This window comes from Malus domestica, chromosome 07 (assembly GCF_042453785.1).
Source record: "Malus domestica chromosome 07, GDT2T_hap1".
NCBI lineage: Eukaryota > Viridiplantae > Streptophyta > Magnoliopsida > Rosales > Rosaceae > Malus > Malus domestica.
Genome location: NC_091667.1, coordinates 10,195,572 through 10,267,660, shown reverse-complemented (window position 1 = coordinate 10,267,660; position 72,089 = coordinate 10,195,572). Strand labels below are relative to the sequence as shown.

The 72,089-nt window shown below is 37.9% G+C and overlaps 5 protein-coding genes and 1 long non-coding RNA gene across 6 annotated transcripts; 3 read left to right on the top strand and 3 right to left on the bottom strand.

The window, feature by feature from the left end:
• The first annotated feature begins 29,214 nt into the window (after positions 1 to 29,214).
• LOC103406450 (cyclin-U4-1-like) lies at positions 29,215 to 31,266 on the top strand. Its single transcript, XM_008345433.4, has 2 exons — positions 29,215 to 29,646; positions 30,878 to 31,266. Exons 1-2 carry the CDS (start codon positions 29,312 to 29,314, stop codon positions 31,161 to 31,163), a joined length of 621 nt encoding a protein of 206 aa, XP_008343655.3. The 5' UTR covers positions 29,215 to 29,311; the 3' UTR covers positions 31,164 to 31,266.
• Positions 31,267 to 35,336: 4,070 nt separating this feature from the next.
• LOC103406460 (trihelix transcription factor ASIL2-like) lies at positions 35,337 to 37,485 on the top strand. The gene has a single exon (XM_070824622.1). The coding sequence runs from the start codon at positions 36,097 to 36,099 to the stop codon at positions 37,180 to 37,182; it is 1,086 nt and encodes a 361-aa protein (XP_070680723.1). The 5' UTR covers positions 35,337 to 36,096; the 3' UTR covers positions 37,183 to 37,485.
• A 79-nt stretch (positions 37,486 to 37,564) lies between these two features.
• Positions 37,565 to 40,939, bottom strand: LOC103406467 (uncharacterized). Its single transcript, XM_017325295.3, has 5 exons — positions 40,318 to 40,939; positions 39,642 to 39,740; positions 38,912 to 38,956; positions 38,315 to 38,452; positions 37,565 to 38,136 (listed from the first exon to the last, which is right to left on the bottom strand). Exons 1-5 carry the CDS (start codon positions 40,936 to 40,938, stop codon positions 37,804 to 37,806), a joined length of 1,236 nt encoding a protein of 411 aa, XP_017180784.2. The 5' UTR covers position 40,939; the 3' UTR covers positions 37,565 to 37,803.
• A 4,423-nt stretch (positions 40,940 to 45,362) lies between these two features.
• Positions 45,363 to 50,948, bottom strand: LOC103406474 (heterogeneous nuclear ribonucleoprotein Q-like). Its single transcript, XM_008345463.4, has 12 exons — positions 50,265 to 50,948; positions 48,798 to 49,354; positions 48,624 to 48,713; positions 48,292 to 48,531; positions 47,570 to 47,791; positions 47,160 to 47,460; positions 46,739 to 47,070; positions 46,525 to 46,634; positions 46,351 to 46,445; positions 46,180 to 46,256; positions 45,995 to 46,088; positions 45,363 to 45,792 (listed from the first exon to the last, which is right to left on the bottom strand). Exons 1-11 carry the CDS (start codon positions 50,581 to 50,583, stop codon positions 45,996 to 45,998), a joined length of 2,436 nt encoding a protein of 811 aa, XP_008343685.1. The 5' UTR covers positions 50,584 to 50,948; the 3' UTR covers positions 45,363 to 45,792; position 45,995.
• Positions 50,949 to 51,780: 832 nt separating this feature from the next.
• Positions 51,781 to 54,884, top strand: LOC139197851 (uncharacterized). The gene is made up of 3 exons (XR_011583225.1): positions 51,781 to 52,248; positions 52,862 to 52,920; positions 53,676 to 54,884. It is a non-coding gene; the product is annotated as an uncharacterized lncRNA (long non-coding RNA).
• Positions 54,885 to 59,303: 4,419 nt separating this feature from the next.
• Positions 59,304 to 67,820, bottom strand: LOC103406484 (uncharacterized protein At1g28695-like). The gene is made up of 3 exons (XM_008345471.4): positions 67,208 to 67,820; positions 66,707 to 67,114; positions 59,304 to 60,281 (listed from the first exon to the last, which is right to left on the bottom strand). The coding sequence occupies exons 1-3, from the start codon at positions 67,520 to 67,522 to the stop codon at positions 59,757 to 59,759; spliced, it is 1,248 nt and encodes a 415-aa protein (XP_008343693.2). The 5' UTR covers positions 67,523 to 67,820; the 3' UTR covers positions 59,304 to 59,756.
• Between the last annotated feature and the right edge of the window lie 4,269 nt (positions 67,821 to 72,089).

Below are 72,089 nucleotides of genomic sequence, written 5' to 3'. Positions count from 1 at the left end.
GGGAGCTTCACACTTCTAATATAGGGTTACTTCTGTATTCCATGGAAACTAAACATTTTGAGGATAATGATCTTACTCATTCCCAATTGCAGGAGCTGTAATCTCTTCTTGATGATTTTGAGAAGCTGTTTGCTACCCCTTCTCAATTACCTCCTTCAAGAATACATGATCACCACATTCCCTTATTGCCTGATGCCAAACCACCCAATATTAGACCATATCACTACGGCCCGTTACAAAAGAACAAGATTAAAAAGGTTGTACAGGAGCTCTTGGATGCAGGATTTATTCGGCCTAGTCATAGTCCATTTTCCTTTCCCGTGCTCTTGGTGAAGAAGAAGAAGGGCACATGGCGGTTGTGCATTGATTATAGGGAACTTAATGCACTCACAGTGAAGGATAAGTACCCAATCCCTTTAATTGATGACTTACTCGATGAGTTGTTTGGTGCTAACTATTTTTCTAAATTCGATTTATGATCCGAGTACCATCAAATACTTATGAATCCTACTAATATACCAAAAACTGCTTTCCGAACACATGAAAGGCATTATGAGTTCTTGGTCATGCCTTTCGGTCTCACCGATGCTCCAGCAACTATCCAAAACTTAATGAATCATCTCTTTAAACCTTACTTGAGGAAGTTTGTGCTTGTCTTCTTTGATGATTTGTTGATTTATAGCAAGAGTTGGTCTGATCATTTGGCACATCTCAGATTGGTTTTTGACAAGTTGCAGCACAATAAGTTGTATCTCAAGAGATCTAAGTGTTCATTTGGACAGCATAGGGTTGAGTATTTGGGCCATCTTGTATCTTGAGAGGGGGTGGAAGCTGATCTAAACAAACTGCAAGCAATCCAGGACTGGCCCGAGCCTAAGAATGTCAAGCAGTTGCGAGGTTTTCTGGGGTTAACAGGTTATTACAGGAAGTTTATCCCCGGATATGGGGGAATCTGTCAACCCTTGTTCAATCTCACCAAGCACAAAAATTTTATAATTACAAACAAATCAGGAACGTCGCTAAACGGTTTGCACGACAAAGGTTGTCGTTGTGCAAAACCTTGTGCGACAGAACCTTTGTCGCGCAAATCGCATTCAGTTTTAGGTCAGCGTATTTGGTGCAAGAGAATCAAAGAAATCAATACCGTATTTAGTGCAGATGTTTGGGCGAAAAAGTCTTCGTCACGCAAAGTCCCTAACCTTGCTATAAATATATGCTTCTACTCTCCTTATTCTTCATAATTCGTTTCGAAAATGCTTACCAAGTCTGCAGATTATAATTAGTTCATTCTTTGATTGTTGGTATGATGGCCGACAGTGGTGCGCATTCGTCAAATACAACATATGACAAAGGTTTCAGAAAAGGTATGCGTTGTAAATTTTGCATTTTTTAATAAATTTTTTATTTAGCTTAAGTATTATGAAAATATATTTTGTGGATAGACAAGAAGAAATTTGCTACGGTACGGGTCAGACACACTTATGGTCCCAGCCGTTACCGAATCACTGCTGACGAAGTAATAAGGGTTGTGAAGTTAGAACAGCGCGCCAGCTATTAGTCCGACATTGGAACATTGGTGAATACCAAATATGCTGCGGATTGGGAGTCTTGGAAAGCCATCCCCGAGGAGCTAAAGATGCACATGATTGATGAGTTAGCTGTATGTATTAATTTTATTAGTTAAATAATAATGTTTGTTAAAATAATATAATAGTGAGGTTTTAATTTATTAATTTTTGCATGACAGCCTAATTGGGACAGTGACAAAAATGACCCCAATCTGATGAAGGCTATCAATAACATGTTTAAGTCGCATTTCCGGGAGTGGAAGTTTGATAATCAACGCGCGGCAGAACTACAACAAGAACCACAACTACCGGCGGATGAGTAGAATATGGTTTTTTATTTTTAAGTTTTTTCCAGTATGAAGACTTTAATTAAATATGTACATAATGTTTAATATTAATAAAATTAATTCATTTTAATAAATATATATATTAATTAATTATGCACAAATGGTATAATGAAATAAGTTATTGATTTATTAAGTATTTATGTGGTTTGAAAAAAATTTGAAGAGTGAATGAAAAAATTGAATTTTTTTTCTTCGTAAAAAGAACGTTTAAAAAAAAAAGTAATGTTCGACGAACATGCGCAATGTGTTATAAGAACACAGCAAAGTATAGTTGGATGGCGCCAAAAAGTTGAAGCCCAAGGTTTTGCGTACAAAGTCTTTCACTTTACTGAACTTAACCAGAATACAAGAAGGCAAAAGTTGCAAAACAATCGCATTGCAGCAGCTGCCTTCCCCTAGAAATATTTCCTCCGGCTGTCGAGATTGTTGTTAGTCTCGGAGGTATAATTTTTCTTAACTAACTTATTTAATTTCCATTCATTTAAATTGTGTTGTATGGAGTTTATAGGTGTTGTGAGTTTATGTATTTGTATGCAAACATTTTTGTATGGATGTACAAAAAGTGGTTTACAATGTTCATATGAGCTTACTTTTTCGTTTGAGAATTAGTTGGATTTCGCGAATGGATGCGAAAGCATGACTGCAGTCCAATTAATTCTTGAATTGTCCCAAAATTTTGGATAGTTTGAGAATGCACAGTTACATGTTGTATTTTGCAATTCACGCATTAGAGTTTGAACGTGGGAAATGTGGTAGCATCTCTTTGTGTTCTTCAGGTGCATCGTAGTTTTTTGTATCTACGTCCTGCACTTGAAGAGCTGCAGGGAGATGTTATCGAAATTTTCCCACGATCGAACTGTAATGTGTTGGAACCGTAAATTACAACATGTAAACTGTACATTCTTGAATGAGATAGGACCCATACTAGAGGCATAAAGTGGCATGTCATAATTGAAGTTGTTGTAACCCTTGTAAAAAAAATTTGTTTACAGGTGAAATGGACAAACAGTGGATACATAATCCTATCAGATGTGCTGATGATTATTTGGATGGAATAAATCAGTTCATCGATTTTTCATTTGCAAACAACCGCGGTTCAACTCAAATTCGGTGTCCTTGTAGAAAGTGTAACAACTTAATGATTGAATATTTTGAAACTATTTGATACTATTTAGTCAGAAATGGGATGATGGAAACCTATACTACGTGGAATCATCATGGAGAACAAATACAATATGCTTCATCATCCGACATTACCCAAGCAATGGATACAGTTGCATATGTTGTGGAGGCAAATGACCGAATTATGGACATTAGCAATAATGTTTTTCCAACCGCTAGTTTGAATACGAATGAGGAAGTAAAAGATGACGTCCCTCCCACCATGGACAGTGAAGCATTCGAAAAATATGAAAAACTATTAAAAAGTGCCAAGCAAGAATTATACCCCGGTTACGAAGGATTTTCGGTGCTCAAAGCCATTGTTGAGTTGATGCATGGCAAAATAAAGTTTTGTATGTCGAACCAGTGTTTTGATTACTTTTTGGAGGTTTTCAAGAGATGCTTCCAAAGGACAATTGCCTTCCTAAAGATCATAAAAGTGCAAAGAAGATACTAAGTGGTCTTGGATTGGGATATGAAAAAATTCATGCATGTAAAAACCTAGAGAATGGTCCAGCGATGAAATTTTGGCTCAGGTGAATCAGTTGGATTTTGCTCCGTTGGGCAAATCTGTAAATAGGATAAAATCAGACACACATCTAAACTGGACACACAAGACGAGGTTGTTCGAGCTCCGGTATTGGTCTGAATTAAAATTGAGAACAACATCGATGTAATGCATGTTAAGAAAAATGTGTTTGATACATTGGTCGGACTATACTAGACATCGGATCGATCTGGAAAAAATGGGCATTAGGCCAGGTTTATGGATAACGAGGGACAGAGACATAGCCAAAAAGAAGCTCGTATCGTTTTTGGTGAAACCGGATAAGATGAAAGAATTTTTGCAGTTTCTATCTTCTATAAAGTTTCCAGATGAGTATGCTTCAAACATCAGCCATTGTGCAAATATGGATGGAGGCAAATTTTCCGATCTTAAGAGTCATGATTGTCATGTCATACTTCAACGTCTTATCCTAATGGGAATTAGACACCTCTTGCCTGAAGACGTGGTGAAGCCGTTGTTGGCGAGATATTTTTCTCAATTAACTGCAAGATCTTTGCTCAAGTCCGATGTTAAATAGTTGTGCGACGATATTATTGAAGTGCTATACAAGTTTAAACAAATATTTCCTCCAACTTTCTTCACAAGCATGATCCACGTGATGATTCACTTGCCGGAGAAGGCACTTCTAGCTGGACCGGTCAGCTATCGATGGATGTATCCGATAGAAAGGTATATAATCGTCATAAATACTTTAGTTTGTGATGTATTTACGATTTGACTAATTTTATACGATATTTTGTTTATTGATGCAAACTACTGAGTAAATTAAAAAAGAGTGCATGAAATAGGGCAAAGCTTGAAGGATCAATCGTGGAGGCATGGGTCGTATTTGAGTTGTTTACATTTTGTACAATGTACCCATAAGATGTTGAGACTACGTTCAACCGACAGCAACGCAAGAATGAAGGTGGTGTGATGTTTTTGCCCAAATTGCATGACCCTTTGGTGAACCAATAAGAGGAGAGTCATTTGACAAAATGGACATTGAGGTAGCACATTGATTTGTACTTAACAACTGTGACGAGACAATTACCTACCTAGATGAGCATGAAGAGTTGATAAAGCGGGAACATCCTTCACATTTATATGCCAAAAAGCATCATGAATTGTTTCCTCGATGGTTTCGTGAAGATGTAAGTTGTTCGTGTTTTGGGTTATTTGCATAATTGTAAATGTTAAACGAACACGGTAATTTTTTCTCATTTATTTATGTGAGGAAATTGAAGGAAATGAATTCGCCCGCTTACACTGAAGAATTGTACAACTTGGCTAATGGGCCCCTAAGCGCAGATTTGTACTCTGGCTGTCATGTAATGGCATCAAGTTTTTGGCAGCTGATCACAATGACAAGCTTTGTATGCAAAATAGTAGGGTACATGTCTCGGGTGGGCGACATGGCAGACATTGATTTATATGGAAAACTGACAAGTGTTGTGTAATTGCTTTAAAGACCGGTGTCAAGTTATCATGTTTGAGTGTCGCTGGTTTGATATAAACGCACGTAAGGTTGGAGATGTTAAGCAAGATGATGGTTTACCATCGGTCAACACTACCAGAAGTTGGTATAACAACGACCCCTACATTTTGGCAACGATGGCCAAACAAATTTTCTATATAGATGACCCAAAGGGCGGGAGAGGATGGAAAGTCGTTCAGAAGATTGTGCACAGAGGGCTATATGATATTCCGAGCCGAGATCTTGCTGCCGATGACGATTATGGTGACATTGTTGACCAACAATTGGAGACTTCAACGGAACTTGGTGCAGATACACTGCGGGATATGACTATTGTACAAGAACCGTACCAAGTAGCCGGATGTCTTGAAATTGAATACCGATCAACTCCATTATGATTGACTTCAGGGATCTACCAGGATACAATGCACCCGAGCGCACAAACAACGATGTTAACATGCCTACAGACGAGGATGAATATGAATCTAAATCTGACAATAGTGATGATATTTATTCTAGTTCAGATGAGGATTAATGAAAAATTATGATGTAAATGTAATGATATTTATTGAATGGTATTTTGTATACAAACAAAAATTTCCTTTAAAATTTGTAACAAAATTAATTAAAAAAAATTATTTATTTATTTAAACCAAAAAATAAATTAAATTTGCATATATGCGTGACGACATTTTAGAAATGTTTGTTGCGCAAATATTTAAAAATTCATTTTTTTTAACTGGTGGCGCGATGAAACTTTAAACACCCTCATCGTGCAAACATGTAAAAATTTGATTTTTTTCACAAAATTAGGCGCGTTTTTATTTCAGCACCTTCAATTCACTATCTCTCTCTATCTCAGACTCACTCAATCTCTCTCTCGATTTTGTCCGAACTCAAGCTCCTTTCTCTATCTCTCTAGATTTTCTTAAGCTCCTCACTCTATCTCTCTATATCTCATACTCACTATCTTAGTTTCTCCCTCTCTCCCTTTCTCTCTTTCTCACACTCTCTCTATTTCTTAGTCTCTCGCATCTGCCGCACTCTGACGCCACACCCTCTCCCTACCGCCACAACATTACTAGGTAAGCACCCAGTCTCCATTAATTCAATTATTTATAAGTTCACTTTTCTCAATTTTTCTGTTGAATTGTTTTAATTACAACATTTAGGGATTTAGGGTTGGAATTATGGATCCTGGGTTAGAGATTTAGGGTTGGAATTGGGAATCCTGTGTTAGGAATTCAGGGTTTGAATTGGGTATCTTGGGTTATTGATTAATTTATTAATTAGCTTTGATTATAAATACGTATTCGGATAGTTAGAAATTTGTTTTACTGGGTAATGAAAAATGTGTTTTACTGGGACAAATTTTTTTATTAGGATAGTTAGAAATTTGAAAGGATGAAAATGCGCAACCCCAAACTTCGTGAAAACACGCTCCTTGAACTCTCCAAGGTCTAATCTTTTTGCTCTCATTTCAATTCTTCTGTGTTTGATTAATCCCTTTTAGCATGTTGGCTTTTTTGTTTTAGGGTTTATGGGGTTGAAGATTTGATGATAAAGTTTAAAGTTTGGGTTTAGGGTTTGTGATTTAGGTTCTATTGAGTTTTGTTTTGTTTTAGCATCATTTCATTGTTCTGTGATTCTGTTTTTTTGCTAAGAAAATGAAGGCAATTGGGGTAATGAAATGATTATTTTTGCATGATATGTGTTTCGTGAAAAGAGGGGTTGCTTGTTCTATTTTTTTTTCTTGTCACAGTTGAGACTTCAACTCCGCCGTGTAAGTTTATCTTACATTGCCGGTCCCAAGCCCGGATAAAGGAGGAGGGGGAGGGCGTCAGGTAGTCGACAGCCGGCACTCCATGATCATGTCGAATCCTTATGAAAATGAATCCAGAACGAAATCGCGCTAAAGCTAGGGCGTCACTCGTAAGTGGCGCGCTGTGTGGCCCGAGCACAGTGATAAGTGAGCAAGGGTCGCTGTATCTCCATCGGCACCCGGATGCAGTGTTAAATGAGCAAGGGGGCTATAGAAACTTCTTTTCGAACGACTCCACTCAAAGTTGTTTGGGAGCATATGCTCCTATCAACTTTACACGGGACACACAAAAGAAGTACTTTGATCCTATTAGACGGCAAAGGGTGAAGAAGCTAGGACAGAAGGGTAGAGTTCAAGAGAGCAAAATGCGTTTAGGAACGTGGAATATAGGAACCTTGACGGGAAAATCTATGGAAGTAGTAGAAGTTATGGTGAGGAGAAGGATAAATATTATGTGCCTACAAGAAACTAAGTGGGTTGGTCGTAAGGCAAAGGATCTAGAAAACTCAGGGTTTAAACTATGGTATTCGGGCACAAATAGAACGAGAAACGGTGTTGGCATCATCGTGGACAAGACCTTGACACAAGATGTTGTAGATGTCAAGAGGGTAGGAGATAGAATCATGGCAATCAAGATTGTAATAGGACAAGAACTTATCAATGTGATTAGTGCGTACGCACCTTAAGTAGGGTTGGATACGAGTTCGAAGGAGAAATTTTGGGAAGACCTTGGAGACTTGGTGCAAGGAATTGCTCGGACGGAGAAGTTATTTATAGGAAGAGATTTAAATGGACACGTGGGCAGGGAGACAGGTAACTATGGAGGTTTTCATGGTGGCCATGGTTTTGGGGAGAGAAACGAGGATGGGGAAGCTATCTTGGATTTTGCAATGGCATATGATCTCTTCTTAGCCAACACCTTCTTTAAGAAGAGAGAAGAACATGTGATCACCTACAAAAGTGGGTCGTCAAAAACACAAATAGATTTTCTTCTAATGAGGAAAGGGGATCGTATAACTTGTAAGGATTGCAAAGTTATACCAGGAGAGAGCGTGGCTAATCAACATCGCTTGTTGGTGATGGATGTACATATCAAAAGAGTGAGAAAAAAGAACAAGACTTGGAAGTGCCCAAGGACTAGATGGTGGAATCTAAAAGAAGAAAAACAAGCCATTTTCAAAGAGAAAGTAATCACCCAGTGTGTGTGGGATAGAGAGGGGGAAGCTAACCAAATGTGGGATTCCATGGCTAGTTGTATCCGAAAAGTAGCAAAAGAGGTATTAGGAGAGTCCAAGGGTTTTGCCCCACACCAAAAGGAATCTTGGTGGTGGAATGAGGAGGTACAAACAAGGGTGAAGGCTAAGAAGGAATGTTGTAAAGCCTTATACAAGGATAGGACCGATGAAAATGGTGAAAGGTATAGAAAAGCGAAGCAAGAGGCGAAGAAAGCTGTGAGAGAAGCTAAGTTAGCGGCTTATGACGATATGTATAAGCGACTAGATACCAAAGAAGGAGAGTTGGATATCTATAAACTAGCTAGAGCAAGGGAAAAGAAGACAAGGGACCTAAACCAAGTGAGGTGCATCAAGGATAAAGATGGAAAGGTTCTTGCTACAGAGAACGCGGTTAAAGACAGATGGAAAGGTTATTTTCATAATCTTTTCAATGAAGGACATGAAATGAGTGCTTCTTTAGGGGAGTTGAGTAACTCAGAAAAGTGTAGAAACTACTCTTTTTATCGTAGAATCCGGAAGGAAGAAGTGGTTGTAGCTTTGAAGAAGATGAAGCTTAGAAAAGCAGTAGGCCCAGACTATATACCAATCGAAGTGTGGAAAGTTTTGGGAGAGACAGGTATAACATGGCTCACTAACCTTTTCAATAGGATTTTGAAAACGAAGAAGATGCCAAATGAGTGGCGAATGAGCACTTTGGTGGCTATCTACAAGAATAAGGGCAATGTACAAAATTGCATGAACTATAGGGGTATTAAGCTAATGAGTCATACAATGAAGCTCTGGGAGAGAGTCATTGAGCATAAATTGAGGCAAGAGACACGGGTTTCGGACAACCAATTCGGGTTCATGCCAGGGCGCTCAACCATGGAGGCAATCTATCTCTTACGAAGATTGATGGAAAGATATAGAGATGGGAAAAAGGATTTACACATGGTCTTTATAGATTTGGAAAAAGCGTATGATAGGGTCCCAAGAGACATTCTTTGGAGGATTTTAGAGAAGAAAGGAGTACGGGTAGCATATATCCAAGCTATACAGGATATGTATGAAGGAGCAAAGACTGTCGTAAGAACTCATGAAGGACAAACCGAAAGCTTTCCCATAACTGTAGGATTACATCAAGGCTCATCCTTAAGTCCTTACCTTTTTGCGTTGGTAATGGATGAGTTAACAGGACATATTCAAGATGATATTCCTTGGTGTATGCTTTTCGCAGACGATATAGTGTTGATAGATGAAACTCAGGAAGGGGTAAATGCAAAGCTTAACCTTTGGAGAGAAGTGTTGGAATCTAAAGGTCTTCACCTAAGCCGATCAAAGACAGAATATATGGAGTGCAAGTTCAGTGCAAATGGAGGCCAAAACGAGTTAGGGGTGAGGATCGGAGATCAAGAAATACCAAAGAGCGACCGTTTTCGTTACCTAGGATCTATCTTGCAAAAGAACGGAGAATTAGATAGAGATCTCAACCATAGAATACAAGCTGGATGGATGAAGTGGAAGAGTGCATCCGGCGTGTTGTGTGACCGCCATATGCCACTGAAGCTCAAGGGAAAATTTTATAGGACGGCAATAAGGCTGGCGATGCTGTATGGCACAGAATGTTGGGCGGTGAAGCATCAACACGTACACAAAATGGGTGTAGCGGAGATGAGGATGCTTCGTTGGATGTGTGGGCACACGACAAAGGATAAGATTAGGAATGAGGATATCCGGGGTAAAGTAGGAGTAGCTGAAATTGAAGGAAAGATGAGAGAAAATCGGTTACGGTGGTTTGGACATGTGCAAAGAAGGCCTACTGACGCTCCGATTAGAAGATGCGACTATGGGACAGAGGTTCAGGGCCGAAGGGGTAAAGGAAGACCTAGGAAAACTTTGGAAGAGACCCTAAGAAAAGACTTAGAGTACTTGGATCTAACGGAGGACATGACACAGGACATAACACAATGGCGTTCTAAGATTCATATAGCCGATTCCACTCAGTGACTTGGATTTTCCAAGTCTCCAACCGAGAAGTTTTCCTCACTCGGGAAATTAAGGGAACACTACCTCAACCTACATGCTCCACTCACAAAGCTTCAACATACAAGCTTCAACAAAAGAAAATTCAAAGAACTTAGCGAAGAAGGCTTTGGTGTATTTACCACAATACGTTGAAATGAAGGAAAGCTTATTTATTGATATCCCCGATAAGTTACAAATATGTACATATACTTGAGTCAAAATAAACAAACAAGAGGGAGCCTTCACAAAGGTTGCTTAGGAGAAGTCTCAGCAGTCGGTAGAGCCCCAGAAAGAGAAGACATCGGAGGGGGATTATTCGGAGCCTCAGTACTGGACAAAACCCTAGAAGGAGGAGGCATCAGAGGTTGATCATTTGGAGCTTCATTACGCGGTACAGCCCCAGAAGACGAAGGCAATAAATGCCTTTGGAACAAACCCACAAATCTCTGATGATCAAGTAAAACCTGACCATCAGATTCCTTCATCTGGTCAAGCTTCCTCTTCATGTTTGTAGCATAGTCATGTGCGAGCCGGTGCAACTGTTTATTCTCATGCTTGAGCCCTCTAATCTCCTGTTTGAGACTCATCACTTCAGCCGCCAATGATTCAACTTAGCGGGTTCGAGCAAATAGGCGTTGGGCCATATTAGACACAGAACCTGCACACTGAACACTGTGAGCCAGAGAATCCTTAACAGCCAACTCATCAGACCGTTTGGAAAGTAGTCTGTTATCTTTAGGAGTGAGAAGGTTCCTGGCCACTACCGCAGCGGTCATATCATTCTTCATCACGGAATCCCCAACGGTAAGAGGACTAGTAGGGGAGACGAAGGATGGGCGCCATATGTTGTCTGGAGAAGGCGGGGCTGCCTCTTCAACAAGGTTCAAGTCAAAACGACGGTCGGAGGGGCCAGACATTTTCAAAGGTGTTGAAGAGAGAAGAGGTCAGACAAATCAAGATCTTAGAAGTGCAAGAATGGAGCTTCTACTGGTGGATATTCAAGTGTGCTTTGGAACTTAATGTCAGCCCCTATAAAAATCTGCACTCGATGAAGCTTCAGAAATCGAAGAGGCGCCTGCTCAGAAATCGAAGAGGCGTTTGCTTTCTCAAAAGCTGGGCTGCTCAGAGACCACGAGGGTCTATCTCAGAAATCGAAGAAGCGTTTGCTTTCTCAAAAGCTGGGCTGCTCAAAGACCACGAAGGCCGATCTCAGAAATCGAAGAGGCTTGCTTTCTAAAAAGCTGGGCTGCTCAGAGACCACGAGGGCCGATCTCAGAAATCGAAGAGGCACCTACTCTTCCAGCCTTATCAGCACCTGTCACACGCACACTCAGCTTTGCGAAAATTATGGGCATTCTGTCGAAGATTTCTGGCGAAGTAGAAAGCACATGAATCATACTATTCAATCACCCACTTCCCACACGCAACAGTAACTCATGGGTACCACAGATAACTTTGCCAAAGTTCTCTAACAAAGTTGAGACACGTGAAGCTTGCAGCTCCTGCTACATCGCTTTGACCAAGAAGGGTAAAAGAATTGCAAAGAAACAACACTAACAAAGTTTAGACACATAAATTTTGAAGGTCTAGCTACCATATTATTACCCACAAGGGTAAAGGAACAGTACCACTGCTGGATAATTGGAAAGTCCCGGTGTGTCAACCTCTGTGCTTCGTGGCAAGGTAGACTAGCAAACATGCCCAACCTTTACTCACATTCGAGAAAACACTCCCAACAGGATTGCTTGCTCCAAAATCGAAGAGCCACCGCCCTCCGAATCTCGAGAGCCAGACTCCCAACATGATTACTTTCTCAAAAATCGAAGAGAGGGTAAAGGAACAATACCACTGCTGGATAATTGGAAAGTCCCTGTGTGTCAAACTTTGTGCTTCGTGGCAAGGTAGACTAGCAAACATGCCCAACCTTTACTCACATTCGAGAAAACACTCCCAACAAGATTGCTTGCTCCAAAATCGAAGAGGCACCGCCCTCCGAATCTCGAGAGCCAGACTCCCAACATGATTACTTTCTCAAAAATCGAAGAGAGGGTAAAGGAACAGTACCACTGCTGGATAATTGGAAAGTCCCTGTGTGTCAACCTCTGTGCTTCGTGGCAAGGTAGACTAGCAAACATGCCCAACCTTTACTCACATTCGAGAAAACACTCCCAACAAGATTGCTTGCTCCAAAATCGAAGAGGCACCGCCCTCCGAATCTCGAGAGCCAGACTCCCAACATGATTACTTTCTCAAAAATCGAAGAGACACCGCTCTCCGAATCTCGAGAGCCAGACCCCCAGCAGGATTGCTTTCTCAAAAATCGAAGAGGCATCGTTCTCCGAATCTCGAAAGCCAGATCCCCGACAGGAGTGCTTGTTCGAAAACCGAAGAGGCACCACTTTCCCAACTTCAAGAGCTGGATCTCCTTGGATAAAGCTTGTCTGTAATCTTCACACGCAACATCAGCTTTCCAGATACCACAGACCACTTTTTCAAAGTGCTCTGACAGAGTTAAAACATGTGAAGCTGGCAGCTCCCACTACCGTGCTATGACCAAGCAGGGTAAAGGAATAGCATTATTACTTGATGTTAGGGAGACTCCTATATATGTCGACCTCCATCCCTAACGGACAGGCAGACCTACAAAAATGCTCAACCCTTTCTCTTATCTGAGAGGGCACTCCCAACGAAGCCTTTCGAAATATTCAGCTTTCTTTCCCCCCGATAATACCTCTGTAAACAAGCTATACTAGAGCAAGAATATCTCATATCATCAGGGTTAAAAGCAAGAGTATCCCATATCATGCTTTTTCCCTGTCTTTTCCTTTGGCCTTGTTCTTACCTGCAAGACAAGGAGAAAGAGAGCAATCAGTCAGCACTTGGAATCAAGCTTCCAGCCAGGAACTAACTGCCTGGAACCCCTTACCTGAGTACTTACCTGGCATTGCTCTCGAGCACTCATCTTCAACATCTTATACTTCCAGGGAAGATACCACATCTGCCTGAGGAACAGATAGGGCAAGTGAGAAAGATACAAGGAAGCATGTGGAGACAAGCGTAACAGCACACGTGCCAATACATCCACTACTCTGTCAAAAGCAAAAGTATCCCATATCAGCAGGGTCGAACGTACTCCAGATTTGATGGACTTGTTTTGACCCTCAAATTCTTCAGTCGGCCTTATACTCTGGAGGAAACCAGAAAACCCTCCAGCCCGGTTCAAGAATAAGCCTGTGGAAAGTTACTTCTTCAAAAGCAAAAGTATCCCATATCATCTCTTCTCATTTTTCTTCTCTTTATCCTTCATGCTGCCTGCAAGATAGGGAGAATGTGAACAATCAGCCGGAGCTCTGATTGCTTACCTTGTCTGTCACATCTTTCAGCAGATCCCCTAGCCCGGCGACTTGGGGGACTCCTACTACATGGTTTGTATCGCGCTTGACCAAGCCTGAAACTACAAGTAAGCTTCAAGTGAAATTGATACATTACCTTGTGCATCTCCACCAGTTACAGATACCACCCCTGGATGGAGGAAGAGTACTTCCAGAGAAGATGCCACATCTACCTATGAGACAGATAAGGCAAGTCAAGACGATACCACACTCCGGTACTTAGAAGTTTCGTGGTTAGGAGATCATTCTCCCACAATATTTCCTAATGTCATTTGTACTAAATCATTCATTTGTACTCACTAAAGGAGAGCTTAAACCTATGTACTTGTGTAAACCCTTCACAATTAATGAGAACTCCTCTATTCCGTGGACGTAGCCAATCTGGGTGAACCACGTACATCTTGTGTTTGCTTTCCTATCTCTATCCATTTATATACTTATCCACACTAATGACCGGAGCAATCTAGCGAAGATCACAAAAAGTGACCGTTTTCGCTACCTAGGATCTATCTTGCAAGAGAACGGAGAATTAGATAGAGATCTCAACAATAGAATACAAGCTGGATGGATGAAGTGTAAGAGTGCATCCGGCGTGTTGTGTGACCGTCGTAGGCCACTGAAGCTCAAGGGAAAATTTTATAAGACAGCAATAAGGCCAGCGATGTTGTATGGCACAGAATGTTGGGTGGTGAAGCATCAACACGTACACAAAATGGGTGTAGCGGAGATGAGGATGCTTCGTGGGATGTATGGGCACACGAGAAAGGATAAGATTGGGAATGAGGATATCCGAGGTAAAGTAGGAGTAGCCAAAATTGAAGGAAATATGAGAGAAAATCGGTTCCGGTGGTTCGGACATGTGCAAAGAAGGCCTACTGACGCTCCGGTTCGAAAATGTGACTACGGGACAGAGGTTCAGGGCCGAAGGGGTAGAGGAAGACCTAGGAAAACTTTGGAAGAGACCCTAAGAAAAGACTTGAGTACTTGGATCTAACGGAGGACATGACACAAAACCGAGCGCAATGGCGTTCACGGATTCATATAGCCGACCCCACTTAGTGGGAAAAGGCTTTGTTGTTGTTGTTGTTGTTGTCAGAGTTGAGACTTCAAATTAGCATCTTTGTAGTCACATCATGCATGTGGTACCCACCTTACTATAGTTGTTCCTAGAGTAGGATAAAATTAGATCTTGATGCATTTGTTTATGTTTCTGATGTCTGTATCGATTATGTGTAATCAATTTTTGTTTTAGATAGAGTTTTGAACCTTTTCAGTTATTGGTTATGGAGAAGGTGTGCTGCAATCTGTTTTGTGTGTCTTGGTTTAGAATGGTGTAGTCGTTGGTTAGAGTATAAATCTTTACATCGAGACCGCAAAGCCATGTTGCCATGCGCATAATTTTACATCACATAATTTTACATCATGTATCCAAGCACACAATCTACGTGTCAAGCCCTAACGGTTACACGTGCTCTCATGTCATCCCATGTATGTGTTGTCCGCGCACTTAGCTCCATGTGTTTAGCTCAAGTTACTCTACACTACACATGAGGGTACCGTTGAGTGTGTTTACACAATTGGAATGTGAAGTCTCACATAGGAACATATTTATGATCTTGTGCCTCTCCACTCATTGTCAATTGGTCCTTGGTTCGGTGGTGTGAGAATGAAAGTGATATAAATGCCATTATAACATACTAAATAGGCTGCATAATTTCTTGATTTTCTTTATTAGTTTGAAGTTTTCATTAACTACATTAGTACCAGTTGCATATCAGATCTGGAAAGAAGTTGGTTCTATCCATAAGAGCCTGATGATGCCTTTAAGCAATTACCAAATACTATTTTGACCTAATTTTCTCTTTTATTTTTAAAGGTATAAGAAAAGAAAAAATGGCTATGACTATACCTACGATACAACGATAAATTTGCCACCTCTGTGTGAGCTATGCTCATGTGTTCTTCATTGAGGAAATAAGTTCTTAGTTCTTACTGCTAAAAATGATGTGAGCAGTTAGTTACACTTTCAAAATAAAATACTAACACCTTATCTACTGCATTTTTCATTGTCAATGTCATGATACTCTGGATTATATTTTTGTTCCTCAATCTTATAATTATATACACAAAAATAAAATAAAAGTCAGAGTCCTTGTCTGAGATTTTTACCTTCACTTCTGAGTTTCTTCTTCCGTATGTATAATATCATCAATCCAATTGCAGATTCTAACTGCTAAAACCTCACTAATTTTCACCATGCAGATTCTAACTGCTGCCTATTATTTATTTGATAATATGTTGGTTTTAACTTTGTCATGGAATGCATTTGATAATTAGTTGGAATTAATTTCATCATGTAATTTTAAGAATGCTTTTGCTTTAAGTTCTCATTTTATTTGGTTGCTGGGAATTAAGCTTCGTGTTTAACCACAGTCATCCCATTCGCTAAGACATTGAGCTACTATATCACACATTCTAGCCTCATTCACATTTGCTAATATGACCATGACGGGTCTCCCTCCGGTCACGCCTTTGGGGCCAACGGTGTCTACGGCTCTTGCATCATCGACTTCTTCATTAATGCATCATGTACTAAGCGCCCGATAGACTCAACGACGGCCCCGGAGTTCTAAGGAGGCTCAGTAGTCTAGTAAGGCTTCCTCTGTCCATGGAGAGGGGTCTCAGACAGGTAAGCTTGCTTTGTCCATTGATAAGCTTGCTTCTGGTTTCATGATGGTCAAAAAACATTGACATTTGTCTGTAGGCATGCTTGAACCTTCAAAGCTATCACATTCCCATTAATTAAAATGAACTTACTAAGAACTTCGCTTTTAGTGCTTTGCCTCTATTGTTGTCATTTAGTATAACCACTATTGTAAACGATTTAAGTTGGCACACCTGGCCTTGCAAGCCAAAACTTGTTGTAGACTAGCAGTGTGAAGTCATATCAACAAGTTGGAAATTTTGTTTTAACGTTCCCAATTGGTATAAACTGTTTGAATGGTTGGGTGGATGTGTTTTTTTTGTTGTTATATTGTCTACAGGTTTTAGGAAATGTTATAGTTTTAGGGCTGAAAATAGAATTAGTCTTATGTTTACTTTGTTTATTTGGTAGGTCAAAAAAAAAAAACCAGGGGCCCTTGCAGACTACTTAAGACATCACAGACCATTTGCACCATGATCGAGAAGATCACCATTCATTGGGATCCTCGACATCGTGCGGCTGCAACAAAGGAGCAGCACAGTGCGTTGGCCACCGATGTTGGGCGGTTATCAGGAACCATTGCCCACTCATGTGGGAGTCATGGAGAGATTTCCCACTAGAAGTCAAGGAAGTTGTTCTTCATGAATTATCGATAAGTATTTTCAACCTCAAATACTAAATTTTTATTAAAGTATACAAAGATTATAAATTTTAACTACTATTTATTTGTTGAGTTTTGCAGCATCACTATGAGCTCTCCAACCTCCATGCCAATCAAATGCAGTACATCAACGACCTTTGCTCTGGTATGTTCACTCAATGGAAGAGCGACCTCCACAAGCATTATGAGCTATATGACGGTCCGGAGGTCGCTCTAGAAGTTGGGGTGCCCTATAGAGTTGGTGGACCGTTGGGATGAATGGAAGTGGCTCTGCGGCCATTTTCAAGACAAGAAATACCTCGTACGTATAATATATTAATAAAAAATTTACAATTTTAAATAAAATTTTCATTTTTTATTCATTTGTTATAAATATATAAACTAATATTTTTTTTTAATTCAACAGAAAAAAGTGAAGGCAAACTCGATCAATCGGTCGAAGAAGAAACTTCTTCACCGATTCGACTCACAACGCTTCTCTTATAGGTTGAAAGAGCAACGTAAGGTAACCGTATATTTATTTTAAGTTTTCAATATTTTTACTCTTTATTACACAATTGGTAATCTATGTTAACACTTTTTAAATTTTTTCCAGTGGGGGGGGGTCAAAGTTTCCTAAAATTGATATGTTCAAGGAGGTGTACGTTTGGCTAGGGGATGGGCTGACGAAGCAGCTTCATGTAAGTTATTTCAAAATTTTAATATTCAATTAGTATTAATTACTACAAGAAAACAGGGTTTTTGTGGAGACAGACATTTGTCACATAAATATGAAAATTCGTCACATTTGACTATATGTGACGAATTCCAGCGTCACAATTATCGTCACCTATATAGCATCACTGATAGTTTACGTGACCAATGTTAGAGTCGCCACATATTTTTCTTTTACGTGGTGCTAATTTCGTCACATATTCTGTTAGTAAGTGATGGAATAAGCATCACAAAATAAAAAAGTCAGTGACCAATGTTTTTCGTCTCATATCAAACTTATAAGTGATGATTTTATCATCACCCAATATAATCCCAGAATGATACGATTAACACTAAATGACATTGAAAACGTCACATGTTCTTTTCACATGTTAAATCAAATACCTATTTAGGAATAATATATGATGAATTAATTACTTGTTCCTATTTCGTAATCTAGAATTGCAATTCATAACTATTGATGCGAATTAAGTTAACACACAAACTAAACCCTCTTGTAACAATTGTAGTAAAGAATGTAAGTATGGATCATTCTGGACCGGGGATTAGGAGGGCTTGCTAATAACCTCTAAATTGACTTAAAAACATATAAACAAAGTTAAAAACACTACACTAGACTCAAAGAACTAAAAACAAACTCAAAAGACTCAAAACAGGCTAAAAACGCTCAAATCTGCCTAAAAACACAAACTGGGCAGATTTGGACTCTAAACACACTTTTGGACGAATTTTGGTTTTAACTTGGTTCGAAACACTTAAAAACACAAACTGAATCAGTTTTTAACTAATATGACTCAACAAGGTAAAGGGGGTTTTGGTTTTGACAAATTTGAAAACAAAACAAGTAAATTAAAGAACTAATGAAATCTGCACGAATTTGAGTAAATTGAATGGATGGAAGGCTAGCTAGGAGGTTCTTCTCCACACATGACACACTTGCAAACAAAATAATTTCCAGTTGCTTTTCAATAAACTACGAATTCTCAATGGCCCAGATTAACTGTGAAATGCACTAATTAACCCTTAGATTTTCCTAATTTCATTGAATTGGATGATTGCATACAACAACCCACAGCATTCCCCACAAGTTCCCTACATGAATTGCATAATAGAGATACAAGTAAGAATCATTAAGTTCTATGAAAATCATAAGCATTGACGAAACACTTGTAACTATGAATTGCATGAAACTTATGCCAAGAATTTACTTAACACGGTTGTGACAACCTTCACTGCTTGTGAATATAAGTTCATAACGATTAGGTGAAACTCCCTTATATCCTATCATCAGATTTATGCATGAAAATTAAGCGTGCACTCTCAACCAACACACACAAATCAATTTTAATTCAAATGGATAAGTAAATTGAATTCACAACTTATGAATCACAGCTAAAAGTAATCAAATCATATTGTAAGCATGAACATGGTTTCGAATTCCCCCTAGCTAAGGGGGGTTTAGTTCCTCATACTCACAAAGCAAAGATAAATAAATTTAGACATTGAAAACAAAAAATGAAAACACCTAAAAACGCTCCAACAATCCAACTTGAATGGCAAGCACGTCCAAGGGTCCTCCTTCTTCTCTTTGTTGCGGCACAAGGTGTGGTTTGATGGATGCATATGGATATATGGAAGGGAATGGCTGAATGTGTTTTAGGATTGGTGAATGTCTCGGCCAAGGGAAGGGAGTGTATGGAATTGTGTTTTGGGATTTGTGGGAAATGAATGGATGAATGGATGGTGCCCACGGCCAAGGAATGAAAGTGTAAGTGTATGGAGTTGTGAGATGTGAATGTAGTATCTTTTGATGGATCTCCCTAGTTATGGTGAAGGGTGGATGTATTTATAGGCTAGGGAGAGGATCACCATCTAATTAAGGTGGTAGTGGTGTATGTTGTGGTAATGAGTAAATGTAATGGGTGTAGTGGGTGAGTGTTTTGGTAATGAGTGGATGTAATGGGTGTAGTGGATGAGTGTTTTGGTAATGAGCGGATGTAATGGGTGTAGTAGGTGAATGTTTTGGTAATGGGTGTAGTGGATGTAATGGGTGTAGTGGTAGGTGAATGTGTTAGGTGGTTGTAATGAGTGGATGTGTTGGGTGAAATGAGTGGATGTAGTGGTAGGTGAATGGATGTGTTGGGTGAAATGAGTGGATGTAGTGGTAGGTGAATGTGTTGGGTGGTTGTAATAAGTGGATGTGTTGGGTGAAATGAGTGGATGTAGTGGTAGGTGAATGGATGTGTTGGGTGAAATGAGTGTGCTAAAATGGTTATTTATAGGGAGAGGATGATGCACAAATTTCAAATTTCGTCCATTCTTTTTGCTCCAAGCATATGCTATCCATTCCATGCCCAAAAATGGTCCAAAATGCTCCAAAATGCACTTCTTTGCCACATTAACCCTTTGGACCTACAAACACACGAAAATAGCTTAAAATACTAAAATAACTACGAACTAACAACATAAATGCCAAGAAACAAGCTAACTAAGTTGCATAAATATACTCCTATCAACTATAAGGTAATATACTTAAATCACATTTTTCATTAATCAACAATTAAAGCACATAAGTCGAATGCATTCATCAAATGTACATCCCACAAAATAACATAAACATCCCAATATTAATCTAACTCAGGGTGACCTATCTCAGTGGTAGTCATTCATCATGAAGGGCACCAACACTTATACATAGACAACTTGAGGTCCTAACAAAAGGAAAGTATAATCAACATTGAGGTGCTAACAAAAGAGAAGTCTAAGACACTTGCAGCCAAAAAAGCCTTTAACTTTTGATACTAGACTTTCATCAACATTGAGGTGCTAACAATAGAGAAGTCTACGACACTTGCAACCAAAAAAGCCTTTAACTTTTAATACCAGACTTTCATCTTCATTTTGGAAATCCAATTGAGCTCTCAATTGTTCATCTAAGGAAACCATCTGATAAAAACTTGATTTAAAGGAGTACCCTTAGGTGCTCTTTGGATCTGCTTCATCATTCTTTTTCTTCATGTTATCCTTTCATAATAAACTAGAAACATATCAGTTTCTTTTTGAAAGATCAGCTACAATATCCTTAATTAAGAAAATACAACTTGACTACTGTATGAGACCACCAGGTATAACCTGTCTTTACTTATGATTTTGTAGTTTCTATTTGAATGTGGGTTAAATTGAACTAGGCATATACAATGTTTTGCTCAAAAAGTAATAAGCATCAATAGCATAAGAATATACTGTAATAGGCATCAATCAATATCATAAGGATATATTGGTGGGGCAAACAGAACGAAGAGAAACATAAACTTATTAGGAACACAAATGTAATTTAATTCATAAGGGGCCCTTTCAGCTTCTAGCTAGTTATATCAAGTTTTTTCTTGAAGTCAATCTTGCATGTTCACTTTATTTGTGCTTTCTAAGTTGTATCTTGTCAAATGTGAATTTTGACTCTCCAACTCTCTTGAAATGAAAAAAAATGATAAGCCTATGAATGACTGAATGACTTATCTATTTGTCTAGAGCAACATCATTGATCCACTGGCCGTTCTTGTCTTTGTGGAGGAGGTGGTGGCGGAAAAGGTGCAAGTGCATCAATTGGAGGAGGAGGTAAGGGATCCCTCACCTATTTCACCCTCTTTCCTCACTACGTAGAAGCTGCCATCTAAAATATGAAAAGGAAAAGTAACTAACACATACTAAAATGTTAATATATACAAACCATTATACGCATAATGACTATTTGTAAAATTATAGGCCAATAGATTACTATTGTAGGATATGAATTAATTTATAATGCACATATCTCACCACATTCATCAATCATAATCACTTTATCGTCATCGTCGTAAGCTCACCAAACTACAAATCCATTGTCTATCCATGAATCGAAGTCAGATCACGTTTAGTCCTATTATTGAGCTGCACATTCGGACACATTTCAATAGGTTGGCATAATAAAATATATGTAAAATTGTTTACATAGACATATAATATGACAAGAAAAACTAGCATGCTTTCAACATATACATGCACAATACTTCATATTCATCATTACTATTCAAATGCAATAATACTTTTGACTAGAGGTAGCATGAATACTATGTCATGTTAAATTACAAGTATGAAATACAACATACGAACTTGAAACTTTGGTCTTGTACTTAACTAATCTCAAGCTTGAGCACCTTTAATCTTGAAAATCAAGAAAGTACAAGAATTTCATATATGTATATACAAAAGTAAATCTGCATCAAAGCATAATATAGAAATTTTAAAAGTTGACTAACCAATTGTAGATGTTCAATAAATTTACTAGTTCTCGTTTCCTATCCTCCCAACAATGATTTGGCTTTCTATATCCCATCAATTACAAATTAATTCAAATCTTTTGTTCTCTTCCTCCATTGTAAAGCACTTGAAGATACTTTGGGTAGAATATCTGAATCTCTTAGCATGCCAATGTCAAACTACATTTTGCTCCAACAAGTGACTAGGATGTAAAATCCAATCCGATCCCAAACTTGGCAGGTTAAAAAGATGGGGAACATGAAATCCAAATTTAAGCTTGCATAATGCAAGTCCAACGCCCTAAAAATGAAATGCGTTCAAGAAAGTGGCAAAGCCAAATTCAGCCCTCATTGTTCTAGTTTCTTGAGATTTTCAAAAACACCTCATGTAGCCTGCAATACAATGCACCAAATCACATAATAAACCAATTATAGAAGGGCAACGGCACAGCGCTGTTGGCACTCTCATGTTTAACTTTTGGCGCTACGTATATTACGTGTATAAAAACTGTAAAATACTTAGTTTGAAGTGCTAAAAGCATTGCACTTAATAGATAGGTAAATAAATGTGTGGGAAAGAGGAAGAGTACCATGACAAAAGGTGCTTCAGTGAGAAATAGAATAGGAAACCCTCTATAGAATGCGAAGGGTCCTATGGATTTTAGAATCGTACACAATACTAAAATTATACTTGTACCTGAACTAACAAACACCAAAATTTAATCAATTCAATCAAACTCAAATTAATTAACAAAATATTATTTTGTTTGAGAATTTTATTAGATGATATTGGGTGACTGATGCTGCATAACTGATGTTGTATACTAGGTGACTGATGCTGCATAAATGATGTTGCATATGACTGATGCTGCATATTGGGTGACTAATGTTGGGTGACTGATGCTGCATGATGGGTGACTGATGTTGGGTGACTGATGCTGCATATGAATATTAGACGATATGGGGTGACTGATGCTGCCAAATTTTATGTTTCCTCTTTCCATGGGATTCTCTATTAAGTCTAATCCCTTAATTTGAGAAAGATTGACATCTATATGACTTGTTGATAGTTGTGTGCTAGCTACTTGTTGCTCTCCCTTAATTTAAGGAGTGATAGCTTTAGGGTTTACCGGGTTAATAGGATTTGCCAAGGTAGGGTTGCGTGTAACCTTCTACCTCATTATATATCCCCCCTTGTACATTCAATCAATCTATGAAAAATACATTCAAACAAACTTAAAATTTCCACAAATTTACTCTGTGGTAGTTTACGTGTTGAAAAAATAGTTACACGAAAAAGGGAGTAGTTCCAGTTTTTTTTTCTTTTTTTTTTCGAATATTGCGACTAGTATAATCTTCTTCATCTACCAAAAACTATTCCTCCTCTTTTTTTTCCTTTTGTTTAGTTCTTCAATTTTCCCCCTTTTTGTTCTTATTTGTTATGGTGTAGCAGAACATGATAGTTTGTCTTTTTTAGAAGTGGATTTGTGCTATAGCGAAGATGTTGTAGTTTTTATCCTACCGCAGAGAATTAACTATGCAACTAATCAAGAGCTTACATAGCTACAATAATTGTGTTCTAACTAAATTAGAAATAAGAAAATTACAATTTAACAAATGATAATGTTCACATATGGCCATCAACGACATTCCAAAGAGAAAATAGAAAAATAACAACCATTATTCATTGATTTTCAAAAGAGAAAGGAAATTGATAACTGGATGTCTAAGCTTGGCAAACAAAGACTGATTGAAGAAGAAAATCCAAAAACAATTAAAGAAATAAGTACCTTGTTGTCGATTGAGATGCCGAGGAAGGGAGATGAAGGAGAGGTGGTACGTGGTCCCCGTCGATGGCAACCACCAGGTGGGTGGTCGGCGAGGCGGGGTGAGAGAGTAGAACCAAGTGGAGCTGAAAGAGATGGGGTGAGAGAACAGAACAAAATAGGTTTTTTTTTTTTTTAGGGAAAACGAAATAGGTTATTAGGTTTTACAATTTGGGAGTTTTGACATTATTATTTCAATATTTTTAATTTTTACTTTTAATATTATAAGTGATGAGTTGACTATTACGTGGTGTACTCTTTATATAAGTGATGAATGTAAAAATTTCGTCACATATTAACATTTCGTTTGGCGGTAAAATTTCCCGCCCAATAGTTTGTGACGAATTCAAAATGTTTATGTGACGCAAAATATTTTGGTGTTTGTGAAAATCTTTATGTGACGATTTCTAAAAAAGCCTCACTCATTTTAGCCAAATGTGATGAATTTTTAGGCGCCACAAAAAATACTGTTACCTAATCCATGTTTTCTTGTAGTGAATATTAATTACATGTATATTCAAATTAATTTGTTTATTTCATTTTTCTAGTCCACCATGGTGGAGAAGGGCCAAACCATTCTGAAGGAGGTGGCTTCCCAACTTCCCCTAGAGACCCCGATCGAGGAGGTCGCTCCCCCTGAGGATTTTGAATTTCAGATCATGACAGACACACTTGATTAGACCCTGGGTCATCGGCATGGGAATGTTCACCGGGGGCTTGGGAAAACCCGCCTTCGGGACCCGTCTGCCTCATCCTCCAGGCAGAGAACAGAAAAGGTCGAAACGCTGACATCTGAAGTGGCGGACCTGAAGGAGTGGATTGCAGCCAAAAACAATTTGATGAACCAAATTCGTCGCGCACTTCAAATTTTTGGCATTCACTTCCCCGACGTTGAACCACCTCCAAAAATGACCTCACAACCCCCCCCTCACAGCAGCTACAACCTCCCAACCCCCCGACGCAGCAGCAACACCACCAGCTGGCGATTGTGACATCGAGGACTACCTATTTTAGTTTTGTTTTAAATTGTTTTCAATTTTAAAAATACTTTTTTTCATTGTATGTAAATTTACAATAATTTTTTAATTCAATATTCTTCTTTACATTTTCTATTTTTAATTTCATTAAATTCATTTTTACATGAAACAATATTAGCAACATTTAAAAGAATAAATAAATTATTTTAAAAACTAATTGTTGAGCAAAAATTGTACATAATATGTAAACAAATAATTCACTCGACACAATTTCACCCTCGTTCATTTTTCGAAGAGGGTTTTATTAATTCAAGTTCGACCCATTCTAGGCTATGCGCCTATTAATTACAACCATTCTTTTAGGAAAGGAATACCCTTTGATTCTAATTCGAATAAAATGTAACTTGAGGATTTTGGTGTTTGTTTGATTTTGTGACTGCACCTAGGTCGAATCCTAGATTGCCTACGTACCCTCTTGAGGGATCAAGTCACTCGTAGTTCAAGTATTTGTTGAGATTTGATGCCTTGTGCAGTTTCAACTCGTGCAGGCAAGGAGCATTTGATTCGGCTTCATGCCATTTGAGATTTTTCTTCGGCTTCGTGCCACTCGAGATTTGATACGGCTTTGTGCCCTTTGAAACTTTTCTTTGGCTTCGTGCCATTTTGGTATTTGATAGTATGAGTGAATTTAGTTTATATAAACCAGGGATTCGTTTCGGTTTCACGGTTGCGTCTAAAACTTGATATCAGACTGCCTACGTATCCTTAACGGAATCAAACCGGCGTAGTTCATAATATTTGGTAATATTTGATTTGGATTTGTGCTCAGCCTTTGGCGAAATGAAAAGCCAATTGGATTTGTTTAAAACCACATATGACCTTCGTATTTGCCTAATAGGCTTTTTGAAATAGGGGTTTAATTTGTCTTCTCTTTAAGTAGTTTTGAAGACATAAAGTGGGACTCCCAGTCCCACGTGAGATGCACCAAAACTTTTCCTTAAGTGGTTGAAACTTGAAGACAAAGTGGGACTTCCACAAAGGATAAAGCCACCCCCCTTTTATTTTCTTCACTTTGAACTTTCAACCTTTTTTTAACATGGGATTTTAAACCGTCCAAGCCTTCTGGCAGCAAACCTTACTCCCCTTTTTTTTATGCCTTTAAGTTTTCAACAACTTCCCACGTAGGGTGCAGACTTGACTTCCAATTTCAAGAATCCCCATTTTTCTTGGCTCTTCTTCTCCACGTGAGCAGCATTCCCACTTAACTTGAGAGATTTTGTTTTGCAGTAAGCTTCTTTCTTCTTCTATTTGAAGACTTCGAATTTTCTAAGTCCCAAATAGGTTTTCAAGTGGTGGAGAGGAAAATCATATTTTATCTTTCCACTTATTTTGAATTTACATGGAAGACAACTGCCCATTTTTTTAAAATGACCATCTGCATGATTTTGAGTAAAGAAAGGCCATCTTTGCAGTTATAAATTTGATTGGTGACAGTGCATCTTTTTTGACTTCAAGTGGATAGCCTCAAAGTTATCAACTTCCTTGTAACTTGCATTTGTTTCATCTTATATACTGCGGTTTTGTGATTTGCATGGACTCTTTGCTTTTGCTATGACTTTTCTCATTGTAGGAAGACATCATTTTCTTTTTTTTACTTCACCACTGAAGTTTGCTGACACTCATGTGATGAACAAAACTATTTTTTTCTTCCTCTTTTTCCTGGAATATTCTTCGAAAAATAGAGCAGCAGCAACGTGCTAAATCCTTCCGACTGAGCTCCTAAAACGGAGCAACAACCACCATTTCAACTTTGGTCTGAGCTCCTAAAACGGAGCAACAGTAACCATTTCAACTTTGGACTGAGCTCCTAAAACGGAGCAGCAGTAACCGCCAATTTCCTTGAACTGAGCCCCTAAAACGGAGCAGCAGCAACCGCCAATTTCTTCAAACTGAGCCCCTAAAACGGAGCAGCAGCAAACACGCCAAGCTCCTAAAACGGAGCAGCGGCAACACGCTAAATTTTTCGAGTGCTCCTAAAAAGTAGCAACGGCAACACGCCAAGCTCCTAAAACGAAGCATTGGTTGTTTATCGGCCGAGACAAGGGTGCACGTTACGGTCTCTAGGTTCATGGATAGCACTCTTGCTACGCATAGAGGAACAAGGAGCAACCGTCAGGACCTTGGGGAGTCAACAACCGCAGGAAGCGGAGAGCGTCTCTCTTTCTTCTCTGCTCACCAACCGCATCTTTGGCTTCGTGTTTGCCACAGCAGCCGTACTTTCAGATCAGGAAATGGCTCCGGGAATGGTGCAGGAGGATGTGAGCGAGAAAAGAGGAAAGCTCCCTGAGAGAGAAGTGGTGTAGCCTTGGAAATTCAAGGTGGAAGGAGGAAGGTTTATCCTTCTGAAGGCTGCGATGGTGGGACTTCCACCTTCTTCTTTGTTTTGGTGAAAATAAAAAGAGCCAAATCTTCTTTCTTTTCCTCTGCACAAAAACTGAAACAACACCAAGACAAAGAGCAAAATATAAACAATAAATTTCTACCTTGTACTTTTCCCTTTTGCCGTGTCTTCCCTGCTTTTCTCTTTTCCTTTGTTCTTCTCCGTGTGCTTCAATTTCTGCAGCGTTTCTCTTCTTCGTTGCAATATTTTCTTTCAATTTCTCTCTTAATTTCTGCAGGGTCTCTCCCTTTCTTTCTTTCTTTTTTTTTGTCCCTTCCTTGCTGTGGTTGATGCCTATTTATAGGCATCTTAGGAGGTTTCCAGAGTTCTTACGTGGGGGAGGATAGAGGCCTTTCTTTTCGCCACTTTCTCTTAAACTGACTCCACTTTTCTTTTTGTTGCAGAAAATGGGGGAGCCGTTGATTTTGTATGTTTCTTCCCTCTTTTGTAGGGAAATGCATATTTTATTTTATTTTATTATTTATGGATGTATGTAAAGCCCATCCTCATTTTTGTTGGGCTGGATTACATCTTGTTTTGCCTTGTAGTTTGACCCAATTTGTATGGACCTTATTTTTTATACGTCATGTATTTTTATTGTTCAACACTAATTTTAAAATATTACTGCGACAGCCTCTATATCCGTCGATCAAGAGTTTGTGGGTTGAACCCCTATGTTCATCGCCCAAGAGTTTGGAGGTCGAACCCTAGTTTCGTCTCTTGGTACGTGCAACGACCACTAGTTCCATCGCGCAATCTTCATTTTGCGCGACGAAGAGTTTTCCTCCGTCGCGCAATGCCTGACGTCACGAGCTATGTGCGACGCTCTCTTCGCCGCCCAATGTTTCCGGCGACGGTTTTGGCCTTTGTGCGACCCTTTCCCCTTCATCGCCCAAGAAGTTATTCTAGGTAGTGTATTAGAAGCGGTTGTCACTAAATAATACAACAATGTTTCAAATTTGAACAAATTCTAGCCGTCGTTTGCTTTAAACTAATTAGTATGTATAAATACTAATGAAATGCGCATTATTTTATTTTTATTTTGTCAAATACCGAAATACACATTATTTGCTAAATGCTAATGGAATCTAGCATTATTTATTATTGGTTAAGCAAAGATTCGGATCATATGATCTAATCTTAAACCCAACCTACAGTCCCTAAATTTATAATTTGAAGTGTGCTTATTGCTTGCAACAAAAGTAGCAAAATATATTATGCGTGTGTGTGTGTGAATGCCGTAAACCAGCAGGGCAAATCCATGTTATGCCACCCAATTGTATGTGAATCACACCACATGCACAGATGCAAGATCTCTTAGAAATTGGGACCCCCATATTACAGTCACAATTTCCCCACATGTAATCACATGATGGGTATGGCATGCCTTCACAATTGTCAATTTGTCACAGCAAATAACCGGACAATCCCACATTCACTATTGGAAAAGACACTATTAATCCACCGTTAATTCATCTTTCTTCCCTCTTTAAAAGGTTTGAAATGAAAAGGAAAAAAAGGTTTGAAATAAGATTAACTATTTGGTTAGAGTATTCTGTTTCTCTTTTTGCATTCAAGTTGGAGTGCTCCTTCGATAGTTAAATGAATTTTAGCGTAAATAATCACTTAGATCTGTAAACATTTGAAATGAAAAGGGCAAAAAGCAAGAAAATCATTGCCCAACTCAAAATCAATACCTTTGAGTTTTTGAAAATTTGTGATAAGTCACAATCCCACTAAACAAATGAGGGCACATAAAGTCATAATTCAAATTGTTGAGGTCATTTTTGTTTTCTGGTTTTTTTTAGTTCAAATAACAAGAAAATGGGAGACAAAAGAAATATAATAGTTAAATGAAAAACTAAAAAAAACCAGTTTTGACTATTTGTTTAGTTTTATACATATTTACCCCCCTTTCTCTTCTTTGACCTCTATCATGTCTCATGTTCCCTCCTTTCTTCAACCAAAAAAACAAAAAAATAAAAAAAAATAAAACAATAATCCCCAACTGTCCACATATATATATACCCCAGCACAAGCACTGAGCACCAACAAAAATTCAAACACTTGGGAACCCAAACTTGCTCATCATTCCTTTCCAAAAACAAAAAAAAAAAAAAAAAAGCTTGGTCATCATCTCAATGGCAGAGCTAGAGAACCCAACAGTGATGACAAAGATCATAACTTTCCTCTCTTCTCTGGTTCAAAGAGTGGCGGAATCGAACGACCTCAACAGTCATTTCCAACCCCAGAAAATCTCAGTCTTCCATGGTCTGACTAGACCCACCATTTCGATACAGAGTTACCTAGAGAGGATTTTCAAGTATGCCAATTGCAGCCCATCTTGCTTAATCGTGGCATATGTTTATCTGGATCGCTTTTCGCAGAGGCAACCCTCGTTGCCAATCAACTCATTCAACGTTCATCGGTTGCTGATTACAAGTGTCCTGGTGGCTGCAAAGTTCATGGATGACATGTAAGTCTTGAAGTTGAATTTTACTAGCTCATGAACAGAATTTGGAAAGAAAAAAAAAATCTTTGATAATGTTATTCAAAAAGATTTTGCAATTTTTTTGGTGGTCATATCCATTCACTAGCATTGTGTTCATCAAATTGTTCAACTTTTAGATATTATGTTTCATGCATGAATTGTACATTAAAAAAGAATATGAATTCACTAGTATTTTTCCTTGATGGGTTTTACCTTATTAAGTGTTCTGTGTCTGTGGTATAGAACTCTCACTGTTTTTTATCTGGGTTTTGCTTACTTTCTTGCTTTTGTATCTTCATAATTTCAGAAAAAGACTATGTAATTATTTGGAAAAATTAAAGGCAGTTACCTCATACAGAATTTTGATTCCTTTAATGATTAATTTGGAAAATTTTCAGAACTAAAATGTATAAACTTTTAGTTCAGAGGTGTAAAGTTTCCAACAATGTTCTAAAATCCAACTAAGTCCAGCCATGTGATACCCTGGCTTTTCCTATATAAATGGAGTATCCACCTAGATGCACATGGTGACCTAATTTAATAAGTTTTGGTCAGTTAGACCATCTCCAATTCTGGGCTAAAAGCCAAATTACCCCCCAAATTACCCCCCCCCCCAAACACTCTCCAATCCATGCTAAAATTTTAGGCTAAATGCCAAATGCTATTTCTGGGCCAAATACCCCCCCAGCTTTCCCCCGGGCTAAATGCGAAATGTTTATCGGAATTTAAATTTTTTAGATCAAAATGTTCATAAAATTAATTTACAATAATCTACATATTTATTTATTTTTAAAGAATTGATTTAAGAAAAAAATTTAGGCTAATTTCATTCTTTAATAATTCCGGGCTAAAATTTTAGGGTAGAAGGGTTGGAGCAGAAAAGATGTTTCTGGGCTAAAAGCTAAATTTTCCGGGCTAAAAAATTTGGCTTTTAGCCCAAGGGTTGGAGATGGTCTTATATAAAGTCAATAACATTTATAAGGAAATATGGCTAATATGGGGAAAATTTTTGGATGTCACTGGCGGATGTATGCTCATACGAGTTATTAACGTAGCGATATGATCGGTGATAGGGTAGAATATCTCTTTTATATGCACATCATAATAAGCCTCATGGTCAAAATTTTCTCCAATGTTTTGTAATGATATGTATATATATTGAAGAATTAACTAGCTTAATTATATCCGTTTTGATTTATCTGGTGTGAAATTTCAGGTACTACAACAATGCATATTATGCAAAAGTTGGAGGAATAAGCACAATAGAGATGAACTTTCTTGAAGTGGATTTCCTATTTGGTTTGAGCTTCGACTTAAACGTGACCCCCACAACCTTCACCACCCACTGTTCGTATCTCCAGAGGGAGATGCTTCTATTGCAACCACCTCTAGATTCTGCAGATTCTTCTCTTAGTTTAGGCAAATCACTAAAGCTCCACTTGTGCTTTGATGAGGATGAAACCTCCCATCAGCAGCAGCAACAGCAGCAGCTAGCTGTTTGACATAAAACCCTTAAAGGGTGTCCAAAAAGTAGTTGTTGAGGTAGTGATTTTTGTAATTGTATTTTTTTTGGCCTGGCAAAATTAACATTAGATTTTTGTGTAATTCTTTTCTTTTCTCTGTTCTTTATGATTTTCAGATAATACTTAGCTATAAGCCATTTAATTTTACATGATGACGTGATAATATTTACCGTACAAACGTCGTAAGTCAAACTACTCATTCTCTTATCATCATCATCATCTAAAGATGATTTCTATAAATTTCATTCAATTTAGAGATCTCGTCTAGTCATTCACGGCATCCTCACAATCAATCATCAATTTGTTTGATTCATATCGATGACTAAACCATTTCCAAATTGAATGAATTTTTAAAGAGATGGTTTTTAGATGATAAAGAGAATAAACCATTCTTATTATAACGTATTATAATAAAGGGATACTTTGGATGCAGCTCCTAATCCTTAACATTCTTTGATTAAAATCTTAATAATATTCAAAGTTTGATCAAGGTCCCTTGACTTTGTACACCTCATTATATTACTATTAATATTTATAGTTTTATAGTTTTGACATTAATTGTTTGATATTTTATGAGATTTATAATCCTATAAATTTAAAATCCCTCATTATAATACTATTAGAAATGGTTACAATAAAAAAATTCAAACATTTTGATTGAATAAATGGATAAAAACTATGTATAAATAATGAATAATAAATGGCAAAAGAATGTATCCATAGTGTTAAAAATATTGGTACATTTTACAAACAAATTGGTACATTTCACATATAACAAAGTGGTACATTAATAAAGAGGAATGGGTACATTAGAAATAAATTAGGGTATAAATAAAAGATTAAAAATTATGAATACAAATGAATTTTTAAAAATATAGGCGCTAAAAGAAATTAATACATGGGAACAAAATAAAACTAAAAAGAAAATACTACAAATTAAAAAAAAAATGTTGCAAATTAAAAGTGGGTACAAACTAAAAATATAAATATATGATACAAAGTTTAGGCATAAAACATAAATTTACCATATGTAATTTTTCTATCATTCATTAAATATCATGTGAAGGTATACACATGGGTACAAACACAAATAAAACTTTAAAAAATATGGCACAAAAAGAAACTAATATATGGGTACAAATTAAAAATGAAAAGAAAATTGGTACAAATTAAAAAATATTTGCAAATTAAAAATAGGTACAAACTAAAAATAAAAATATATGATAAAAATTTATCCATAAATATAAAATACTAATTGTAACATTTTTATCATTAAAGGAATATATTTAAAAATAAAAATATTTTATTATTCAAATAATTAATGATGTTATTAATAACCAAGGACCTTGATCAAAAATTGAAAATGAATAGGATTTTAATCAATGGAGTAACAAAAAGAATGATGTGAACCTAATTTTTCCTATAATAAATAACAATACATCATCATGTAAAGAGCTAAATAGTGTCATATTTTTTAGTTTTATAGTTGAGATTTTGAGTCTTTGAATTTACTGTTCGGAAATCAATGCCTCTAAACTGGCTTTCATGGTTTTCGTTCTTATCCATACATGTTAGGATTCTTGTTTTAACATTAGGGTTTGCCACCAGAAAAAAAAAAAAAACATAAGTGGCCATGCAATGCAAGGCAATTTCTCATATTAATTTACTTGGTCACAATTTGGAAGGAAGATGAGTGGTGAGTTTTAAACCTAATTTGGTCACATGGGTATTATATATAGTTATACATGGTGTGACAGTTGTAATTTTTCGACAGATGGGAACAATGAACATGTGCATTCCCCGGGCCACTGTTGGAAGAGAGAGAGAGAATTCCTACTAGCCGAGCAATTGAAAAAGTTGGTACTGAGTTGTACAATTTGTCTTCAAACAGTTAGAATGTTATTTTGTAAGATTGTTAATTTGAATGACCGACATTTAATCGAAAATTTATTCCATGGTTAAGTTGGAAAAGTTTGATTAGTTAGCTTTGAGAATGTAAGTTTGTTGTCAGAATAATGTTTTTAAGATAATTAATTAATGCATTACGCTTTTAGGCAGTTAATTGAAACCACATTTGAATAAGAATTCATTTGATCAATGAAATAAATTAATAAATTAGGATCTTATTTGAATTCTCTTTGTGAGGATTCCGAGAATCACTTCATCCTATCTGTTCATTTGTCATCATGTGAGCAAAAATCATTTTGAATTATTTTATTTAAAATTAAAAATAAATAGTACTTAACAAAAACTTATCGTACAATATACGATAACCAGACACAGTAAAACGATCTCCGAGATTCTCACAAAGAGAATTCGAAGAAGATCTTTTTTGAACTACATTAATATTTTTCTTTTGTCTTTAATATTTATAGTTTAATTTCTATCATTATAAAAGATAACTTTTGATGATAAATCTATGATTAGGAATATCATAATTAATTAAAGGGAACTTTAACGAAAAACACCCGGTACTGTTCACTTTAACGAAAAACCACATTTTTACACTAAAAAGTCAATCATGGTACTATTCACTTTACCCTTTATTTTGTCCTTATCATTAAAACTTAAAGTTTTCAAGCCCTTTTCATTAGTTTTCCTTTAATTAAAATCCTTAAAAGTTTGAAGATATAATCTTTCAAACCCTTTTTCATATATGACATCATTTAATCGAATACACGTCGTTTATTTATTCTTTTGGTCAGCTTTTAAGGATCATCTAAATCATCCCAAATTAATAGTCTAAGTCATGCATTATGACAACATCACTATGTCCTTTTTCAGATCGACAACTTGTCGTCCAAGCTCTTTGTCCAGGATCTTAGAGATGAATGATGCTTGGCCTTTGGCCAGCTAGTTGTATAATCACTAGAAAGTTTCTTGTATTTGTTAAACATAACAAAATCTCAGCTGAGGCATATTGTAATTTGTAATTCCTACCTCCTCTGTTCTGTAAACACTCAAGGACTAGTTTCAATTACACACATCAAAGTTCCATTCGTTATTATTGATCACTCTACTACGGGAAAAACTTATTTAAAACGGTTCATGTCACATTTTTGAATCCGACTTTAATGCTACGTAGCATCGATATTATGAGTGTTCTAATCATCAGACTCAATCACAATTATTAGATTTTAATTTTTAATCTTAGTCATTCATTTTCAATATTATTCAACAATATGTGCATTAAAGAATTTTCTCACTTTTCTTTCTCTCTCTCTTTTCACATAACTTGTACATATGAACAGAGAAACAATGACAAATCACAGGAGATGAGAGACACATAAATAGAAGTGATATGACGGAACACCTAAGTTTGTATCCTCTACTGGCAATACATAAATTGCACATGCTCTATACATTGACAACACAAAACATTACGACATGGACCTCACATAGTTTTAGACCGCCATCCACCTAAAAAGTCACGAAATTTGATTTATCTACAACTAATTGTATATGATCATGGTCATCTCTCCGATCATTCCTACAACACCCATTTATGTTTGCCGAAAACTTGGATAAAAAAAAAACCCATAAATTTGTAAAGGGATAGCAGTAGAAAGAGCCAAGGTGTTGTTGGAGTTAAGGCTGTTGCAGAAATAAAGATTGCTTGGGTTACTTGGATAACTTGGATTTCAAGTTTTATGTAAAGCTCTAGTGTGTTGTTCTTAGTTATAGCATGAACACTCAAGCTGCAATGCAGAGCTGAGATTAAAACACCTTAATGGCTTGTATTGTGCCTCTTATCTTTTTTATTAGCTCATAGGCTCGTGTGAACGGTAACGGCTAGATTCTCTTCGTGTATTCCTTCACACTTCTTGTGTGAATGAGTGATGATTCAACACAATTCACTGCATAGAGAGCAACGAACTCTCTCTACAAGTTTTCTGAAAATTATTCTTGCTTACTTGATAAAAATTCTTGCACAACTATTTTTAGTTATATAGAATTCAACATGGCCTCAGAGCATGGTTCTATATGAAACAATGATAGCAACAGAAAAAAAAATTAATTAAATGCAGGGTAGAACCCTTCTCCATCGACCATTTTCTTTGAAAATGAGAGGGGAGTTTTTTGAAAAATGATTCAATTGTTGGGTTGTCAATAGTAATTCCACTTTTTTTGGGCAACAATAGTACTTTCAGTTTCAATGTGAACTTTATTCATGTTTAATCACAAGTTTGCCCCACTATTTATGCTCCACACGTGTTATCCATGTGATATTAAACAACTCCCCCTCTCCAATTTGTTGAAACTTGAAAGCACCAACCAAGCTTACATGCCCTAATCCTATTGCTATTTAGTACCACCACAGCACCACCTCTTGTTCCCCCACCTCCCTCCCCCTCACGCTCTCCCACCGCCCCTAAACCCACCACAACCCAAAGGCCCACCATACAAAAGTGTCCACCCAATCACCACCCGCCCACCGTCACACCAACACCACTATTTTCCCCATTACAAAATTTCAAATGATGACGATGATCGAAGAATGACAAGATAATGGGCAAAGTCAGACAGAGGTGGACCTGCCCCCACCTCCTCCCACCTCTCTCTCTCTCTCTCTCTCTCTCTCTCGGGGTGGTGCGCGTAGGTTTACTTAACCCAACCCCCACCCTACCACCCTACCACCCCTGGCGCACGTTAGCCACCTCACCCCACACCTAAGCGGTGGCCTCATCCACCGCTCATCTCACACGCCCACCCTTAGATCTCGAAATCAGCCGCACACCCCTCCACCCACCCTCTTAAACACCCTACCCACAACCACAATCATGCTTCCAAACACCACTTTCTCCTCCTCCCTCCTCCCCCTTCCCTTTTTTCTCCTTCCCCTCCCTCCTTCTATCCTGCGCCACCACCTTATCCTACATCCCCAGATCCCACCCTAAGCAAAACAATATCCATGGCTTCTCCACCGTCTTCCCCGCAGGACGACTCCATCCTCCCTCTCCAATCGGACCCACCGCAGGCCGTGCCGCTTGCTCTCCCGGCCCCACCGCTGACCCAATCCCAGCAAACACAGCCGAACCCAACCCCGCCTTCCTCCCGCCGCCTCCCTCCTCCCTGCTGGTCCCACGACGAGACCGTCGCCCTCATCGACTCCTACCGCGAAAAGTGGTACTCCCTCCGCCGTGGAAACCTCAAGGCCACCCACTGGCAGGACGTGGCCGACGCCGTCGCTCGGCGATGCCCGGCTGCTTCTCCCGCGAAGACCGCCGTTCAGTGCCGTCACAAGATGGAGAAGCTCCGGAAGCGGTACCGGACTGAGATCCAGCGAGCCAGGTCGATGCCGTTGTCCAGATTCACGTCGTCGTGGGTCCACTTCAAGCGGATGGACGCCATGGAGAAGGGGCCGGCAGCTGGGAAGAGGGAAAACTCCGAAAGTCCCGGCGAAGAGGAGGAGAACGAGGAGAACGAAGAGGAGGAGGATCCGGATCAGGAGCTCTATGAGGAGCTGAGGTACGGGTCGAATATGAAGAGTATGAGTAAGTTGTATAGGAATGGAGTTGGGGTTGGTGGCGGAAGTGGCGGAAGTGGTGGCGGTGCTGGTGCCGGAAGTGGGTTTAGGATTAGGATTCCAACTGGGGTTAGTATAGCTCAGCCTGGGACCAAGGTGTATCCGAAGATGGATCAGAAATTCGGGATGAATTCGAATCCAGCGTCGGTTTATGGGAGTGCTAAGGTGATGAGAGAGTGTGGGAATTCGGGGAGGCCCGGATTGGGGAAGAGAGAAGGGAATGGGAGGGAGAGGGAGAGAGACCCCGTGGCGGAGATGGTGTCGGCGATTAAGCTTTTGGGAGATGGGTTTGTGAGGATGGAGCAGATGAAGATGGAGATGGCGAGGGAGGTCGAGGCGATGCGGATGGAGATGGAAATGAAGCGGACGGAAATGATTTTGGACTCTCAGCAAAGAATTGTGGAGGCTTTTGCGAAGGCGGTTTCGGAGAAGAAGAAGAAGGCCAAGAGAATGCCATCCCCTGAGGCATAGATGGTGGGATTGCATTGGAAGATAGCAGCCGGTGGTGCTTTTGGATCATAGAGGGACTAGGTAATGTGAGTTTAATTAGTTGTAATTTCGTGTTTAACTCTCGTTTACGAGCCACTTTTTACAATTTCCTTTTGTTTTCAAAGTGTTGAGGGAATGTGGAACTTGGTCACGTTAGCTTGGTTCTAGTCGAAGATTGTAGCTTAGTCTTTGTAGCCTGTGGTCTCGCGTAGCGGAAACTATGTAGATTAGCTTTTTGTCTCGTGTAGTGGAAACTATATATTCGAGAAAAATGTTCTCTTGTCAGACGGCCTAGCAGATTCTGAATCTAGCAACACAAAGCATGGTATGATTTTAGAAACCGAGTAGCGATTACGCGATGCAGTTTGCTTGGTATCGTAACACAATGCTTAGAGAATCAATATCTGGGAACTCTCTTTATCTACAAATTGAATAGGCAACAAATCTAACTAGCAAGGACGAACAACTATTAAACTTGCATTTTCTTCGCCAATATGTGTTTTAAGTAGAAAGCCCAAGAAAAACAGCATCACACTGAGCATGATGCGTGTTTATGTACGCATCGAACCTGGCAATGTCATTATTCCGGCGAACCTTGCAGCATCATGATTCCGGCTTGATTCTTCGGAACCATAAAGCGACAGGACTCTCCAAGACGGAGACATTGATGTTACTCCAGACCTCTTGTTTGGTCGGAAGCTGGGCAATTTTCTCGGCGATTTCCATGTCTTCAGGAAGAACGGAACCAAACACAGTGTAAGCTTTTTTCCACTCAAAATGGTTGGCTAGGCTGATGAAGAATTCTGGACCGGAACCAATCCAGGCAACCGATCCTCTTCTGATGGTGCCAGACACCTCTGCCGGAATCTCCTTAAATACGAACCCGTGAGCTGCAAGCGTTCCTTGTATTAGCGCGAAAGGCGGGCCAAACGGAGCCTATATAGCTTACATGAGAAACTTCTGAATGAGAAATAAATACCAAAAGCAGGTATACGCGAGCAACTATGTATAACGCGGATATATGCTACAAGATTGGAATGACGGGCACTCACAACAAGCAAGCTCAAAACTCAGACAAAGCTGAAGAGTTACAACTCCTGAGTCCGAAACTTACATTTTTTACATGGTTTCCTAGTGAGTCCCAAAAGCTTCCCCGGTTTTCTGCGCGATAAAATTGGCAGCCTGCATAACGGGGCACTTGCAACAGCTCAAGAATGTAGGCAACAGAATGTGGGGCACAATCAGGACGGAGCTGCATAAATTTAAGACCGAACGAGAGTAGATGCTGTAATCATACAGTTTAGTTTTAAGAAGATTACATGAACATAACAACTTATAAGAAAAGAAATCGCATCAATTGTGAAGGAGCTTGACGGAGAACACTGAAGAATACCCCTAAACCTAGCAAGTTTCGATCAGTTAACATTTTTGTTTTCAAATGAAACAGTGTTTTTGTTTTATCAACATTCAGATACTAGTACGAATCCTTATTTTCACACGAGAAATAGTAAATTTGTTAAAGCTTATAACGAGCAGCATCATATAGCCGCTAGAGTTTCAAATTCATGAAGCTAAACAGCACATTGTGAACAAATATGCAGTCTAAACTTTCGATCACTACAGTATCAGCATAACTTAACTGAATAAGATTTAGCTCAGGGTTGTAAGAGATCCTAGATTACGCATCTACTCCTGAGGAGGAAGAATTAACCTTTATATGAAGAGTCCCATACTCTGTTTCCAAGCCGACAATACCCTGTGGAAATCGAAGGGTAGATACAAGCCATGTTATGTGAACAGACAAGAAGACACAGAAAACAGAAATAACTTTTAGTCTAACTTCCTTAAAACCACTCATATAATATACGAAAAAATCTGCTGCTACAATACACATCGATCTTTCACGTTATGCACTCCTCTTTGAAACTCATAGAAAAAACCACACATGCCAAATTCTTACATCCCCTCCTACAAATACTAGAAATGTCTTCTAATTTTAACAACCTCAGGTAACCAACTCAAGTCAACTAAGCCTTCTCGCAAACATAACTGCAGTCGGCTAAAAGCATCAAACAGAAGCCACTCTCGAAGCCAGGTTTCAGACAAAACTAGGTCGTTTTTGTTGGCTGCCCCTGCTAATGTGAACTAATCAAACAGTAATCAGATGTTCACCGAATCAAAGTGTAGTAATCTCCAATAAAAAAATTATAAGCCAAACTGCTTTTGGTAAAACTAAACATAGTAACTACAATCTTAGTTACTCTGATCTGAAAATTTCTGTGAATCGTTTTGTCCCAAAGAAGAAATGTTCATATATCAGCAACGAAACACATAAATGGGACCCTCGGGCGCATGAGTAAACAAGTACCAAAACTTGACAACATAATTAGTAGTAGAATTACAACCAAAGACAAGTACTATGACAAACAGTAATTATTTACCTCTCCTTTTCCAAAGACGAGTCCAGAAGTCCATGCAATCAGATCACCTGAGTCTTTCCGATCAGGGTCCAAGGTATCCTTTTGTTTCTTTAACCAACACTGCAAGCATGAAGAAGATAGGCAGCTTAGAACCCAAACCAGTTAATTCAATCAAAGGATTTATCAAGAATGTAACAGTCATATTGATGTGCAAGATGCTAATTTCGATAATGCTCTCGTTCATGTTGATAATGTCCCGAGCCAGGATTGCCATGAATTTTTAAGAATAAATAAGAAGAATATGGTAGAATAGACTGAATAGTAGCCCTAAAAGTTGCAAGCACCAGAAAATGGACTACGCACAATCTCAAAATTTGCTGACTATTCCCAATCGTCACACCGAAACTCTTATCTTATACGAGTACAATAAATTCTTGTACATTATATGAAAACTACACAACCACACTACGAATTTCCATCTACATTATCTCCCAAAGCTTCCTTGGAATAAATAAACCAAACCATCATAGGAATTTACGCATACATGGGCGTAACCAAGTTGGCTACACGCTCTAGTGTAATTCCCCTACTCCGTAGTTTAGATTAAATTAGAATACCGCTCAATTAAAATGAATATACCCAAAAATAAATGTTAAATAGTAGAGAGCAGATTTGATGAAACGGAGAGAAACCATACCTCACCATATCTAAGTCCACAAGCCTCTCTATCCCCACAAAACACCCAACTGTCACACAAACAATGCCCATCTCGATCCCCGCACATATCCTTACAAGACATGCAGCACTCTTTAGAAGAATTCACCTTAAACTCAGAACCCCATTTCACAGCATCACCCCAGAGCTCTAAATTCTCAATCCCTCTGCAGCATTCTCCATCTTCTTCTCCACTCCTCCATCCAACGTCTCCGAATTCCGAAACCGAATCAGCTGTTGTTATGCTGCTGGGTTTTGAGGCCACAGCGAGGAACAGGTACACCATGCAGCAGAAGATTGCGCCCATCAGGAAAAGGGCCAGAAGTGTGAGACGGCCGAGTTCTGAGTCGCTCTGCCGACGACCCATCTGAGATTTTGGACTGAAATGAAAGACCCGGAAATTGTTTTTGAGATAATTCGTTGGGTTCGTGTTGTTGGTTTTGGAAAATCTGATGATGTTGGCAAGGCTTGAGAGCACGAACAAGACGGGGAGTGAAAAACGACGGATGAAAAGTAGAGTTACAACCGTTTGGTCGGTGACTCGTTTACGTATGGAACCTTTATAACCTCTCTTATTTTTGTTCTGGTCTGTTCTGTTCCACATGAACAGAGTTTGCAACCAATCAGTAATAATATCGAACGAAAGATTTTTTCAGTGTATTCGCAACGTTAGTCCGTACATGTATACTACGTGTTATAATACAAATGAAATGACATTAAAATATATTTTTTCATTCTTCATTTATATTATAACACGGGATCTACAAATTGAAAAGTTTAGGGTTATTTGCTGAAGTATCATCTTAACTTATAAGTATTTGCGATAATACCACTTGAACTTTTAATTTTTATTTTTTACCACATGTCTCTTTGAACTGTTGAAATACACCACCTACGTTACTTTATAAGGCATACTAGAATCAAATTGGCTTCAAAATAATATTGCATGATTCAATATGACTCCAAAATTGGAGATTTTATAGCCCTAATTTGGCAGTTCCCCAAAACTTTACAACCTTAAGTATTAATTTTTTTTATTTTTATTTGTTTGTGAATCTTAAGTAGTAAATTGAAAAGAGGAGTCCTTTTTGTAATTGACCCCAAACATTAGGGGTATAGTTTGAAATAAGCTATAACTTTTATGTTGTTGGGAATTGGGAAGATCAACCCTTCATTATATGGTTCTTTTATATTATTTTACCTTTTTGTTTTTGGTTTTAATTTTATTTAGTTTAGATATTATTATGCTTTATTATTATATTTTGAAAAATAATTAACTTACTAACAAAATCTATCGTTTGATAAAAAATTAAAGCTTTCTTTAAAATGAAAACTAATGAAAAGAGATTAAAAACTTTGAGTTTTAATGATAAAAACAAAATAAAGGGTAAAATGAATAGTATATGATTGACTTTTTAGTGTAAAAATATAATTTTTCATTAGAGTGGACATTACCGAGAGTTTTTTTTCGTTAAAATTTCCTCTTTTTTTTTACAAAATTAATAAATTTACTATTTAGAGGAAATAAAATGATAATAGGTCAGAAACCAACCAATTTTTCTGACTGGTTATCAGATGGCGATGAACCCACATGGATGGTGGAAGAGGACAGAGCATTTGGGTTGATGCAGAAGCAGCCATGGAACATATGAGTGGATAAGATGGCAGAGGGAAGCGGTGGAGCTTTTTGGTTGGCATGATGGAGTTTGCAATTGTTTTGCTAGAATTAAATCTCAACGGTTGATTTATTGTATAAAGGCCATTTTGTTAACTCACACTTCAAAGAAAAATAAAACCAATAATATCATCTTACACATGTATTAAGTTTTATTTTTTCTTGAAATGTTTAAAAACTGCTATCTTAATACAAAATTAAGTATAAAAAGTATAAAAAATGAACAGTATTAGGAGTTTTTCGTTAAAGTACACTTTTTAAAGTCAATTCTGGTACTATTCACTTTACCCTTTATTTTGTCGTTATCATTAAAACGCAAAGTTTTCAAACTTTTTTCATTAGTTTTGTTAAGAAAATATTGTAAATTACAGCTTAGTCATATGATGAAAACACTGTTGATCCCAGCTAGGTCAAAAATGGAAAATAATTTGTATAACACTTGGGCAGTGGGCAGGGCACGTGAGGCACTTCGAAAATTATTTACATTGGCAAATGCATGTGTAAATTTGATATTTCAAACTTTTAAGTTAGGAAAATTATAAATGAAAAAGTTAGACGCAATTCGAAAATCACAAGTTTAGTCCACATATGGAAAGTTAATTTTAAATTGAGATAATATTTTTTAAACATTTTAAGAGGGATAAAAGTTAATACATGTAAAAGATGACATTAGTCTTTTTCTTTTTAGAGTGTCAGTTACAAAAGTGCTATTTATAGTGGTAAAGTCTTTTCACAATTCCATCTCTTCATCTGTTCCTCCCTTCTCTTTCTTCCTCTCTTAATATTAGGCCGAAGAGGAAGTTGGAGCAGAGCTTGAAAGATTGGCAATCGACGAGAAGCCTCCAACACCCAATTCAATTTTGTTCTAATTTCTCTCTTCTTTCATTGATTCGATGTCTGAGTCGTGTTGCAGGTGCAAATTCCTAAATTTTTGTACTTTATTTTCTGCTTCACTTTATTGACAGTTATACAGAGCAGAAACAAAAAACCAGAAAGGAGAAGCAAAAGACCCATATGGATGAGCAATCAAGAACCCCTAAAGAAGTCCCAACGAAAGGGGCAAATACCAAAGTGAAGGATGGCAAACTTCTCGGCCAAGTCCTTAATCTTGAAGTAGCAGACGTCGACCCAGTTGAACTGATTTTGCAAAAATGGTCGAAGACAAGTGAAATTGATTATGTAAAAATAATCGAAGACGGGTAGAACTGATTCTGCAAAAATAGTCGATGACTGATTGAACTAATTCTGCAAAAATGATCAATGACAAGTTGAACTGATTCTGCAAAAATAATTGAAGACTAATTAAATTGATTCTGCAAAAATGGTCGATGACGGGTTGAACTGATTTTGTAAAAATAATCGAGGATGGGTGACTAATTCTGCAAAAATTGTTGAATACCGATTGAATTGATTCTGCAAAAATAATCGATGAAGGGTTGAACAAATTTGCAAAAATGGTCAAAGAGTGATTGAACTGATTCTACAAAAATGGTTGGGATAGATGGAACTGATTCTGCAAAAATTGTTAAGGACAGGTTGAACTAATTCTGCAGAAATAGTTGATGATGGATTGAGCTTACTGCACAATTAGTTTTGTTGGAGTTGTGAAGGCTAGGTTCTTTTAACAATCCTAAAGCCTTAGGGGTATGACTGGTATTTTAAAATATTGTTTCCATGTTTTTGGGCTACGCTTTAGTTATTTTTATATTTTTGTCTATCTTTGACATATTTAAAAACTAATGGAATTCCTTAAAATATAATGAAAGTTTTTATCTCTATATATAAAGCTTCCTATTATAAAAGCTTCACAAAACTGGTGTGCTCCCTATATATAGAAGATGAACGCTTTGCATCTAAGATAACAGTCCCTTAGTACTACGGTCTAGTGATATTCCTTTTCACTTGTAAGTGAGAGATCTTAGGTTCGATTTAGAGATTGTTACTTAAATACTTTTTTTTTCAATTGTTTAAAGCAGTTCTTTTTCCTACGTCTAAAACCCAAGCAGGAGTGTTTATTACCAAATCTTAATTGCTGCTCTACATTAAGCCATCGAAGGTTTGTTAAGGTTTCCAAGAGGACAATCCAAAAATAGAAGCGATTACAAACTTGACTACAAAATTTCGAAATAGAACTAGATAAGCGTACAAGACGCGCAAAAATTGTGGTTTATATACGACTAGTATGTTTAACGTCCTTCAGTTTTACAATGACAATGAATTTCTCATTTTACTGGATGACTCGCACCAGAAGGCGCGGTATTTAGGTTTCATTCATTAAATTCTTATTTTACCTGTACAAAAAAACACATCCAACCATTCTTCCTTTAGAACAATCACAATCACAATCCCAATCCCAATCTAGAGAGAGAGAGAGAGAGAGAGAGAGAGAGAGAGAGAGAGATAGAGAGAGAGTCCTGCAAATTTTATACCAAATACAATACGTTGCCCATTACAACGAGGACTGTCTAGGTTTTCCACACAATCAGGTTGTCGTATTTCACTAGTGAACACGAATAACAAAAAGTATATGGCACCCCATTAAAATTCAATCCAGCATTCAGTTGCATCCGAACATCGATAGGATACTGGCATGTATCAAAAGCATATCAAAGTAAAACCGCTCAAGTGAAACAACTTCCAACCAGCAACTAGTCCTTGGATACGCTAAAGCAATCAAAATGAGTTGATCGAAAGGATTTGAGAAGATTTAAGCTATCTTGACCATAACAAGCCCTAATGAACAATACAAGGACAAGGACTCAACTCAGGTACTAGTTACCTCCAAGTTCCACAAGCTTTTAATCTGCGAGAATTGCTCGTAAAGATACAACCAACTTTTAGACTCCGTGAACGTGCCAAAGTGATCCACCCACACTTAGTATGGGATATTCCACATTAAGACGTGCTTCTACAAAGTGGAATACTTGCCAATTGCATCCCTTCTTTACAAATACCGACTTTCTGCAATCCAGATAACAGTAGCAAGAGTGTTCTTTCAGTGTTTTTCAGTCCTACTTTTGCTCTCAGGTGACTCTCACAGTTCTTGGTAGAGGTTGCAAGGAACTTAAGAATAATACTTCAATCGAGATTTTAGCAAGCAATGTAAGATAATTTTATGAACTAGAGTCCTACTCATTCTTCTTTGTAATTTCCCAATATGTTTCCTTAAATATCAATATATATGTCAAAAATGCAAATTTAAATCACGCGGTAACTAAAACTGTACACACCAGGCAACAGATTCCAGGTCTACCTTTTTGGACCACAATCTCGTACAATTCCAAGCAAGCTGAATCTTTCCTTATAGCCTTCAGTTCCGTGATAACCCACTCAACGATATGGAACTGAATTGATTAAGCGATCTAAAACGGCCAAAACGGCTTTTATTATTCAAACCTTTCCAAAGGATTCAGCATTAAAAATATCCAAAATACCTTATAATCACATTAAGAAAATCCTCTTTCTCTTGTTATAGTCTTATCTATTCATACGAACAAAGGATGCAGCAGGACTCCAAATTTTCCGTCAGGTGGAGTTCTTCTAGTAGATGAAGTAGAAGACACGTCATAAACTAAGCACTTGCATCTCCGAATATCTTGAGTTTCCTTGCAGCAAAATAACTACAGCCTGGCACAATATCCAATCTCTGGAAATCTAAGAGGGCGGCTCCTCAGCACATACATAGGTTCTTAGGGAAATTCTGTGTCCATAACTCTAGGCATCATAATGGTAAAAAGCTTCATACAGTCCACATCCCACAGCATCCTCTTCATCATGTCAGATCTGTTCCATAGACAAATTCACTTGTAACCATATATTGCTCTGTTTTCACCAATGACCTCTTAGAGCCAAAGACGAGATGTCGTGCCTTCGGAAGAAAATAAATCTCCAGCCGGAAAATAGTAATAATGACACACGCATCGCTCTCATAATTACACACACATGAAACTTAACAAAACATGAAAAACACAACAATCTAAATTACCTCAATAGTATGAGCCAGAACCACCTGAACCCATATAACTGCTTCCACCCGCACCACGGCCAGAGTACATTGATGAGTAAGAGCTACCTCCAACCTACAATAGAGAATCAAGATATAATGATATATGAGACAGCTAAATGGAACACCTATTATTTTCATTTAATCAAATCAGATTAGGTGCATACGTCACTGCCACGAGAGATATAATCACCACCATAGCTGGATGAGTACATTCCACCAACGTCACTACCACCATAAGAACCTGAAAAAGAAATTAAAAAACCTTAAGACCCTTAATTCTATGGTTTCAACAATAAAACTACTATCTATCAGATAACCAGAAATTACAATCGCACCTCCTCCATAGCCCATGCCCTGACGACTGCTGTATAGTCCATGAGAATCCTGACTTGTTCTGCTGCTTCCATATCCCATATTAGATCTCCCAAGTCTATCATACACAACAAAAGGTAAGTTGCTGCATCCACACGAGATAATAAAAAGTTAATGTTACAATTCAAGGAACAAACCTGTCACTATAGCCATCACCATATTGAGACGAACCACTTTCATACTCATAGTCTAACCGTGCCCTTGATTGGCGGATGCCCGCATCAGCATAACGGGGAGGAACATCATCCTAGAACACATGGAAGAAGAATGTAAGCCCTATTTCATATCCTACCAGAGAAAACCAAGTAAATTACATTTCCAGCTATAGAAAATGACGTCATTAACACTAACCAGTGCAGAGTAGGCACGTTTTGAACCAGAAATAGTGTCATAATCACGAGCACGACCTTCACGGTAACTTGGAGGAGGAGGAGGGGGAGGATGCCTTTCATACCGCTGTCCGTAACCTTCATCAACATAAGCTCTCCTTCCTGTTGTACGAGATGTACTTCTTGGTGGATCAGAGTAGGCAGGACCACGCTGAGCGTAATCATCTCTGTACGATTGGCGTCTTTCTGGAACAGCCCTTGATCCATAATCAGGGGCTGCTCTACTCCTTGGAGGAGGAAGGTCCTCATGCCTGCTATATTCCCTCCTGAAGCTACTCTTTGGGTACGCAGGAACTGTTAGAAAGAGTATAGGAATATTATTATTCACAAGATAAAAGTTGTCACACAACCCATTAGCCATTATAAATTAAAATATTGCATACCAGGTGGCCTCCTGTCATAGGACCTAGATGGAGGAGGCAAAGGCCTGCCTCTTTGTGGATAAGATGACATCACATGGCGTCTATCTCTTAGCGCAACAGGCCTCTTTACACTGGCTGGTGGGATTCGACTTCCAACTCCCCTTAACCCACTACGCATAGGAGGGAGAGGGCGTGGTGCTGGGTGACCCCATGAACCTCTAACAACTCGTCCAACCCCCCTAGAAGATCGATAATCTCCTCGCCCAACATGTTTTCCTTTACCCCTCTGGAGCGGTCTTGATAACCTCGCCCTGACTTTCGCCTAAAAGTGACGATGATTATTCATAAATTCATGTCCAACAAATGCCAATACATAAAATACTTTCATCGGTAATGTCTAATTTTGAAATAACTGTTACCAGCCAACACACCTTGTTGTCTCCTTCACCTAACTCTGAATTGTTAATGCTTTTAGCACACGTAACTGCAGCCTCATGAGTGTCGAATGTAACAAAACCAAAATCTCTCCTCTTAGCAGAGGGCATGTTCCGCGCAAGCTCAATCTTTTCAACATTCCCATATTCCTTAAGAAGATCTTGGACATGGTCCTCATCCCATGAAGCAGGTAGGCCATCAACAAACACAGTTTTGACCTGCATCTCAAGATATTTAGTCAGCAGCTCCAACAATCACCTAAACTCCTCTAAACTGCATAATAACACTATATCAAAGAAACACAATCACAATTGCTTTCCCATACTTAACTAACTTTATCATAGTCAATTGAGGAGAAAAGATTAACAAGATTTTAGAAAACAAGTAACACGAAATTAAGATAATGCTACCCAAAAAACAACTCCAAAGAATCTAATTCAACATGTTACAGGTGCTATATGCTAATTTGTCAACAAACTAGAAAAATTACTTGTACAAGAGAACATCAATGGGCATATTGTAACTCTATCATCTCCCATAACATAAAAAAAGAGCACAACAGAGAATTTATCCAGGACTCCATACACTCATGGAAAAAATTGATGTTACAAGGACCTTTGTATACGTTCATACACCAAAACACAAGAACAGATCATCAGAAAGATAACCCATCCAGGAATCCTATTGTTCCTATAATATAGCAGAAAATTTACGTTACCTGTGCCATGATTTCATCACCAGGATCAATGAAGGAATCTGCAAAAGAAACTTTTGCAGGCCTATCAACTCCAAACACAATATCTCTTTTTTGAAGTCGCTTAAAAGCATCCATGGCATCTGAACGAGAAGAAAATTCCAAAAAAGCAAAGCCTCGATTCATTCCCTCATAGTTAGTATCTTCAACCAATGTCAGACCCTCAACATTATCTACTCCATAATGTTTCAACTTCTCTCTCAACTGAAACCACAGCCATCAAAAGAAGTCAGAAATTTTTAATCATCTCCTGATAAGTCAGAGAATTTTGAAATGATGTAAGCCAATATACTTACAGCATCCTTTGTCCATGTCTTGCATATGTTACCCAGAAAAAGAGTATCACTGTCTTGACTTGGAGTAACACCACACTGTTTTCCATTAATCTGGAATTGCAATCATTCAGAGAATAGAATTTAATATATGAAGAAACCAGTTTCTGCTCGAACTACGAAAGGATCAAAGATTACCACTGGATGTTTAAGCTCCGCAACTGCTCGCCTTGCTTGTTCCACAGTTGCAAAACGCAAGAACGCAAATCCCTTGTTCTTCTTAGTCTGAGGGTTCATCATCAGCCTGACCTCAGTAACTTCACCAACACCAGCAAAAGCTTTCCTAAGATCAGCCTCACTTGCATCCTTGTCTAGACCACCAACAAATACTTCAAACTCCTTGCGCTTCCGTCTCTCCTTTACAACTTCATGGTGCTCCTCTTCCTCGTCAACCATCTCTGCATGCTCATGCTCATGCTCCTCGCTAGCATGCTCCTCAAACTCTTCACCCTCGAGTTCTTCGTGGCCATCTTCCAACTCTTCCTCAGCCATATCACCTTCTTCTTCACCTACAATCTCCTCAGGTTCTTCATCTCCTTCATCCCCGAGCTCCTGGATATCCTCTTGTTCCATTTCCTTCTCATCATAATCAACCCCACCATCTTCTTCAGGTTCATACTCAGCTTCATTATCCTCCAGCTCTAATTGTTCATCTTTTTCATAATCATCTATAGACTCCTTAACCTTATCTTGTTCTGCGATAAATTACGGTTGACAATACCTTAAGTTAAAAGAGACTCAAGTTCTACATTATGATCAAGCAGAGTTCATAATTTAATTAAGACGGTCCTTGTCCATCGCAGATAAACACAGTACAAAGAATACCATGATTATATTAATACATAACGGATCCCCAAAAAAAGGCATGATCTACTTTTACAATGCCTGAAGTGTCATTCTATACTTAATGCTTGCATATGAAACAATGTCTAAACACAAAATTGATCCAAAACTCAGTCACAACAGTATGATCCCACTTAGAAGGTTTAAACTTCCCGTCTATGCTCTTCACATAAACCAGTCTGAGCTAAAAACAAAGAGGAAAGAGTATGATCCATGCTTACACTGTTTATACTGTCATCCTTGATCCATATATTAACCAACTTTTTGACACATAACCGAGCAAGAACTAAGTTAACAATCCACTACGCTCACACCGACTTCTACGCTCCACTCAAGAACTAATTGTTCTTGAAAGAACAAGTTGGCCACTTCTATTTAAAGCCACCAAAGTGCATGGAAGAGCAAGCATTACCAGATTTACAAAAACGTATTCCTCAATGGATTTCTGTGTAGACATTTATTCTTCGGAATCTTTCTAAATTATTTCCCTTAGTTGGTTTTATTGTTTCCCTAAGCTCTATACAACATCCCACATAACAGAAAATTAAATATACAAGAAATTTGATTGAGAAAATGTTACTCATTCTCTACCCCTTTTACCACAACAAAAACCACATTATAGACAAAAGATTAAGCATTATTACCACAGTCCCTTAAAACATATATAAAATCATGCAAAAACATAGAGCAGTGGAAAATCAAGAGCAAATTACTTAATTCAATCAAGCCCCAACAAAATTACATAATGAAAACAAAACTTACTTTTTAATCCTTTCTGCTCTGCTTTCGCTTCAACTTCCATCTCTGAAGGCCCTGACTGATCAATAACGGATGCCTTTTCATCAACAACTGGCTTCTCCTCGACAGCCACGAGCTTGTCCGCCGCAATTGGCTTCTCCTTAATCTCTTCAACATTGAGATCCTCTTTAGATTCCACCATCGGCACCGCATCCTCGGCCTTCACCAACTCATCTGGAGCCTCAGGCTGGACCTGGTTCTGGGCCTTGTGCGTCCCCCTGGTGACTCTCGTCGTCCTCTTCGCTCCCGCCGCCCCACCTCTCTTCACCGTCCTCGGAGGCATGGTTTCCCCAATCAAATTCTCCAAAACTCCACAAATTCCCCAAATCAAACCCAAAATAAAAAACCCTTTTCAAGAATCAAACAAGGAACGATTCAGAAAACCTAACTCCACGATCACAGTTGCAGAATAGAAGGAATCAGAATTCTAATAGGATCCGAACCGAAAGATGAAATATTTCAATGTATACTATTTATAGAGAGATAATTGCAGTGAAAACCCTAGATTGCGTAATTGCGAATCGAACAAAACCCTAGAAACAGAAAGTGAGGAGACGAAGACCAAAACAAAACCCTAATTAAAGAAAGGTGGAGATAGAATTGCGACCTTGCGGGTTAAGGCTGAGGGATTTGTGGGCATATATATGCGAAAGGAAAGGAGGTACTTTGGGTGTAAATACTTGGACAGGGATTGTTAGTGTGAGTGAATTATTTGACACGTGGGAATTAGTAATTGGTTGGACAATGTGAGTTGGGGACATGGGACACTTGTAGTGATGGGCATTGGTTATGACGGGCGGGTAACTACGGTTATTTGCCCATAACCGTTTATATTCATACCCGCATAACTATTTATGCGTTGGGTAATTGCATAAACGGTTATACCCATACCCATAACCGTTTATAAACAGTTAACCATACCACACTTGGCATGGTATGAAGCAATTCGTAAAGTTTAAAAAAAAATATATATATATATATATATATATTTTTTTTTTTTTTTGATGAATTTTATTATACAAAACGAAACAACAAAAGAATTTTGCATTTTATGAATAGAAAATTTGTGGTAGTTTAATTCAAAAATTATTTTTCAAAAAGAAAATATTAGAAACATGTCTAGTACTAAAATCATCTTCAACCCTTAGGCTAAAATTTAAATTTTATAACCCAAAAACAATTGTTGTGACAATCCGTCCCTAAAATTTCGTTTTTATTTATTTTAATCGAGGGAATTGACAAAAATGTTTAGAGGCAATGATTTTGATTTATGTTGACCATCGTCTAGAAAAAAGTATGACTTATTCTTTTGGCGTATTTGCGTAGTCGCCGTTTGCGAGTCCGGATTATAACGGTATCGTTATGGATATTTGAAATTGGTTACTTGTTAGTTAATTTTGAACTCCCACCAGGTGAGAATAGTGGACCAATTAAATTAAAGGGACAATGATCCAATTAGAAGAGAGGGAGAGGGCAACAGCCCAATCAGAAATTAGGAAAAGAAGGAAAACCAAAAAGGGAAAGCTCCCAGCTTTCTGTGCACCCACACCCACACCCATTACGACCACCCATCTTCCAAGGCAGATTCCGGCAAACTCCGTTGGAGTTTTTTGACCCCACCATGACCATCTTGAAGCTCTCATTCCCCTCTACAAAACCCACCCAAGAACCACCTTTAGAAACCACCACATGTGGCGGGGCGAAGCCACAAAATCCGACCCATCAAAACCGTGTCTGGCCACTCTTTTCAATTTTTTGACAAATCAGCAAAGCGATGGCCTATGCCACCACTTGGGCTTTGTAGCCCATCATCCCAGGAGCAAATCCCAACCAACCTTGACCCCGTTGGTCCACCGTAGACGAGGAATCAACGCCGAGAAGTTTTAGGCACCGCCGGCTTTGTGGGAAAAATTGACCATCTTCCGTCCACTTTTGGACTTCGTGGTAGGTATGAAAGTTGTTCATCTCTTTAAGATCTTCATTTCTGTAAAATTTGAGAATTTTTAGAAATAGTGGAATTTTCCGGCGAACCGTGGTGGCCAACCACCACGCGCGGCGGCACGTGCGGCGACGGCCTAGCCAGTGGACCGACGATGTCCTTTTAAGTTCAATTAGATGTATGTCATAATTGATATCCATATGATGTGGTTTGATTGTTTGAACTTAGTTTCATTATGATACATCGCTTGGCATTTATATGAATCGATGATTCGTCCGTTCGATCGTCACCAAACTTTGATACATTAGTACGTAATATTTGAGGACCATAAAAACTTATGGATCGGGAATTTGATGTACGGATCTTTCCGAATTGGATTTATAAGTTCATAAAATAAAATGTTGACCACCATTTGGTTTTGGCAATTGGCGGAGATCTGACCGTTGGATCTTAATGAAACTGTAGGATGTTGTTCTAAAAGTATAATGTGGATCTTTGGAAGCAACGGATCAGAAATATGTGATGCAGATCTTTCAAATTGAATTACGTAGTGATGTGTTTTATGTAAATTATGTATTCCATCGGTCAGAACTCTGAGATGTGATTTGATAATTGGTCATAGGCAACGATAGTTCGTGATGTCTCGATATGCATGCTAGGGAGTCGTAGCGCGGACCTCAGGTGAGTGGGTCTTTTCCTTTCTATCGTATATTTTATATATATATATATATATGATTGACAATTCCACAAATGTTTATAAATTGATTATTGCATATAATTACTGTGAATGCTTTGAAGTAGTAATGCGAACTACGAATGGCTTGATCCCTGTTAGGGTACGTAGGCAGTCTAACGAGACGTTAGATGCAGCCATACTATAAATGAGACTAATTAATTGAGACAATAGCCTTCTTTGGGAAATTGTGCAATGTGAGGGACATTGGTGGAAAATGTGAGATTTATCCTTATGATTTAGTGATGGGATGTTGGTTATAAATCATTGTGTGAAGGATTGAGAAATTGAAGTAAAGAATCCTAACTATTGATAGTTAGTTAAATTAATGTTTAGTTGAGCCATATTATTTCCGAAAATAAATAGTTCGGGAGTAGGGTGTTACAGCTTATGCATTTTATGCCATATTATACATATATATATATATATATATATATATATATATATATATATAATTGTAAATGCTATGACATGATTGAGTATTAGATTGCATCATGGTATATTTATATGTATATTTATTGCTTGTAATTATTTTGAACGTTTTGAAGTGCAAAGGTGAACACAGGACACCCAGGTAAGTTCAGGTGAGTTTATGGTATTAGTGGAAATGAGGGAGTTATGGCATGACTATGTGTATGTTTTAGGCAACTCCGACCTTGTCGTACATATTGCAATGATAGGCAACTCCGACACTGTCGTACAGGTTGCCCATGAGGCGTACATAATATAATAGATGCAAGTAAAGCTCATAAACCTGCACCCCGGTGTTAGTGCTCCCGCCCGTGGCCAAGGCACAGTCATTCACGTGATGTTCACCTCCCGCACCTTACGCTCACCTTAGATCCAAGGTAGGTGCACAATCATGTCATACAGACCACTATAGATGGTTCCAACTCGTTGGTGACCCGCGTTTATTCTCACAGTCTTCACGTGATCGTAGCACTGAAGCGTATTTATTTACACAAAATCCTGTCGTACAGACCACTATAGATGATTCTGACTCGTGTGCAGGGATATGTGATGAGCTATGGATAAGTCGTACAAGTCACTATAAGTGACTCCGACTTATGAGCTAGCATTGATTGATGAGATATGGATAAGTCGTACAGGTCACTATAGGTGACTTCGACTTATGAGCTAGCATTGATTGTTGAGATATGGATAAATCGTACAGGTCACTATAGGTGACTCCAACTTATGAGCTAGCATTGATTGATGAGATATGGATAAGTCGTACAAGTCACTATAGGTGACTCCAACTTATGAACTAGCATTGATTGTTGAGATATGGATAAGTTGTACATGTCACTATAGGTGACTCCGACTTATGTGCTAGCATTGATTGATGAGATATGGGTGCAGTCGTACAGGTCACTATAGGTGACTCCGACTTGCGTGCTAGTATGGATTATTAATCACATGATTATTGATATTGCTGATAAAATGCGGTGTTGTGGTATATTTATGGATTTACTGTTGATATACTTTTGATTTCACATTGATACGTGGTATGATTTTTCTGGAAACTATATAAGTGTTGTAACGAGGGGTTATAATGTTTTATACGGTTTCTATTAAAATGTTATTTCTAAGGCCACCCACCCTTGTCTTGTTTTCACCATCCAGGTTTTATTAGCTGAGCTTTCTTATCGTCGAAGGTTCGTGGCAATTCTTAGTATTGGAGATTCTTTCAAGGGTACGATTCTTAATTGTACTTACTTATGCTCTAACGTCATGTGTGAAGTGGGTTCATTCCCGCTCACCTATGCACTCTGGTATTTAGGCACTCTTAAGTTTTTATTCACATTTTCCCACATCATAACACTGTATGGCTTCGTCACCTCCCAGGTGTCGGTCAGTGTAGCTCGATTCAAAGTCTTAGTGGACATTCCGGGACGGGGTGTGTCAGTTTTTCTCCTCTCACCATTATGGGTTAAATTTTTAGCCCGAAATTATTAAAGAATAAATTTAGGATATTTTTTTTCTTAAAGTAATTTTTTTTAAATTATGTAGATTATCTTAATTTAATTTATAAACATTTTAAACTAAAAATATTTAGATTCCGATGAATATTAAAAAATCACCAAACCTACACTATGAAACTCGTGGAACACTATGAAAGAATATGAAACACATAATTTTTTTTTAATTACGTTAGCTATTGGATTTAATAGATATTTTCTTTTAACGTTGGATTCGATTATATTAGATCTTAATCGTTGGATTCAATGAATTTATAAATATAAAACTACAAAAAATACACACATATGGTGGCCTAGCCCCACTAACCCAGGGGAATCATGGGCTAAATTTGCCTCAAAAATGAGCTTTTGGTTAAAACTCATATTTGCCCCAAGGGTTGAAGTAAGTTTAGAACCTAAAATTTGAGTTTTACTCCAAGGGTTGAAGTAAGTTTAGAACCTAAAATTTGAGTTTTACTCCAAGGGTTAGAGTAGGTCTAACGGTAATTTTGATTTTGATAATAATGTATTGTAGTATAAATTTGAAGCTGGTGGCGATGGTGACGATGAAATTGTGGTTGCATAAGGGATGGTGTTGGTGGCCACGATGGTTAGGGTGCCTGTGGTGATGGTGATAGTGGTAGTAGTGATGACAATGACAGTGCGATGATGGTAGGGTATAAATGGTGGCAATGTGGGAAGGGAAACGACATTGGTGGTGGGAGTGGTGGAGAGAGTGGTAATGGTAGCAGAGTGGTGGTGGCGCTGACGATGATGGTGAAGGTTGGTGGTGGTAGCATTGATAGTGAGAGGTTTTGGATGCAATTAACATATTGGGGTGGTGGGAGTGATGGTGGTTCAAACAAGGGAATTGTTGGTTGCCATGGTGGCTAGGTTGATGTATGTGGTGATGGTGGCGGCATTGGTGGAAGGCAGTAGAAATCAGGTCACAATTGACCTAGGGCACGTTAGAAATATATAGCCAGCCTCTGAACAAAAAATTTGAAATGCCCGCTCACATGCATCCTATTTCATAAAAGTCTACAATGTAGTGTGCTGCTTCAGGTTCAATCAAGGTTCTACATTGCCCCAGGTGATAGTCTGTTGAAGAATAGGACATTTGCGCAGGGTTTATCAATAACCCTAGCACTGTTAATAAGGGTGTGAAATGAGAGAGTTGGGGTTTGATTAACTTCCAAACATGTGATTCTTCAAATATCCCATAAATAAAGGTAAGGGTAAGACTAACAAGTGAGAAACTTGACTTGGAGAAAGAAAGGGGCGTGCTAGCTTATTAATAACATAGGGCTTTTTCCGCTTGATCAGAATCTATTCTATACAAGAGCTGACATTAAGAAGTAATGTGTTGAAAACTCAAACATAGTTACATCGACTAGAATATGAAATGAAGTGGAAACTGTCCATCTATCTATCTAACTTGATGTCACGCATCTTTTGTGATGTATGATTTCCATGATTTCTTGGAAGACAACATCTTGCTTTACCTACCAAAGAAACGAAGAAATTTCAAAAATTGCTCACAAGATCTTAATTTAATCCAATATGGCTTTTGTTGATAATAATGATGGAGATGGATTGATGTTGGATTGAATTCGGAAGAACAGTCAAATTCGAAAAAAAATTCTATAGCCGAACCGACCCAATTAGTGGTCCGATGAGTAAATTGTAGCAATGGTCCCTCAACTAAAAAAATCATTACCATTTTGTCCCTCAACTTATCAAAATGTGTAGCTATAGTCCTTTTCATCAATTTCGTCAAAATTTTGTCAAAATAAATTATGTTGGAATAACCATTTATATAATTAGGGTCCCTCAACTCATCAAAGTGTGTAATTATAGTCCTTTTCGTCAACTACATCAAATTTTTTGTCAAAACGAGTTATGTTGGAAAGACCATTGCTACAATTGGGTTAAAGTTAAGGGACCATTTATCAAGTTGAATTAAAGTTGAGGGACCAATGGTAATGGATTTTTAGTTGAGGGACCATAGCTGCACGTTTTGATGAGTTGAGAGACCAATGGTAATGGATTTTTAGTTGAGGGATCATTGCTCCAATTAAGTTAAAGTTAAGGGACCATATCTACGATTTCCTCGTGATCCGATTGCACAATGAGTCGCATTCAAGTCGCACCCTAACTCCATAGTTATCCGGCTTCACCTGCGCGCTTCAGCACGCACAGCAAGCAGCAACAGACTAGGCATGTTGAGTTGAGGCAACATCATCGAGGACGGGAAGAAGAAGGGGGAAATTTTTCATACTTGAAATTTTCTCTATGAATTCTCTACGCAAAGCCTGAATTTTAAAGTAAGGAATCTGTGAGAATTCCAGCAAGGGTTATCTCTTATTTAAGCTAAATCCTTAAAGAAAGACAAAAAAAAAAATCTACAAATAGGAACTACATCTCTTTTTGTTTCCCACTTAAACTCAAGCATATGTGGGGTATTTATAGAAACATAAATTAATCACATCTAATAGGAGGGCACGTGGAGTATATACTCCCTATGACGGTTTTACCATGTGGACTATATACTCACTATGACAGTCTTAACATCTTGAGCATACACATATTACCTCAAGGGAATGTGACATTAGTCTACTCTATGGGTAATAGGCTTTTAGGCCACCACCATATCACAGGTGCTTCAAGCCCATATTATGTCCTGCCATCGGGCCATACCCAACCCAATGGTGGCAAGAAGCTAACCCTTCGGAGTCTCTCCTTGGGTGTCCAATACGCTAGGCGCCCTACAACAGGGATCTTCAGGATTACTAGCTGGCATGACTATAACGACTGACATGCACCATCAAAGACTGCCTAGTATGGTTTGCAACCTCCCCTCCCAGTTACCTACTAGGGTTCAGATCTCTATAAATAGTCAGGTTAAACAGAGAAAACCATAGTAACCACTTACTACTCAGAAGTCTTTTAAGTTCTCTTTTCTCTTTACAACTTTTCTTACTTAGGCATCGTATACACTTTGGTGCACACCTTCCAAATTTATTTCGAGGTATTTGTCAATTAGACTAACAATGTTTGTTCTCTTGTAGGTAAAATTTTGTCAAATCAGTCGTATACAAAATTTGCATCACAAACTTGGCATATGATGAAGTCAAAAAATGAGAAGAATAATTAAAATAGTCGATACTCATTTTAAAATTCAACATAAGATGTGACTAGTTCGACTACAATAAGACAGAAACTATGAGGCAAAGTCTGTATCCTCATAATTACATAACAAAAACTGCAATGCAAAGTCTAAAGTCTGGACTACTTATTCCAAAATATATCAAATTTGAGAAAGGTTTTGATTGGGTTAAAATTAAAGATCCTTAAAAAAAATGAGAACTTTAGAGAGCTTAAGGACGGTATATAACTTTTTTGGTGGATGAGTGGTTAAACCTCACGACGAGCTAGCTATATTAATTTAGTTTGAATTCGTTTTTTGTGACAATCCAACTTAAGACCTTTTACGTATAAATGGAAAAAAGTATCACTAAACTTTAATACTAAGTGACAAAAAAAGGTAAATAACTTGAAATGAAGTTCGTTGAGTGTTATCGGATGGTATTTTCAACTTTTGAAGTATGCAATACAAAATAAAAAGAAAAAAATGTAAAAGCAACTCTTAAAGTAATACATGATCAACAATGAACACTTAATATTTACAAACTTTTACACCATTTTATCTCAAGAGTATGCATTTTAATATTTTTGAGGAGTAAACTGCCGATTTCCTCTTGAATTTTTAGCTAACTTCTGATTTACCCCCCTAAACTTTTAAATTGGAAAATCAAGGACTTCAACTATTTTTTTGGCTGATTTTCCCTACCGTTATTTTTCCATAGATTTCATTCAAATTAATGTTAACTCTTATCACGTGCACATCACATGACTCTCCTTGGAGAACAAAAACAACACTTCGCTAGACCTTCAGACACAAAAACTATAGAATAACACAGATTTGCACAGGTAGGCATTTTAGAAATCTAGGGTTTTCAATTATTTAAAATAATGAAGCGACCAAACTACCCTCATATGTTGTGCACATGATTTCATTTAACAGAAATATGGATGGAAAAGGAATGAAAAACTAACAGCAAGGGGGAAATCAACCAAAAAATTAGTTTAAGTCCTTGATTTTCCAATTAAAAGTTTAGGGGGTAAATTAAAAGTTAGGTGAAAGTTTAAGGGAGAGATCCACAGTTTACTTTATTTTTAGATCTTACAAAACCTTAATGAAGAAAAAGTTCAATTTGCGAAGGTCTGGTAGTACTCATGTGCTCCAACCACAAAATAAAAATGCAATATTTCAACATTTATTCATACAATATTTGACAAGAATCACATTAGTAATATGAACCGTACAATATGATTGATAAATGTGCGCCATTTGAGTTCAAACCAATTAATAAAAATTACACGATATGCTAAGAAAACCCATATTAAGACATTCTAAATCCTTTATGCTACTTACATTTTTTGAAACATACCTTTGAATCGCATACAGATTTATTTTGATAATCTTGAAAGAAAAAAAAAAAATAAGGAGACATAAATTTGAATTTATCGAACTACTTTGTGGGGGCATATATAACTCTATTGGTAGAGCATTTATCCTCAAATTTTAAACGACACTGTTCAATTATTCCCTTCCTTCACCTGAACTTTCTAAAAATAAGATAGAAAACTATTTCCTTCTCGTATGATTTACCCTTCTCCTTCTTTACTAACGTCTTCTTTAAAAAAAAAAAAAAAAAAAAAAAAGAAAAATTCATGTCTTATGAGTTGCATTACCAGAGTTAATTGGGAACAGCCCAGGAATTCCAACATCCAAAGTGCCCAGTCCATTGGAAACTCGTCGTACTAGTACCAGAACTCCTCTTGTGGGACATGAACCTCTTGAACCGTTTCCAATCCCGGAGGACGGCTTTCAAGTCCTTAACTTTGGCGACAATACTCCGGCAACAATTGGCGTGGACCGTGCTCACTTGCCCGAAGTCCCTGCTGTTTTGGCAAAAACCACTGAAATAGAGGGTGTCTAAGAACCTTACCCTAAGTCCCAACTCCCCGGTAATACCCCCTCGGAATAAGTTCAATAGGACATCCTGCTCTTTCAGTCCTGTGGCATTGTCCTTGGAGGTGTACCATCTATCAAACAGTGCTATGGTCTTGCTATTGGATCTGACGTAGTAGAAGCCAGTGTTGATCAACTGACTTGCGTTCCAAGGATCCCCGAAGAACATATCTGTACTCATTTGTAAATCTTCTGTTTCGTTCTTGCTTAGTTTTTTGAAGGGGTCCCTTAGCCACACAACATCGGTATCCTGTTACAAATGAGAAGCCCAAAGAATAAACGTTAGTGATGAAATAAAATCTTCTGTTTCAGATGTTTAGTATTAGGGGAACAAAGCAGTGGGGGACTCTAGCCCATTATTTATGTATTTAGGAACGAACCCTTATTCTATAAAATGGACTCCCTCACCATCATTAAAGAGCGTCAACTCTAGCACATTATTCATCTATTGAGGAGCGAGCCCTTATTTAATAAAAGGGACTCCCTTACCACCATTAGAGAGCATCACCGCCTACTGAGCAACCACCTCGCCGCGAGCATCAACTCCAGCCCATATTTATGTATCGAGGAGCGAACCATTGTTCTATAAAAGGAACTCCCTCACCATCATTAGAGAGCATCAACTCTAGCACATTATTCATATATTGAGGAGCGAACCCTTATTCTATAAAAGGGACTCCCTCACCATCATTAGAGAGCATCGCCGCCTACTGAGCAACCGCCTCGCCGCGAGCATCAACTCTAGCCCATCATTTATGTATCGATGAGCGAACCCTTATTCTATAAAAGGGACTCCCTCACCTTCAAGCGCTACAAGCCGAGTCAACCAAGGCAACATAAACCACAAGCCGAGCAGCCTTGCAACATATGCTACTTCTAGTTGAGCATCATTTCAGATTGAGCACCGCCTCATATCGAACATCAGTTCAAGACAACATTTAGTTACTTCGGCCCACACATGGACATGGACTGAATTTCAAGTCTCCAGCCAAAAGACTCTCTTGACTGAAGACTTGGGGGACTACTGTTTATACCATATTTAGGGCCTCGTATTTAGACCTCGTATAAATACTCAGGGGACTTAAATGTAATTATGTAATAAAGGAATGGGCAAATATGTAATAAGTGAGAAGTCCTTATTCTATAAAATGACCCATCACCCTCACAATTAGAGGAGGCCATTTATGAAGCCTTCTCACCCCTCTCAATCCCCTCTCATATTCAGAGGTTATCTCCCTCACCTCTCAGATAAATACAATATCAGTGTGGACGTAGCCCAAACCTTGGGGTGAACCACGATACATCTTATGTTATTTACATTACATGTAGATTCACGGTCGGATTTACGTTGTTCCAAGACTTCCGGTTTTGTACATCAACACAAGTACTGATGAAAATATATGTCAACGTATGTATAGTTATTAGTACACCATAATTATCGATACAATTATTGACACTACTGATATCGACGCTATCGATATAAAATCCTTCTTCCGACCCACGCCTTATAGTTATACACATAGAATTTTCACTCCCTTAATTATTCAATGACACATATTCAATTATCATTTAATACTACGATCTAGTGGTATTCCTCTGCACTTGTAAGTAATAGATCACATGTTCGGTTATTGTCAAATGCGAATTTGAATCGTCTCAAGTTCGATTATTGTCAAAGACGAATTTGAACCATATTATTGATAGCTCATTATGAGACTAAACTCATATTCTTTTTAAATATAAATAATATCATTTGTTTATAAAAAAATGACACAAATTAAAATGGATTAAAACTTAAAAGTACACACACTCAGAAAATATCTCGTACAGTTAAAACAATCTAAGTTTCCATTAATTTTGTCTGGCAACTGGCAGGAATGATCGATGTCAACTCGAGTATGTGGTTACAGTAATTAATAACAGCTGTTGTATGCTGACCACAATAGAGACTCACGGACAAAAGAATGGTACAGTATTTTGAGAAAAGGTCAAGACGAAATGGGGTCCTATACTCTTATTTTTCAAAGATAAAAGTTGAAATGTCATCATGGTACCATGGCTAAATTATCGGAGAAGACTTACGTCGAATATGTTTATCACATGATGTTTTTGTCTAATAAATTGTTATGTGCAAAATTTTCTTTCATACGACATTACATTATGAAATTGAGACATCATGATGACAGTATACATATTTCATACAAGTTATTCTCGTCATTTAATAAATTTTCATATAGTGGTACAAGATTCTTAGTAGTAGTAGTAATCGCAAAAGTGAGGGCACTCAAACGACTTCTCTGACAATTGAGTTCCATGCAAGACTTTAATTTCTAGGGGCCGCTATCGGCCTTACGTGCCATTTCTTCTATTAGATAGATAATACAAATATGTGGTAAGTAAGTGTAGTATATACCCTAATATGATGCACAACAATACTTATGTTTCAAGAAAACTTAGGACTAACCCCCCTCTTTTTTTTTTATTGAAAATTGACAAATTTTATGAGATTAGTTGAACTACCAGCTTTTCTTTTTATTCACAGTAAAGTGACATGCATGGTGACTGACGGTGAGGGCTTTGTTCTCTTCAGCTCCCCCCTAAGAGCAGCTCCAGCGGGAGCTTTTGCTTGATGGACATGCTTCAGCACAAGACCTGATTGCCCAGGGAGGAAGTCCATCGTTGGCTGGCGAGGGAGCCCGAGCAGGCCGAGCTCTAGGCCCGTGGATTCGTTCTGGCCCGAGCACCTGAGGTGGTTCTGACGTTAGCTGATGTCAGACGCCTTTTTTAATTTTTTAATTTTTTTGTTAGGTTCTAGAGGGTGAGGCCGAAAAAGAGGAAATTGCAGTTGGGTGCGCAGAGGCGGGTGAGGGCGGAGGATATGGATGTGAGTTCCGGCGAGGACATGTGGGGTGCTGACGAGGTGTTTGATGATGAAATGGCATAGTGAAGAAGTGCGTCCAAGACGACGGGCGGGAAGGGGAGTACGGAGGTGGGGGTGAGGGAGGAGGTGGGGAGGGTTTGGGGGATGGTGGTGATGATGAGAGTGAGGGTGAATGCGAGGGTGAAGAAGGTGAAGAAGAAGAAGAGCCACAGGCGGTGGCTTCCACTGTTTGTGGATTGCTTAGGGGTGGAGGAGGATAAGCTTTGTGTTTGTGGTGGCTGTGTTGGTGGTCTTCATTTCAACAGAGAGAGAGAGTCATATGCTGCTCTTTGCTTTGTCTTTTTTTAATTATCTTGGTATTATTTTATAAATAAATAAAACTATTATTTTATTGCCTATTGTTAGGGCTATTAAAGTGTAACTGTGGAGATGCAAAAAACGGTTACTGTTTATTAAGGCAGTTACTGTTCATTGAGTGGATAGCATAGTGTATTGCCTGGGAGGAGGGTTCCCACGCTGGAACTGCTCTAAGTATACTAACAACGTAAAAAAGATAGTAAAGTGACATGCATGGTGATTGACGGTGAGGGCTTTGTTCTCTTCGGCTCCCCACCCCCTAAGTATACTAACAACGTAAAGAAAGATGGAAAAGATCTCAAAAGATAATTGGTCCAAGGAGTGTCGGCAATAGAACACATGCAGTATACTAACAACGTAAAGAAAGATAGTAAAGTGACATGCATGGTGACTGATGGTGAGGGCTTTGTTCTCTTCACCCCCCCCCCCCCCCCCCCCACACACACACTAACAACGTAAAAGACAGATAGTAAAGTGACATGCATGGTGACTGACGGTGAGGGCTTTGTTCTCTCTCCCCCCCCTCCCCACCCCCCACCCCCCACTAAGAACGTAAAGAAAGATAGTAAAGTGACATACATGGTGATTGACGGTGAGGACTTTGTTCTCTTCCCCCCACCCCCACCCCCACCCCCACCCCCACTAACAACGTAAAAAAAAATAGTAAAGTGACATGCATGGTGACTGACGGTGAGGGCTTTGTTCTCTTCCCCCAAACACAAAAGTATACTAACAATGTAAAGAAAGATGAAAAAGATCTCAAAGGATAATTGGTTCAAGGAGTGTCGGCAATAGAACACATGCAGCTTCACATTTCCAATGGAAAATTAGTATACAAATATCTGAACATTATGGTTTAATCAATGTTACTTTAATTTTGGACTTTTATTTCTCGTTAATTAGTATAACAATTAACAAGAATACACAGGCGACAAAGGAAATTAAGATAATAATTATATCAAATCTCAAATGCATGTTGAAGACATTTAACAAGAAACCTTTTCAATTTTATTTTTGTCAAATAATAAAAATTTCAAGTTTTTTTTTCTTAACTAGAGATTCTTGTATGTCATCGAGTTTATGACCATTGTTTTTTTTATTGAGAATCAATTTTGATAGAAATGTTAGAGTAAGAGTCAAATTCTTGTAACAATTATTAACTACTAAAATTAAAAATTCACAAACTTTTAAATACGAATAATTTATCCTTGTTAAAAAAATACGAATAATTTATGGAGAAAAAAAAAACAAAATGTACATGAACGCTTAGATAACCACATCAATAATGAAGTGGTAGGCCATCCCTTCGCACCAATTCATTTTTGTCTTCAAAACATAAATAAATAAAATAAATAAATAAATAAAAAAAAAAGAGGTAATTCAAAGTGCAAAAGATGGGAAATTACATAAAATTGGATGATGTCTTCTCAATAAAAGCAAAACCAACCCATTAGTGCGGTTTCACGTAAGGCGAAGAAGGTTAGCTACATTCATACGACTTCACTTCCAAACTTCAAAAGAGGGAACAGAAAATCAAACCTACTCTGATCAACTTCAACACGTCTGACTCAAAATCTAATATTTAGATCCACCAAAAGGCATAATTTAGATAGGGTGTGCTATACACACACTCATTTTTACTTCTCCCACACCTCTTGTTAATTTCTGTCTTTTGATCTTCTTTAATTCATCTGATCCGACGGTCGAAAATTAAAAGAGTGAGAGAAGTAAAAAAAGGTATCACACCCCAATTTAGATTTGTGAACGGCGAATGTTCAAACTTCAAGACCTATAATTTAGAAATTGTCGTGGATGGTTTTAACCTTATTTTTTTTCTTTTGGGTAAGAATTTTTGTCACTTTTAAGTTATGTTATCTTAAATAAACTAACATTTTTTTCTTTTTCCATTTTAAACCCCACCAACCAACTTAATTCAAATTCTTTTTATTCTTAATTTATGTTCTTTAGATAAACATACATATGAATGATCTTTACAAATCACAATTATGCAAATGCACATCAAAATGTTTGTAAACTGTTCAATGTATTTATTTTTCTCATGTTTTCGTAAGGGAGTTTCTCACCCTACATTTTAGGGAATGAAGTCAATGTCACCCTAAGTTCGAATTTCCGTCTTATAATTTAATTAGGATATTTGCTTTAATAAAAATAATCATCTCCTATAAAACTGAAATGAGTGTAATCCTAGTTATATCTTATTTGCCTATACACAAAAAGATAAAAATGCATGGTCAATAAGCCAATCAACATATTGGCGTTACTAACTTACTATCATATCTAAAAGTGGTCACTGGCAATGGTTTCCAAACTTTTGGAACTACTGACAAACAACCATTATTCTAGTCTCTAGGAGATATTTTCTCGTAAATGTAGTGACAACATCGATGACATAAATGATTGTAATGTGTTCAATAGTATTATTTGTTGTTAGATATTGGTCATGCGTGCGAACCCAATTCACAAGAAAATCTTACTCTTTTTGTTTTTTGGGGGGGGGGGGGGGGACGTGGCGCCACCTTCGTAATAGTTCATGAAAGTCAATGGCACAACTGGTCATTGCACTAGAGATATTTTTCAATGTGATCATCACACGAGATAGTACACTATGTGTCTTTATATAAATTGTGGGTTATGTGTGTTAAAATATTAATAATTTAAAAATTAAAATTTTTCACCACTTACATAAAAACATATGGTGTACTATCCGTATTTCTGTTACAACTAAAAAATTCTCCATTGCCCTATATTCCCTTCCTCTTTTATCTATAACAATCAAGACTTGCATCACCAAAAGCTTCAATTAAACGTGCATGCATTTACTTTTATTTTGGTTACATTAGGTGATATTGAATTCTAAATCAGTTATAATTTTTTTGTACAAGTTACTATCAAAACTCTAAAACGATGCTTATTAACATCATATATATAATCGGCACGTATACTTCCAGTGAAGGATAAAATTTTCATTATGTCGGAAACATGATATGGTGCACTAAGAAAACTTGAAAATCAATATTACACTCGGTGTATCAGGTCATGTTATCAACACACTAAAAAATATCTCATAGTTAAGGGAATCGTCATTCATATTCTCGTAACAGACGCACTCTTAAGCTTCCATGTTTGTTTTTCGTTTTAATTATTTCCTGTTTGTTTTATTAGATTAACTAAATGGAATTCACCCACATTGGGGAAAAATCCATCGACAATCGCTTTCACTTTCCTAAACACAACAGAAAGAGAGAAGGAAGGAGAAATGTGAGGGTAAGGTCCATCTAAAACAGTACACATTCTAATCAGTGCTTCCTTTCCCTTTCCTATAATGTATATACCAATACCATACCATAGCCGACACAATTAGCGTGGTTGTTTGAATTATTGATTAAAGAAAAAATAAAACGAAGATTAGAAGTTACCGTAAACACGAAGCTGTAGCCACGCTTGAGGACCTCCAACAGTAACCAAGTTCTCCTCCACATCATCTTGATAAAATCTTCAGACATGAAAAGCTTCTCTCCCCCAAAATCCACACCCTCCGTCTCCAACCGGTAGCAATTCAGCCGCAGAAACATGCACCGGTCGTAGGCGGTTTGATCAACCGCCACGAGGACGAGGTGGTCGACCAACGTCATCGTGCCCTCCCCTTGCCAAAAGCTCTCAATAAAAAGGTCAAGCATGGTGGTGTCTGCCTTCACATCTTGGACTGCATATGCCTTGTTGATAACGGCAATGATCACGGTCTTGTTATCCATCGAGGCCTTGCCCAAGACGGTCTCAAGCTCGTCTTCCACCACATTAAATTCCGTGGTGGCGGCGGTTGTGGTCTGCCAAAAAAAAAACACAGGAACGAAACAATTCAGAAAATTAAACATACCGGTGATGGTCGGATGGTTAAAAACATTGAACTGATGACTTACTGTTTGCGACGCACAGTCGACGCCACGTTTCTGAAAGGGAAAGAGAGGGTTTATTAGAGAGGAAGAAGACGACCATATGCAAACATAAACAACGCAAGCCAAGAATAAAGCGAGGAAGGCAAGATTGGATCTGAGAGAGGAGTGTTTTGGGTGATCCATTTGAGGGTGTGTGTGTGTGTGTTTTGTGTATATGCGTGGGTGGTTTTTGGTTTTGGGGTCTAAAAAGAGTGCTGGGTTTTCGGGCGTATGGATGAAGTCTAAGCCTCTGAGAGAAGAATGAGGCCGATGGATGAGTAGGTTCGGTAGAAAGGTCATGCAATGCTTCTGAGACTTTCGATGCCATCGATCTTTTCATGGCTTATAAACTTTGGGCTTGTGTTGGAGAAATTTTTAGTTGTGACTGGAACACGGATAATATATTACGTATTTTTACGTAAGTGATTGAAAATTTTAATTTTTAAGTTATTAATCTTTTAACACACATATCTCATAATTTATATGAAGACACATGTACCATCTCGCGTGACGGTTATACTGAAAAATCTCTTATTGTGTTGTGGTTTAAAGTCTATGTATATTTTTTTGTGTGGAAAATATATAAATGAGTATCCTATGTTTTCTTTCGAGTTGATACCATACCTAATTGAGTTAATTATATTTAATCCATTATTATATGTGTCAATTTTAATGAGTTTCTAATTTTTATGAGAGAATTTCAATGAGTTGACTATTCCTATTTGTTTGAGACAATTTTTAACTAGTTCTGGTAGTGTCACGTTCCACTAACCTATAATGTGCAAGCATTATACTTTATACATATATGTAGTGAGTTTGATAATTTTAAATGATGTGTGTTATAACGTTGTAGTCCTTCCTAGTAGTTGCCTTTTAAAAAAAACACAATTCTAAATGACATATATCGTATAAAAGTTATCCTACATCATTCGAATTCTTATCTTTGTTTGTGAGAAAAATATTGTATCCTTATACCAAAAAGTGAATCATGCATCAAATAACGTATTCATCTCAATAGTACATTATCATGACTTGGAAAGTAACGAAAAGAAAACTACACAGAAGACCTTTAAACCAATCACTTGTTTTATTAGGAAAGTTATGAAAGTTATCATGAATTATTTTTTTTGACAAACAATAGTATTAATGTGTTAAATTGTTAAATGTTATGAGAGGAAAAAGAAAATTAGTCGGGATCAAACCCGAACCAAAGTGTATATGCATTATTATTTTTCCCTACTACAATAAAGCGCCATTTGCTATTATAGATATTATTTGATTCTTCATTACAATATCTAGAATGAGAAGAAAACCCGGTTAAACCTATTTTTCCTTACAGTAAACACACTAAACCTTTTTTATCACCACTATTCCTAATGGTATCTACAACTCATATAGGTTGTTTTTTAATATACGATGACATCTACATTAAGAGATGAGAGAGTAAATTAAGCCTCATAACGGATTAGTCATAATAATTTAGTTCGAATTTGCATTTAGTGACAATCGAACTTAAAACCGCTACTTATAAGTGAATATGATTACCACTAAACTGTGATATTAAGTGATGACATAGGTTAGTCTTTTTGAAAATTAAGAAAACCTTCGTGTACTTGGCTGTTCCGCACTAGAAAAATAACAAAATTAATCATACATATGAGGTGATGTACCTACCATACACCTACACAACCTTGTCCTTTTCTTATTCTTTTGTTAATCTACACACCCTTGTCCTTTTTCTCATTCTTTTTTTAATCTATACAACTTCAGAGTGAAACTTTCTAACTAATGATGAGCTATAATTGAAGATCAATAGAAAGATTAAGCATAAGCTTGGCTACTCAAAGGATGAGTAGAAGTTTCTACTTAAAATTATTCATAGCAGATTTATAAAGCTTTATATTTATGCTCAAAACCATTTATATTATAAATCACTATATAAAAATCGCATATACAAAAAATTAATTAAAATTAAGGTCATTTAGAACATCAAATTGTACAAAAATAGATGAATTGAATTGGTAAATTACTACAAAACTGGGTTGTGATTTTCACACACCCTTAACTACTTTTCTCACACCCCTTCCTAGTTTTTAATAGTTAATTGGTATCCTACTATTTAATCTTCCATATATACCCTTCCTACTTTTTGATGGTAATTAATTAAAGATTAAATAGGGAGGGGTATATATGGAAGATTAAATAGTAGGACACCAATTAAGTACTAAAAAAATAGTAAGGAGTGTTGGAAAAGTAGGTAAGGGTGTGTGAAAATCACCACCCTAGGTTAATTAAACGACCTTATTTAATTCTTTTTTTTTTTTTTGCAGATATTGACACACCTCGATCCGGAATGTCCACTAGGACCCGGAATCGAGTTGTGCTGGCCGCCACCTGGAAGGTGACGAAGCCATAAAGTGATGATAAGGAAAGATGCGAATAATTTTAAACCTAAAGGTGCCTAATAATAGAGTGCACTGTGCGTGGGTATGAACCCAAATCACACGTGATGTCAGAGCATAGTCAAGTACAGCAATGCAGGTAGAAACCGTACCCACAAAAGTAGCCACCTTAATAGGGACATGCCACGAATCCTTGTCGATAAGGAACTTTGTTACTAGAACCTGGAGGGGCGCCAAAACAAAATTGAGTGGGTCAGTAAAACAAAGTTTTTCGAAAACATTTCATTTAACAACATTATAACCCCTCTCTGAAAAACCTGTATACTTTCCCAGAAAATAATATATAATCGTATATAAACATATATATATCATCAAAAGCTCAAATCACAATCCTTCACGCTTTTCCGAAAGAATATGCCATGCCATGCCAAAATATAATATGAATGCATCAATATAAATCAGGTGAAATAATAAATCAATCGGAGACCCTACAGTGGTCCTGTACGGCTGATTCTATAGCTCAATATCCCACTCAGCCGGAGTCACCACAGTGACCTATACGGCCCTACTCTGCACGTCACTCGGAACTACGTAAGGTAGTCTGTACGATGAAATGTGTAAGAATAAGCTCTAGTGCTTCTCTCATCAATCATCAGCGCGCATAACTAAGGTCACCCACTAGTCGGAATCACATCTAGCGATCTATACGACTAGCATGTCGGAACCCTCACATGGTCTGTACGACATTCACCTAATTGGATCCAAGGCGAGCGTGCGGTGTAGTGAATAATATAAGCACTAACACCTAGGGTGCAGGTTATGAGCTTTCAATGCAATTCACATAAAATAAATCGTATGAATAATGTAAAACTCACCTGTGCGTCCACAGCGTCAATTCATATATATATGCATCAATTATCAATTCAAATATCTCATCGATTGCATGCATGACATTTTAAAACATATTTTCATATAAATGCATTTTCTGGGAAAAACAGTAGTATATAGGTAATACGAAAACAAAACTGCCCACTCACCTGGGGTCCGCGCTACGACTCCCTAACATCAGAACCAAGGCGTCCCGAACGCTCGGCTCCTAAAACAGTTATCAAACCACGTCTCAGAACTCTTATTCATAGAATATGAAATTCACATAATACACATCCACAAAGGAATTCAAGAATAATGTGAGACCCGTTGATCAAAGGTCAACCGTCGACTAAGTTCGACGGTAGGGTCATAACCCCACATAACTCAATTTGAAAGATCCACAACTCAGATTTCCGATCCGTTACTTCCCAAGGTACAAATTAAGCTTCTAGAACAACATACTAAAATTTTGTTACGATCCGACGGTTGGATCTCCGCCATTTTCCAAAACCGAGTGGCGGTTAACCTTTTATATTATGAACTTATAACTCCAATTCCGAAAGATCCGTAAATCGGATTCCAGATCCGTAAGTTCCTGTAATCCTCAAATATTACGTACTATTACGTATCAAATTTTCGTGATGATCCGACGGTTGGATCGTCAATTCACCTTTTAGCCTAACCATGAATCGTATCGAAATTAAGTCCAAATGATCAACGTTAAACCACTATCATAACTGAACTCAAGACATCAAATATAACCTAAAATTAACATTGGCGGCCCACTGGCCACGTGCCGCCGCCGCGCCGCCGCGGGTGGCGGTCGGCCACCCCAGCTCGCCGGAAAATCCAACTATTTCCAAAAATTGCCAAAATTTACAGAAATGAAGATCTTAATGAGTAGAGCAACTTTCATACCTATGTCCAAGGCCAATTCGATTGGTAAGGCCTCCAATTTCAACAAAACCCGTCGGAAACCCTAGGTTTTGGGTGTGCTCAATCCGTCCTCAAATCAACTCCGCCGTCCCAACCATTGCTTGGGCTTTGTTCTAGGCCTCTAGAGGATGCCATGGGTGCTGGCAATTGAAAGAAATCATTTCAGAATTGAGAGAATCGAAGGCTAGTGTTCATCGCACCCACGGTGCGATTTTGCTAATTTGGAGGCCAATTATCACCAAATTTGGGGTGGGAAGGATAGAGGATAGGTCTTAGAGTGTTTCCCAAGTGGTTAGGTGGTTCAATTCGTCGGAAAAATGGGTGGAAATCGTAAAAATTGCACACGGGTGCCGACCGGGTTGAACACGGGTTGCGGGTTCCCTCAACCCGTTTCTTCTCTGTTCCTCCGCTTCTCACCCTCTCTCCTTTCCTCCCTTCCCTGTTCCGATTGGTCAGTCTCTCTCTCTCTCTCCTCCCAATTCGGCCAGCTCCCTCCTTTCTCTCCTGGAGCTACTGCATCTCTCCCTCTGGTTGGGCAGTTTGCCCAACCTCTTTTTTTTTTTTTTTTTCTTTCTTTCCTTTCTTTCCTTTCCATCCGCACCATCCATTTCTTCTTCTTTAAATCTGGGCCATCCAAATACACCAGATTTTATAAAGGA

Bases quoted from the DNA above. Each gene is read 5' to 3' on its own strand.
- LOC103406450 (XM_008345433.4), top strand. From the start codon at position 29,312: ATGGCAGAGCTAGAGAACCCAACAGTGATGACAAAGATCATAACTTTC. The intron at 29,647-30,877 runs GTAAGTCTTGAA...GTGAAATTTCAG, and splicing joins GCAAAGTTCATGGATGACAT to GTACTACAACAATGCATATT.
- LOC103406460 (XM_070824622.1), top strand. From the start codon at position 36,097: ATGGCTTCTCCACCGTCTTCCCCGCAGGACGACTCCATCCTCCCTCTC.
- LOC103406467 (XM_017325295.3), bottom strand. From the start codon at position 40,938: ATGTGGAACAGAACAGACCAGAACAAAAATAAGAGAGGTTATAAAGGT. The intron at 38,957-39,641 runs GTAAATAATTAC...CGATTTCCACAG, and splicing joins TCGTCTTTGGAAAAGGAGAG to GGTATTGTCGGCTTGGAAAC. The intron at 38,137-38,314 runs GTAAGTTTCGGA...TAAGCTATATAG, and splicing joins TAGGAAACCATGTAAAAAAT to GCTCCGTTTGGCCCGCCTTT.
- LOC103406474 (XM_008345463.4), bottom strand. From the start codon at position 50,583: ATGCCTCCGAGGACGGTGAAGAGAGGTGGGGCGGCGGGAGCGAAGAGG. The intron at 46,635-46,738 runs GTTAGTGTTAAT...CATGTGTTCTAG, and splicing joins AACGTGCCTACTCTGCACTG to GATGATGTTCCTCCCCGTTA. The intron at 46,257-46,350 runs GTGCGATTGTAA...TTTCTTTTTCAG, and splicing joins GGGCATGGGCTATGGAGGAG to GTTCTTATGGTGGTAGTGAC.
- LOC103406484 (XM_008345471.4), bottom strand. From the start codon at position 67,522: ATGACCTTTCTACCGAACCTACTCATCCATCGGCCTCATTCTTCTCTC. The intron at 67,115-67,207 runs GTAAGTCATCAG...TTTTTTTGGCAG, and splicing joins TCGACTGTGCGTCGCAAACA to ACCACAACCGCCGCCACCAC. The intron at 60,282-66,706 runs GTAACTTCTAAT...CATTTGTAACAG, and splicing joins GCTACAGCTTCGTGTTTACG to GATACCGATGTTGTGTGGCT.